At 40.7% G+C, this 72,089-nt stretch overlaps 1 protein-coding gene and 1 pseudogene across 1 annotated transcript; both read right to left on the minus strand.

Moving 5' to 3' along the window:
• Positions 1–1,542: 1,542 nt before the first annotated feature.
• Positions 1,543–57,690, minus strand: CLVS2 (clavesin 2). Its single transcript, XM_089530468.1, has 5 exons — positions 57,164–57,690; positions 46,525–46,699; positions 14,472–14,582; positions 8,601–8,821; positions 1,543–5,732 (listed from the first exon to the last, which is right to left on the minus strand). Exons 1-5 carry the CDS (start codon positions 57,550–57,552, stop codon positions 5,645–5,647), a joined length of 984 nt encoding a protein of 327 aa, XP_089386594.1. The 5' UTR covers positions 57,553–57,690; the 3' UTR covers positions 1,543–5,644.
• Positions 9,024–9,091, minus strand: LOC149311148 (U2 spliceosomal RNA; annotated as a pseudogene).
• Positions 57,691–72,089: the final 14,399 nt, after the last annotated feature.

Consider the following 72,089-nt stretch of genomic DNA (forward strand, 5'->3'; position numbering starts at 1 on the left):
CCCATTCAAATCCAGCATTTGCAGCCCAGGTAACATGACTGCAGAACCATCTACATCAAGACAGTGTAAAAAACCACTTTCAGCATAATTTATTTTGAATGTTAAACCCACTCTAACCATAGATAAGAAATGCAATTGATGAACAAGTAGCACAGAAGTATCATCAAAAATAGAGTGTCATACTTAAAACACATGGAGACAAATCCATAATTATACTGATCAAGTGTTCTTTGTATTCCTTCATCCTCCTCTAGTTTCTGCAGACTTACCAGTGATATAAACAGGCCCTTAATTTTACCTCTTGATTTACTTTAGTTTTTGGGTTTTTTAGGCTGAAAAAATACTACTATGAGATGGCTTCTCCCTGTTTGTTTTCATGTGCTGAAGTCTTCACCATCCTTACATGATGGGCCAATTATCAATGTTTCTAATGACCTTAAATTTTAAGTCATTAGCAAGGATATTGTTAACATTCAGTCTCACCACTTGGGAGTAATTTCAGGAGGTGGTCAGGGAAATCACAAATTTGACTTCTCTACCATCATCAAAAATAATTGTGTGTCTTCATGTGTTTTTAGCAAGAACACAGTCCAGCAATCTGTATATCTTTAGGTTTCTGATTTCTATCTCCCACTGAAAAATGGCAATACAAACTACAAAATACCCCTGGTAGCAAATGATGATAAGCAATGCATTGCACATTTTTTCATCTCAAGGAGATGCTATTACCAATATACATACTAATATTATGCTTCAATAATATGCTTCAGAATTTGAGAAAGAGTGACTTGTCATTACTTTTCATTGCTGTAAACACTTATATTCTATATTGTCCTGCCTTGGTAGAAAGCATTTGCAGCAACTATTGGTGCAAAGTATTTTTTCATAGAATCATGGCTCTATGGCTCTAATTAACCCCAAGGAAAGAAACTGAAATGTATAAAACACAACTCCTCTTCTGAAAGAATGTTTGGTTGCTCTTTTATCACACTATCCCTGTGGTCTTTCTGAAAAATCTTGGTGCAGGAGTCCTTTGTGCTCTAAAGCAAGTGCTACTCAAAGTGATGTGCCAGTCTGTGACCCACAGGCAAATTTCCAGGACCACATGAAACAGCTATAGTCAGTAGGCACAAATATAGCATCGGTTTGTGTCACACTGGAGAAAAAAACTTGGCAGCCCATCACATCAGAAAGCTTAACACTTCTGATCCATGAGCTATTAGTTGTTAGTCTATGGGGAATTTCCAGGAAAGAAAAAGTTGTAGCCAATGAAAACAAATATGGCATAAGTCCCTGACATACTGGGGAATAAAAAACACAATCCAGCTGGTCCCACATGTTGGACAGCTTAAGCACTGTTCTAGAAACTACATTTTCATTTCATATAATGTACCCACCAGGCACAGAATGCTGGCCCTCATATCAGATTGCCTGAGAATCAGTGACCTAAAGCAGAGGTCCCAAACCTTTTTGGCCTACCATCCCCTTTCCTCTTGAGTGACAACCCTAGCACACACACACACACACACACACACACACACACACACACACACACCACATGTATGTCTTGATATTAGATCTACCATTCTACTGGACATTCAAAACAACCAATATTGGCTGCTGCTTCCTTTCCCGTCCAGTCATCCTGGGAACAGTATCCAAATAGTTGGCTGAGCAGTGGCTGAGAAATCGCCTGCCTGTACCAGTATTGTGGCAGAGGCATCACTAGGTTGCATGAGGTGTGTGCACTGCACTGGGTGATGCCACAACCACCACCGTAGCAGCACCGTTGTTGCTCCCTAAATGTATGGCCCAGGCTACAATAGCAATTTAGCACTCTCCTGCTTAGCCTTTGTTCGGCTTCTCCTTCTCTTGCTCAGCCAGTCTAACAGAATGCAGACAGAGAGAATCTGACAGTATAAGACTTATCTGTGTCACGGAGACAGTAGAGGGTTCCTAGAGCGCCCTGTGTATGTGGTTATGGTAGATTCCATATGATAAAAGATTCAAAGGCCATCTTGTCAAATCTGCTAAACTCCACCCTCCAAAGACAAACAAAAGGACCACCGCCCTCCAAAACCAATCTACACAATCCAGTTCAGATGTGCAACAACATAGCACTATCTCCTCATTTGTTGGACAGTGATAATTTCCCAGTCATGCATTATACATGTTGGCAATCCGCTCTAAAGAGACAATAAAACAGGTAAATTGACCTCTTTATGGAACTTGACTGCGAATAAATATTTTCAGCTTTTGTGTTTTACTAAATTCTTCCATCAGGCAGATAGAAAAGAGGGAAAATTTAATGCCTATGTATAGCTGAGCATTTTGTTACTGTTGCTGCTGGTGGTGAAAACAGTTGCATCTCTAGCTATGTTGATCTACTGTTTAACTGAAAATTATGCTACCACTTCATCAAAATAGATAATAGCACTTTCAAATGTTCTCATTCTATCAGTTCATAGCATAAGGATCCCAACTGTCCCACATAAAGAAGCCATGCAGAAGGATATTAGCACTGTACAGGAAATTTCAAAGATTTAGGGAGATTCAGTGCAAAATAGCCAATATTTATTGAGACCACTTCCTGGCCAGTCATGTGAAGTCATACATACTAAGTTAGACATATGCAGTGTTCTTTCTGCTAATGTGGCTGAAAGGGCTTCAGTTATATTTCTAACAACACATTGAGGCTGCTGTCCTGCATATTGTCATCAAAGGCCAATAAGATGAAATGTTGATATATATCTGGATAGATTTTCTTTCCAATACATACCTAATGATGTGAAGTATGAATGTAAAGACAGAGTGTGGGAAAGCATGTGTCATACATGTGCAGCCCTAGAAAGCTTAGAATGGCTAAAATTGCCTGTTGCTGGACATTATGAAACAGCCGTAAGGAAGCCATAGGAACATACTTTGTAATAAAAGATGCAATCATTGTTTTGAAGTCATTGGTCAAACTCAAGGTCTCTCTAATTACAACCCATCCCTGCCAACAATTCCCCAGATTGGGTTGATGTACTCATGGCCACAATGTTCCTAATTCTGAAGTCTTTCTGTCTTGGTATATAACCTCTTGTTCACAATAGGTTGTAGCCTGTGGTGTCTACCTGCAAACAGAAGGAATGTAACTGGTGGAATAGATTTTCCTTCTGCTCTGCACCTCCATGCATACCTCTCAGCTTGGGAGACCTTCCAGAGCAGATCTGGTGAAGTGTGGGATTATAAGAAGGAGGAAGAAGCCACACTCTACTAGCAGAAGTCTCTTTGAGTGCTGCTGGATATAGTAGCCCATTGCAACTACAATGGTGAATAGTTCTGCCTTGAAGCCAAGTTAATGTTCTAGTCTGCTAGGGACACAATTGACAAAATGTAAACTAGATAAAGGGAATGAAGGTAAGTAAGAATCTCTTGAATGAGCATTCAGATACACATAAAATGTTCTAGAATACACTACAGCCCCATATCACTGTGGTAAAAAAATTAATGACAGCATACAGGAGCTAATTCTTACTGGAGTCCAAAGATTGGGCCATCTAGCTCAGTATGGTCATCTCTGTCAGGCAGCAATGGCTCTCCAGGATTTCAAGCAGGACTCTTTCCTAACCCTACCAATATTGCCTGGTGATGACTTCTATGTGTAGGTACCTTCAAGTTGCCTGTAAACCTACAGCAACCCCATGAATATCATAGGGTTTTCTTTAGCAAGGAATATTCAGAGGTGATTCTGCTACCAGTTACTTCCTGTGAAATATAGCCTACAGTGCCTGGTATTCATTAGCTGTCTCCCATCCAAGTACCAACCAAGAATAACCTTGCTTAACTTCCAGGATCAGATGGAATCTGGTGCCTTTAGGGTATTTAGGACCTTGGTGATGTCTTGCCCAAGTGCTATCCAGGACCAACTTTGCTTAGTATCCAAAATTATTTTTTTTCAGGGTAGAATGGTGATCAAGACAAGCTTATGGTGCCTGGAGAGAATGAGCACCTGAATTATACAGAGACAGTGAAGAAACGATGAAATGGAATCACCTCTTTCAAAAGTCATAAATGTATGAATAGTAGGAAAGTGATTAAAGCAAACAATTCATTCTTCTTTCTTTAAACTGAACGCCTCTGAAGATTTTCAGTAGGGTGACAATCCATCCCAGCATAAGCCTGGTTCTAAGTATCACATGTATCCCCTAACTGATTATGACATATTTCTTCAGAGTCCCTAAGAATTCAGTCATACAATTTTGTCTAACTTAACTTGTTATTCTTGTTCCAATGGAATGTTAAATTTTGATGAAAGAGGTCTGGATAGTTGTAGGGCACATTCTTGTCTTGATGTTTAGCAGAAATACACATGCATATCAGCACACATCAAAGATGAAAACATATCCCCCAAACTACAGCTGACCATGAACAGTCTACTTTGGAGACCGTTTGGTCTTTTGAGGTAAAATGTATTTTATGTCTAATATGGCACATATTTCGTCTACACATTTACACCACAAAACAAAAAGTGTCTTCAACATGGTATTGTACTATGTGCTTATAATAATTAAGTTTTGCCTGAAGTAGGGTGCTGTACTTAAATCATTTACAATGTGTTAACAATGACATTGCCTTAATATACAATCTATAATAAACTCTAGGCACACCAAATAGGTATGATTTTTTGTTTTTTGTTTTTATAAATCCTTGATTAAAGATACTTATCTACCAACAACACTTTATACATAGAGACTGGTAAAAATATATAGATATGTATTCAGACTTCATTTTCAGAAGTTTTAGAAATGATGCATCAGTCTGTTGCTACTAAATATTACGAATGGAAAGCTGAGCATTACTTAGTATGTTCCACACAAGGAGGAAATTCTGAAATGTGGACAAAGAGTGAGGCAGATATTTTAAAGCCCAGCTGATAGTCAGGTCTCAGACAGCACACAAACCCACAGTTGGTGGGAAAATATTAAAAATCAGATACACCTCATAAACCAATACACCTGCAAATGGTATTTAGCTTCCTGTTACTCAAACTTCCTTTTAGAATATATATAATGCAAATCATATTCTAATTTCAGTTGCAAACCATAGCAATGTCTAAGAAATACCATCTTATAAGCCAGGAAATATCACACCAGTTACAATGTCTGCAGGATCCTGCATTCTCTTCTCAAATGAAAACCATGGGAAGAAAATAAAGCCATTGATATGAAAACTGTCATATAGCTTTGTATAAAAAGGATGAAAGTTACTTACATCTTCTTGTTTGTTTTTGTCTGAGTACTATCTGTTCTTTTACAGTGCATTCAACTGTGATATTTTAATAGTCACTCTATTTTTTTTTCTTCACTACATCCCTACCATTACTTACAAATGCAGAGAAAAGGAACAGACTCTATTTACAAACAGGTTGGCACTTACAGAATATATTATTGATATCGGCTCCTTTTCATTTCCTCCACCCTGTTTTCCAGCCCAGGGCACCCATGTTCCAGGATGACTGGCAAAACCTGCTGCCTCATTACATTATGCTACATTAACATGAAAATAGGATTCCAGCTGGTACTGAGTCTCTCCCAATGCTTTGCTTGTTGCTGAAAGGCAATACCTTCCACCCCAATTCATGTTCAATGCTCAGGCGTTGTTAGTCAAGTGAAAGCAATGGCTGCATGTTTTCCTCTTCATTTTTATCCACGCGTTTTAACACACCAGGGTCCACAACTGACTGAGACCTGAAAAAGCAGGAAAAACAAATGCCTGATTGGGATCATTAAAAGACACACGGAAATAAAGTCCAGAGTTTTTAAAAAGAGAGAGCCTGTTTCTGTAAAATGTACTTGGGCAACATATGGTGAGCAACCAAGCGTGTCTCTGGAGATCTTGTGGACAACTCCCACCAACACCAGACAACATGGTAATGAACTAGGGGAGCAAAACATTCAGAGGGAACCACGTTGCCAGTCTTTCAAACTGGATAAATCTTTCTAGAGTCTTTTCAATACATATTTTCTCTGGTACACTATCCCAGAGTTATACTCAGGTATTCGCCTCCCTCTCTCTCCCCCCAGACAGAATCATCTTGAATTGTTTACATAGTCACTTACTCCAAAATGAAATGGATAGGTGTTAAGCACCTCTAAGCTTCTCTAGAATCAATAACACTTTTTCAATTCAATTCAGTCTCTGATTTACTTTGAATGCATAAATAAAAAGTGGAATAAAGTCCAAAACTATGAACACAGGCCCCACTTAAGTTAACATACCAAGTTAAACAGTAATATGTAAGTTGTGAGCTTACTTTGCAACACAACAAGATGTGAAGTAGGCTCTAAAAATCAGACTCTCAATTATATTACAATCATCATTATCATTAACTGGAATTCAAGGAAGTTTACAAATTAATCATATGTAGAGAGATCTTGTAGCACCTTTGAGACTAACTGAAAGAAAGAAATTGGCAGCATGAGCTTTCATAGACTCACGGTGACTTCCTCAGATGCATTTGGTGGAGTGGAAAGCCAGGGTCAGACCTATATATGCTATTAGTGTGTCATATATAGGTATGTTGCTAGCTTTCCATTCCACCAAATGCATCTCGGAAAGTATACTTAAGTCTACAAAAGCTCATGCTGCCAAGTTCTTTCATTCTGTTAGTCTCAAAGGAACTGCAAGATCTCTCTGCATACTGATTCTACAGACCAACGTGGCTATATCTTTGAAATGAAACATAGTATAGTTTAAATGTATGAAAGGTCCAAATTAATAGTAGCTGCAACCACAAAAATCTATTGACTTTTGGAAATATTAATTCCCTGAACATGGATAAGTAGTTTGTAAACATGTATAGAGAGACATATCCTTCACAAGTGAGACATTATGTGTGAAGACAGTCTAAGGAAAATGGGTGCTGGATGGAGGCAGTTAATAGAGGCTATTCCCAAGACTCTAAAGAGAGGTAGACAATCTTTTTTATGATAAGGGCCTCATGGCCACTCTAAGGCTCTAGGCCATCACTGCATAAGCTCAGATCAATAATCACTGAACATTTTTTCATAGCAAATGCAACTGAACTATTTTTAAGGAGCCCTGATGACAGAATGGTTAAATGCCTATACTGCAGTCACTCACTCACACAAGGTTGTAAGTTTGATTCTAATCAGAGGCTCCGGGGTCAACTCAGCCTGCCATCCTTCCGAGGTCACTAAAATGAGTACCCAACCTGTTGGTGGCAATTAGCTTGCACGTTGTAAACCATTTAGAGACTGTTTAGTTCAGTATGAAGCAATACAGACTCTAGCTGCTATTGCCATTGCTATTTTTTAAATATTTTCTTAGAAAGAAAGATTTCACTCAAAAAAAGTGCAATCACTATGGCATCATAAGATTGTTTCTATGTAAAGCCTTGTCTTTGAAAGCAGTTTGATTCTCATTACTAATGTTGCAGAATTGCAATACTTCTGATCTATGCAGAGAAATGCCTCCCTATAATTATTTTATAATATTCTCACCAATACTGTGACACCTGTTGCTAAGTGTTTATTTATCTCATTCTATATTTATATTGATGGATACTCTGAAGTCTCTATGTTCCTAATGAGAAGGCAATGTGTGTGGTTTGTGCAGACAAAGCAAATGGACAAAATTTCACTAATGGACATTAGCTGTCTTGTTTGCTCTCTGCCTGTATCTAACAATTCCACACTTTTGGTGTTTCTAGTATAATGTATGAAAGGAGGACTCACTTGTGATCACCACATGGGCATATGAATATCATGCTTTTTTCCATCACATTTGGAATCCATCCACCTCTTCATATGATAGACATGAACATTCCATGTGTAAAATGTGGCCATACCATCATAATGCATCCTCTTACCTCAATAATATGACCTACAGTTTATGAAGAAGGTTGAATGACACACCATGTATTTAATATTTCTTTTATTAATTACATACATATACCACTTTACCTCCAGTGACCTTAGGATGGCTCACTTTATCAGCACATGGCTCACTTTATCAGCACAACCAAATATGAGGTAGATCAGACTGAGAGGTTTATGGCACTTACCTTAGAATGGCCCCTGGGCGTTCTTAAAGGGGCCGTTCCTGGAACAGGAGGCGGCAGGGAACGCTGTATATCGCACAGCGAGAACGCCACCACCGAGCGTTCCCCTTCCATTCTGGGAGCATTCCATTCCTTTCTAGAGGGCCGATTTTCAAGAACACTTGAGAAAGCATTCCCGAAAATTGGCCCTGGGGAATGCTCCCAGAACGGAAGAGGAACGCTTGGTGGCGGCGGCGGCGTTCTCGCTGTGCGATATACAGCGTTCCCCGACACCTCTCATTCCAGGAACAGCCCCTTTAAGAACACTCAGGGGCCGTTCTAAGGTAAGTGTGATAAACCCCTGAGAGAGAATGTCCGGCCTGAGGACACCCAGTGACTTACACGGCTCAGTGGGGACTACAACCTGTTATTTCTCAAATCCCTGTTCAATATGCTAACCAATACAGCACATTGTCCTAATTTTCTACAGCTGACATTCAGGTCTGGTGATTAGCTAAGTTTCCCCTTTTGTTTAGAAGCATAAGTAACTTACCTCTTCATAGATTTGGGAGATAGGTCCTTTTCTACTTCCTTTGCAGAAGTGTTATAGGAGTCCACATTGTACTCACTGTCATCATCATATTCATGATCTAGCAGTGTTCGTGCCCATGTTCCCATATCATAAGGTGGCAGCATTCCTCCAAATTCAGAAGGCAGAATCTCAGGATGAATCAGCTGGTGCAGACTGTTGAGATTATTTCCATGGAGAAATATCTGTTAAAAGATGTATTTTAAAAATACAATTGTCCTTTAAGTCACAGTACTTGTAGTGAGAATACCTTTAAACTAGAGCTAGATGACCCTTAGACATGACAAAGTCCTCAGCATGAAAGATTTTTCATTTGAACCAAACACTTCAAAGTAAGTAAGCAGCTTTAAAATCACACAGAATACTATTTAAATCAGCTGCTATGTCAGAAGATAAAAAAATTGATAGAATATTATTTTCTATACTTGATCTTAGCCAAAAGGCAGAGAAGCGATGGAATATTATTTTCTGATGTCCTTTAAAATTACTTGCAACTTGATTCTTGTTTCAGTATGACAATCTGTTTAGGTGCGTTTTAATATCTGAAATTCCTAAATTGTATCTGCTGGTCGTATTTGTTAAACATGTTGGGAGTCAACTCTGAGTGTTGGGGGGAAAGTAAGATGTGTAATAAAATAAAATGTCACTCAGTAAAAGAAATGACTCTTCCATAGCATTATCTATACACTTATTCTAGACAATATTTGGGAGCCAAAGATCCATGTAGCAGTTCTACATTAGTGTGTCGCAAGAGACAACCATGACATGTCACATTGCTTCCACAAGCCATGAACCTGCATTTAAAGCTAAGGAAGACTTTCAAAGTTAGTGTGAGATGCAGCAATTGGAGGTGTCTCCTGTTCAGATAAGAAAAATCAGACATCCCAAGCATGCAAGAATTAGGACAGGGATGGAAAAAATATTTGAAAATATATTTTTTAAAATAGTTGGAAAACGTATTTTTGAGTGTTGAGAGACCCTGACAAGAAGAGTCCTGGACTGATAAGAATCTTCACAGATCAGAACTTATTTTACACAAAACTCACATGGTTATTTTTCACAGAAAACAAGAATTTTCCTGTGCAGAAAATTTTCCAATTAGGATTTATTCATCACAGAAATTGCATGTGGTTGGTTTGCATAGAAAACAACATTTTATCCTCAGGAAGCAGTTTTTTCTACATTAGAAATAATATTTCTCTCTAGATATACTATTTTCTGTACAGAAAATGCTGGGGAATCGTGCACTAAACAACTAGGGGTGAATGTTGTGCAGAATAATTCTCAAATTGCAATTAAACTTGAAACCTGCATGTTTTTTGAAGACCTTCTCACACTAAGAAGAAATTTGTGAAAACTGCTTATTGCTTCCTTCAAGTACAAATGGTGAAAATCATCTTTATTCTAGAAAGATTTTCTTGGACACTGACAATATATGTCAGAGGTTTATTTCTCTCTACGTATAAATACACCAGAATCTAGAAAAATTATTATCTTGGACTAGACTTCAAAAAAATGCTTTTTGAACTTTAATATAAATGCCATTAAACCACTGGCCATGGTGCATTCTTAACTTGTTAGAAATGATTTACGTTGGATCATATTCACTGCTGAATATGTAGACATCTATTAATAAAAATGGGCTTATCTACCCCTCTTCCTCACTGCCAACCCCCATGCTCCTGAAAATCTTCTCCCAATGACCCATTGCTTAGATAAAAGGCATCAGGTTTGATATGGGATGGGGCAGGCTGAAACAAAATGAGTGATTCATTCAAATTAGAACACAGTAGCTGGTATGAACGAGAAACTTCCAATAGACTACCTTACTATAAGTGCATTCTGTTCACACAGCACTGGCTCCAACTCATTGGAAAAAATTCTGAAATTCAGATTATTTCTAATACACCTCATACTGGAATATGGTTCATGCAGCTTTCAGGTAGTAGTTGAAAACAAGACAGAAATAAATCCACCAAAAGAGGCTTTTAAGTGTGTGTCCTTAATTTGAAAAGAAAAAGAAATCATGGTTCCTTAAGTCTATTGAAGTCTCCCCAAGCATACCCCCTAGACAAAAATAAAATAAAGCATACAAATGAGAAATGCTACATTGTTTCTGAAAAGAGAGAAAGAGAATAAAAACAGAATACCTTAGAGAATACAACATCTCTAGTTTTCAAAAAATGAAAGCAAATCATTCTACCCTAACAAGATCTTTTAAAAATATATTGCAAGTGGGATCTGTATTATCTGTCATGGAAATTATGTGATCTTCCTTCATCAAATTCCAGTGTTATGACTACAAGAGTGTATGGTAATACTGTTGCATCTCTCAGTTTGCTTCTACAGGCTGTTGATGGTAGTGATCAGGTGAGTCTTTTTAAGTACCCTCAATGCTTCAGGATTTATAGAGGAGGTTCCTCTTATTTGCTCCCAAACACTAGACTCACTTTGTGCTACACTTCAAGATGCTCTTCAGATTCTAATGTATTTTCATCAGGGCCAGCTCTAGGTATTTTGCCACCCTAGGCAAGAAATATTTTGGCACCACTGTAGCTCTTCGTAATTATTTTTGCTCCTTGATTTCTGGTCGTTTGTTAAAGCTAAACATGACATAAAACTTAGGTTCCAATCTTTCATCATAGTATTGAGAATTAGTCAAAAAACCAATTAGATTTTTACAGGTTAAAGACTTTTTTATTGCTGTGACATTTGGAATGGAGACTAATGCATACATATTCCTTTTGCACACTGGAAGCATTATTCATTCTAATGATGTGGAAAAATCTGGATCCCATCCCCATGAATTTATGGGGTAGTGGTGGTCCATCTATGACCCCTAAAAACTAAAAATCTTCAGCCAAGGGGCAGAAAAGGGTGTCACAAGAAAGAGAAGAAAACCAGTAGAGTCACCAGGTGAAAAGGACTAGGGCTGCAGTTTGACACCACTTTAGCTGCCTTTGGCTCCCATGTTGACTGACTGTCCTAACCGCAAAGGAGGACAAGGCACCACAAAATGTAGGGCTTTCAAATAAAATGGAGGACATGACCAAATAAAAGCTGAAACCCCTCATATAAATATAAAGTCATGCTTCTTAGTGATGCTCAAAAGGGAGGACATTTTTGGAATTCCTCCTGGACAGAAGACTGAAATGTAAGATATACCCCAGAAAAAGAGGATATCTGGTCATCTTGCTGGTTCCATGCTATGGAGCCCTGGGATTTGTAGTTTGTTGTGGCTCCACTGCTCTCTGACTGAGAAGGCAAATTCTCCTTCGAAATCCAGGATTCCATGGCATGGAGCCAGGGCAGTTAAAGTGGTGTCAAATTGCATTATTTCTGCAGTGTAGATGCAGCCCATGAAAAAAGGATGGGGATGGCTCCAGGGTGAGAAAGAAAAGACACACAGTAGGCACAACCACCAAGAATGGGCAAGCCACATTCTCTCAGCCTCAGAGGAAGACAGTGGCAAAGCTTCTCTGAACTCATATTGCCAAGAAACCCCCATGGTAGGTTTGCCTCAAGGCAGGGCAGACCTCTGCCTCTTTCAGGACATGTCCTCCATTCCAACCATAACTAAGAAGCATGCATTTACATTTCTAGGAGTGTTTGGAGCTTTTCTTGTGTCCTGTCCTCCCTTTTTCTTGAATGTCTTCCATTTTGTGGTGCCTTCCTTTGCGATGAAGACATTTGGGAAGAAGACCAAGCTTTTAAAATGTATTGTTGGAGCCAGTGTGGACTAGTTGTTTGGACTATGACTCTGGGTTCAAATCCCAGCTCGGCCATGAAAACCCACTGAGTGGGGCATCACACTCTCTCAGCCTCAGAGGAAGGCCATGGTGAGCCTCCTCTGAACAAACCTTGCCAAGGAAACCCCATGAGAGGGTGGTCAGGAGGCAGAAAGGACTTGAAGACACACAACAACAAACAACAACAACAAGGGGGTCTGGGAATCAAGAGAAAAGGGTGAGTGAGTGGGAAGGGAGGCAAAAGTGGGTGGCTAGGGAAGGAATAGGGCCAAAGTCTGGGAAGGAGTTGTGGGGGGAGGGAGAAATGGGGCAATGGAAACCCACTGGGTAACTTTGGGGGAGTCACACTCTCTCAGCCTCAGGGTAAGACCATGGCAAGCCTTCCCTGAAAGTCTTTCTTTTGGCAAGAAAGAGAGGGATAGAGGAAGGAAGGAAGGAAGAGAGAGGGAGGGAGGGAGGGAAGGAAGGAAGGAAGGAAGGAAGGAAAGAAGGAAGGAAAGAAGGAAAGGAGAGGGAGGGAGGGAGGGAGGGAGGGAGGGAGGGAGGGAGGGAAGGAAGGAAGGAAAGAAGGAAGGGGGAGGGAGGGAGAGGGGAGGGACAGGAGGAAAGAAATAGGAGGGGAGGGAGGGAGGGGGAGGGACAGGAGGAAAGAAAGAGGGAGGGAGGGAGGAAAGAAGGGGAAAGAAAGAAGAAATAGGGAAGGAAGGAAGAAGGGAGGCGCTCTGGACTGCATAGCCTTGAGCCAAAAAGAGTTAAAGCAGTGCCAAACTGGGTTAATTCTCCAGTGTGGATGCAGCTCAGGAGTTGCAGAGGGCAGCAAACCTCTTCCCCCTTTCCAGCCTCAGCAAGCAGCTCTCTCTCCCTGCTACTCACAGCGCTACTGGCTGCTGGCTACTCTGCTTGCCTGATTCTATGATCCTCTGGCTCCAGCCACTCTTTCTCTCTGGCACCCCCTACAGTTTGGCGCCCTAGGAAGCTGCCTAGCTCACCTATATGGACGAGCCGGCCCTGATTTTCATGAACAGCCTATAAATATGTTGCTGCAGGCAGTATTTGTAAATGGAAAATAGATGTCTATTTGTGCAGACGTGTGTGTGTGTGTGTGTGTGAGCATGCATGTGAAGACTGGCCTACTAGCACACCTTTTCACAGTGTGATCAGTGTCTATGTCAAACACTTTGGCATGCTGGATGAAGAACAGGGGCAGTGAACCAAGACATGTTCAGCACACCAGAATCCAACCACCATTCTTCTTCCAACTGGTAAAGACATCTACTTATGTCTCTTTATGGGATTCTCACTGAAGTACAGAAATTTAGTAATTTCATTTTTGTCTAATGTAAATTCAATAGAGGAATTCATACTTTATGATCTCAATTAGTACACTGTGCTAAGCCCCACATATATATGCATTTGATGACTTCTGGAAGTTATCAACTGGTACAGAACATGAGAATCTAAATATTGACAAAGTTCATGCTAGGAGCATATTACTCCATTGCTTCACTTGCAGCAATGGAGTTATTCTGCAGCTTATTTCCAAGAATAGGTTAACAGTCTGTATCCAATACAACCAATAGCTTCCTTCTTCTCTCATTTCTGTTCAGCCTCGTTCAAGCTGACCCAGTTTTTACATCTGAACTGGGTTCAGAAATCTCTTTAAAGCACAGCACAGCTTTTAAAACTAGGACTGGTGTCTGCTCATCATGGAACAGTTGCTGAAAGATGCTTCTGTTTAACCTCTGTTGCATTATAATCTGCATTCTAAAAACTGTTGTCAATGTTTTATGTTTTATATGGAGTACATATTTTAAAATAACATTATTATAAATCTGTAGAACATCTTAAGAGCTTGAAGACCATGACGCATCTGAATGGAAGATCAGAAGCTTTCCCCAAAGGTATAGAATCTTGCTTGACAAAGTAAGCTTGCACTTTGAGGACAACTATGTCTTTCAAAGTAAAATGTTATTTATTATACAAAGCTTGACAAGCATATAATGCTTCTCATTTTTCCATGCAAGTGATCAAACCCAAATGACACATTTGCAAAATCATGGAAGGTGGAACAAAAAGGAAAAAATACCCTTTTCCTTGTCTTTTCCTTTAAAAAGGGTCTTATAACTGTGTAGAGAGCGTGGATGTACCATGGTTGATTAACAAAATGAATTCCTCCAAAGCGAGCTGGAAAACTGTCCTAAAAGAGAATGTCAAAACAAATACATTAGTGGACTTGTTTTATGAAGGCCATTTGTCAATTGCTTGACTTTCTGAGTGCAAGATGTATAGAATTTCCAACCCACTTTAACAATATGACAACCTTATATAAATTTTCAATCTCAGAGCTTGGAAGTAAATATTTAGAAACAATTATTTACGTACATTTAATCTTCCCCCCTTTTTAAATAATTAAAATATAACATAGCAAGTCAGGATGGTGTAGTGGTTTGAGTGGGACTACGTCTCTAGAGACCAGGGTTGAAACCCTGCTCAGCTATGGAAACTCACCAGGTGACCTTGGGCAAGTCACATTCTCTCAGCCTCAGAAGCAAGCAAAGTAAACTCTGAACAAATCCTGCCAAGAAAATCCCATGACAGGGTAACCTTAGGAAGCCCTAAGTCAGAAATGATTTGAAGGCACACAACAAGAACTACATAGCATTACTTTGTACTAGAAAGAGGGACAATGTCACTCTTTAGCAATATAATTCTGTTTTAGTTACTTTCAGGTACAGTGGTGTGGTTCACTTCTTAGATCCATTTCATACCATTCATTAGTGGTTGGTAGAATTCTGGTGGTTGTTCTTTAAACTGGGAAAACAGCTAGCCACCCCTCTACATTTGTGGGGGTTAGGGGAACAAGACCCCCGCGAATGTGGAAAATTCAAGAATAAGGCAAGCCCCTTCTACCTCCTCTTTTGATGTCCAGGACAGCTCTAGCTAGAGCTGTCCTGGGAATCAGAGAAGGAGATGGGAGGGGCTCACACGTAGGCTCCCCTGCACCTTCCAATTGCGAATAACAATTCACAAATGCCAAGCCTGCAAATGTGAAGGGCTGACTTCACATTTGTAACTATAACATTTATTTTGTTATTGTTGCGTGCCTTAAATAAATAAATAAATAAACTTTTATTTATATCCCGCTTTTTTGTTTCGACACTAAGTGGCGTACAACATTAAAATGATACAATAATATACACAATTCCCACCCTTAAAAAAGGATTAAACAGTTCTAGCGATTAAAATTACAAAGAATAAAATCTAAAAACAATAGAACAATAGTGGACAGAGTCATCACACATATATATCTGTGGGGGGATCTTTACATGGCCAGGTGCTATTCCGGGAAGGCCTGCTGGAAGAGGTCCATCTTGACAGCTTTCTTAAAGCTATCAATGTTGGTAATTTGATGGATCTCATCCAGCAGGCGATCCATAAGCGATCGCGGAAAAAGTCCTCTGGGAGGTCGCAGTCAATCTGGTCTTTGCAGAGTGCAACAAATTCCTCCCTGAGGATCTGAGGGCACGGGGTGGATTATACAGAAGAAGGCGATTTCTTAAATAGGTTGGGCCCAGGCCATGAAGAGCTTCAAGTCACTTCCAACTTACAGCAGCCCAAAGGTGAAACTATCATGGGGGTTTCTTGGCAAATTATATCGTGGGGTTTGGTTTTGCCATCCCCTGAGGCTGAGAGAGTGTGACTTGCCCAAGGTCACCAATTAACTAATTTTGGGATGCACAAAGGTATAACAGATTCTCAAGGGTCTCAACCTCCTTCAGACAAGTTCTCAGTTTCACACATGCTAGTGGTGGGTACAGCCAAGGGCAAAAAAAGCCAAAAAAAATAATAATGCTTCTCTTATATGCTCAAATTTAATATTATTCAATTTCTATAATGGATCTCCTAGAAATATTTCATGGCTTTAATTTCCTATTTTTTGATATTATGATGTAAGTTAGTAATGTTAATAAATTACATGATAGGTTATATGCAATTAGATAATTAAGGAAAGATATATCAACTGAAGGATGTATGTAATAGGTTTCAGGAAGTCGGTTTTAATTTGTCTTATGTCTTGTAGTCTGTACGTCAACTGTTTGTAATTCAATATTATGTCTTCTGTTTTCTTTTCACTGTTTTTTCTTTTTTCTTTGATGTGTTGTAAATTTGTATTTTTTATATATTGAATAAAATCTTAATAAATATTAAAAAATATGAGAGTAGTAGTAGTTGTTGTAATAGTATAATTATATAAAATATAAAACATATGCAGCTAAAAATGTAGCTCATACAAAACTTCAAAGTCTAACTAAACTAAAAAGCAGTTCAAAGTCTAATCATCAAAATGAAGATCAACAAATATATAGAACACAGCACATAAAAGTTTTTTTTCCTCCTGAGCAGTTAGTCCTCAAAATCCCACTGAAATAAAAAGGTCTTCACTGTCCTATGGAAGGCAAGCAAGGTGAGTGCCAGGCTAACCTATCTAGGAGAGAGTTCCAGAGCCTGAGAAAAGCCACCAAGAAAGCTCTTTCCGAACATATGTACCTTTGAAGTTAGTGGGATAGAGAGAGGACTTCCCTAGAAGATCTCAAAATGTGGATGGGTTCATATAGGGTGATCTTAATGTAAAGCTCTTGATAACAAAGTCTTCAAGGAGGCATTCCAACTTTTAAGAATGGGGGAAACCCATACAAATGCTGAGAAAAGCACTGATATCTCAGGAAGTCAAACCAAGAACCACGATGGTCAAATTCACACACATCCTCGCTTGAGGTTCCTCATACCTGCTGTAACTATGGTTGCATCTGCACTGCAGAAATAATCCAGTTTGATACCACTTTACCATGGCTAAATGCTATGGAATACTAAGAGTTATAGTTTGTTGTGACACCAGAGCTCTCTGAAAGAGAAGGCTAAATGTCTCACAAAATTACAATTTTCAGAATTCCATAGCAGTGAGCCATGGCAGTTAAAGTGGTATCAAAGTGGATTATTTCTGCACTGCAGATACAGTCTAAGTAGCCACTTTCCAAGCTCTAGTTTGGCTGTGAGATTTTCAGAAAGGTGGCTGAGAAGAAATTTAGATGCAGAGAACTCTTTTCTCCATATCCAACATCCTATCAGCAGCATCACACTAAAAGCATTTTGTGTGTATCGGCTTCTCTCCATATCCAACATCCTATCAGCAGCATCACACTGAAAGCATTTTGTGTGTATCGGCTTCTCTCCATATCCAACATCCTATCAGCAGCATCACACTAAAAGCATTTTGTGTGTATCGGCTGAATTCTCAATGCGAAATTGCAGTCATTTGATATTTCAGACTTCAAAGCAAAATACATTTTTTGAGATAACGTCTAAAGAATGGAATGCCCAGATGGCAATACTGAAATGCCCTATTTCCTGGCAGTAAGCTCTACTTTAGGAACTCTAATAAAAAGATGGCATTTTTGTCTGTTAGGCATTGGTTGACATATCGCCAGTCTAGATTGGAATTTGCCTTCACAAAATATTTTCCTCTTTTGTATAATCAAATTTACATTCATGTGACTTTAATATATAAAAATAATTGCTAGGAATCTTTGTTAATGGTATGGGGAAGTTTTAATAAATCAATGCAGTGTTTTTTAAGAAAAGAACTTTTAAGAGGGTGTGATATTGTTCTAAACTCTATTGTTTTACCTGCTTTCTATTATTATAAATCTGTTCTAATATTGTTAATAGTTTAATTGCACTACAGTGTTGACTCTGTGTATGCTTTTACCTGTACTGTAATCATTTTCATTTGTAAGCTTGTTTCAGTCCCAATCTGGGGGTATAACATTATTATTCTTCCTACTATGTGTCCCATTCTTCTCTCAAATGTTTCCACATTTGCTTGAACATTTGCTTTTTTGTTCTGTTTTAGACAACTAAAGAGGGAACTATACTGTTAACATGCAGTCCTTATTCACCATACGTCATAAATTTGAAATTGCATTCCGTACTCTTAAATATGATTGTAGAATATTTAAGAAACACCATCCAACCTGCATACAGAGAGATTTTGCATGGGAAATTTAAGGATAATGTTTCTCTACTGAGTTGCTTTCTAAATTGGCTTTGGTTGTTTCTCCATAGGCAGCTATTAAAGAAACATGAAAGAATGGAAAAATTCAGCTTGGCAAACCAATTTTGCAAATAGTAATTGACTTTGCTGCGCTAGCAGGAAGCTCACAGAGCCTGGGGATGAGGAAGGTCTAACAGTTCTAATAAGTCTCTGGAATGTCACCTTTAACACTAATATTCAAGTTTCAAGTCCTCACCTCTGTAAAGAAAATAAATTTTGGAAATGTTACCTGTTTGAGTTTTCCTCTCTCCTGGATCCATCATGTTAGTAAGGTCAATCTATCCTTCAGATTTTATTCACTCCTACATATACAACTTCCTTTGTACACACCTCTCCTCCATCTCTTCTAGCTTTATAATCTGTATCTGTAACAACTCTCCAACTATATTATCAGTAATATGTAGTTTGAACAGCCAGTTTGGGAGTGGTGCAGAGGACTGCAATGGGGAGAAGAGTGGAAGAAAGTTCTGCTGCACAGGAAGTTGAACCTCATGCTGTAGTGATTACAGCAGATCCATTCTTTGATCTGGTCTAGGTTTGTTAGAATGTCGCAGACTGAGTATTAGATAGGCCATTCAAAGTTCTCTGTTGTATGTCTAGGAAATTAAAACAGTTTGTCTGTGACTATGGACAGAGAAGGAATTGTTGTTGTTGTTGTTGTTGTGTGCCTTCAAGTTGTTTCCAACGTATAGTGCCTCTAAGGCATGTTTCTTTACAGGGGGGTTGCCTCCTGTGAAGCTGAGAGACAGTGACTTACCCAATGTCACCCAGTGGGTTTACATGGAAAAGCTAAGATTCAAACCCTGGTCTCCAGAGTTATAGTCCAACACTCAAACCACTACACCACACTGAAATTATCCAACTCTCCATTCTATCACATGCATCTGAGAAAGTAGGCTCAACTCTACGAAACGTCATGCGTTACCCCAATGTCTATCTTTCAGTTAATCTCAAAGGTACTGCAAGATAACTTTGCATGCAGGCATAATCCAGGTGCTCAGCCCCACATGTGCTGAATCTTCTTCATACCCGTATATACTCAACTATGAGTCGACCTCACGTATAAGTCGAGGGCAGGTTTTAAAGCCAAAATTATGGATTTTGATATGGCCCGTGAATAAATCAAGGGTAAAATCTAGGGCCATGTAACAAAGGATGTAAAGGATGAAGCAAAGGAAAACAATGCCAAAGAATTTACAAAATTCCAGAAGGCAAAACTCTTTGTGCTCATGCTAAAAGCTGTATTGATGAGAGAATAGAGGGAAGTCAGTGCTTCCAGGGCAGATGACTCTCTTGCTTTTCAACAGGGGATGATTCCTTTTTATATATGTAAAAGTTGCAGTACAATACTTAGATCGATCCATGGATAAGTCAACAAGTTTTTTGGGTCTGCATAAGAAAGGCTATAGCTGGTGAACCAGTCAAAATTGATAAAAGATGCTTGGATCCATAGGGGGCCTTTGCTCTTGAGTGACAATTTTGGATCAATAAGTTCGCTGAAAATTCAGAAAAAGGAACCTTTTTGTCTTGAGGGAAGCACTGGATTCCCTCACCGAGAAAAGCATATTGGGTGATATATGGCAGGCAGCAGGGTCTGAGGTTTGCATCCCAAATGGGTAGATCCACTTCTACTCTCCCAACTCATTTGTATACACACAACCCACCACCACCACCACATGCCCCCTTCCATGCTTTCTTTCACCAAAACAGAAATAAATTTTTGTTTCAGCAGATTTTTAATGTGTGAGCATCAGAGGTCATATGTTTTATTTATTTATAACTACTTCTGTATGTTTTAAAATGATTTTCCATTTTTAATGTGCAGATTTTTATTGTTTTTATTATTAAGGTTTTTAAATTTACTATCTTTGAGAGCCACCTTGGGTCTTGTTCTGGAAGATAGGTGACATATAAATAAAATAAATCTTTCACAAAAGTTGTACAGCAATAAAGAAGGAGCTGCTCCTTCAAAAGCCATAGGTTCAGTCATCTTAAAGTACCTGACTCAATTGGCTTCACTTGCCCCTTGCCCTTCAAGGAAAGTAGAATCTTTGTGGACACTTAATGATGCTCCAAGCATCTTGTGCAAATGGCCCATAATAAATCTTGATTTGTTCTCTCCATAGGTATTTCAGGCATGAGAAATGAATACTTCAGGAACCAATACTCTCCTTGGGTATTTCATGAACAAGTATTTCAGAAATGAGGAAGAGCTCATTGCTGAACTGGAGGCGGAGCTGGATGAGGAGATTCAGTGGGCTGGATCTGGCCCACAAGCTGGAGACTGTAAAATAAGGCTGCATGCCTGTATATATTTACCTGAAAGCAAGTGCCACTAAAATCAGGTCACTTTAGAGTAAAAATGCACAGGACTAAATGTAAATACTGATAACCCATCAACTGCAATTGTCATCAACTGCCTTATGCATAATTCATGTCCATTATATATACCCAACATATGCAGATGAACTTCATCTAGCGTCATTGCAGCCCTCCACAAATCAGGAGGCTCATGTCTGGGTATCTCAGAGCTGACAATTCCTTTCAACGATATTTGTTCATTGATAATTTCAGCTGGAAGCCACCAGACATCTATTTGTACTTTTGGCCTAAATCTGACAATACGGTACATTTTGTACTTTTGACCCAAATCTGATGAACAGTACTTTTCTACTTCTTGCTTAGATTTGCACACAGGAGCAACCTTCTGCCTGTTTAGTCAAGGTACAAATAAATACACATGTGCATGTACAATGTGATGCTCATCAGTCCCACTGAACTTGACTGAAATGCCTCCTCTGATGAACACAGAGTCAGATGTACACTCCCACCTCCAAATCTCACAGCAGTTATTTATAACTAATTTTTAATGATTTTGGTGGTTTTCCTCCCCCTCCTTTTCCATTAATGGTACTGCTTTAAAACTACTACTTCCAAATTCTTTTGTGATGCATCTATGATCTTCTGGATATCTGCCATTTTAGTTGTTTCATTCGGTGTATTTTTAAAAAAATGTGTGTCATAATATTGATCTGTTTTTAATGAAACTCTAAGCCACCAGGGATGCTATATGTGGCAGAAAGGAAACATAAGAATACTTTAAAATAAATAGCATTTCTAGAACAAGATCAGGACCCGAATGTGTAACAAAAGAAGAAAAATTACAACGAAGTGCTCCTTAAAGCAATCTGCCAGCACACATTCCATTTAAATGCACTATCAGCATTCTCAGAAGATGCAGCTTTAATCCCCAGAATGAGAATTGCCATGCTTTTTCACTGAACAGTCAAGAGCCATCCCCTTTGAGAAAAGAGGCATATTTTCACCAGCTGCAGGCTGCCTCCATCAGCAAGCTGTATGACAAGCAGAAACACAATCACAGTTACTCTGCCTTGATGCAAATTGACGCTGCTCATGCCGATCTGCCATTGACAGATGATGCAGGTGCTAAGACAGTCTGGGGAATATGTCACCCAAAGTCTTTTTTGCACCTCCACACTGACAAAAAAGAACCAGCAATCAAACACTCAAATTAGTCAATAACAGGTGCAAGGTCAAACGGGGTGGCAGGCAGATTTGGGAGGAAGGAAGATCCCAGGCCAAACTGAAAAGTATTGAACCTAGGGCAACAGTGGCTGGAGCTGTCTGCTTTATGAAAAGGGTGGGGAGAATTAAAAGGAAGAGATTTCTTTTTCCTGCCCCAAATTATTAAGACTTGAGCAAGTAGACATGTTCTATTTTCTATTTATTATCAGTCATCTACTAACTTAAATTCAAAGAGACAGAATAAGGACCACAAATAATATTTCTGGTCTGCTTCAAAAACAGACATTCCATTAACAGTAGCAATTCTGCACAGACCACTTTGTAAATCATCTCAAGTGATTCCACTGCCTTAGGCATCCCCTTGACCCTATGCAGTAACAAAATAAACCCCTTCCCGGGGTACAGCAGCCACCAGGATCTTTAGCAGTACAGTAGCAGTATCTGCCTTCAAGTTGTCTGTCAAATTATGATGACCCCAAGAATTTAATAGCATTTTCTTAGACAAGGAATAACCTTCTTCTGTTTGCCACTGCCTTCTTCTGAATATAGCACCTGATACTCCCTGGTAGTTTTCCTTTTAAGTGCTGGCCAGGCCTGACCTCCTTAGTTTCCAAGATCGGTTGGGATTTAGTACCATCAGGGTATTCAGACTATCTCACTAGGATCTTTACAAGACCCATTTCCACCGTTGTCTCTGTGTGAGGGCTATTCATCTGGGCTTTCCAGTTGTATTCATGATTAATGCTGACCAGGTGGTGGGCATGAATATGTTAAATAAAAAATATAATGTTAACGAATACAACTTATGTTATATATTAAAATATAATAAATGGCACACCTTACCATCTTCCAGCACATTAACATTTATATAGTTACAGGCATCCCTTCTCATCAATATAATACCATCAGTGTAAATCTTAATCACATCAACACAATCTTATCTCACTATCTCTCTCCCTCTCTCCTTCCCCCATCCCCTCTACTCTCCACAAAACTCAGTCTATACTTCAGTAGAGAGAATCATAGAAGTTTTCTAATGCTGTTGGATTACAGATCACAAAAGTTTTAGCCATCACAGCCAATGATACTGAGACTTGAAATTCAATACCATCTGGAGGGCCACATGATTCTCAACACTGCTGTATCTCTGCATTTGATTCTCATCTTTCCAAACAAACATCTCCTTCCTCTCGTTCCCACAACTAATTACCACCAATATGAACATATACTTTCCTCTAAAACTTTCTCCACCTCTCCTTCCAATCTTCATCACTCCCCTTCCTTTCCTTTATCATGTTACATTACTAATTTCTGTTGTTAGTTGCCATCAAGTCAACTTCAGTTTACAGCAAATTTATGAAGAGATCTCTATGAGCCCTGGTCATCAACTGCCCACCACAAGTTAAGAAGGCTCTCGCTTCCTTGATTGAGTCAATTGACCAACAATGTGGTGTTCATCTTTTCCTATGGCCTTACATTTTACCAAGCATTATTGTATTTTCCAGTGAATCACATCATCTCATGATATCTCCAAAGCATGACAGCCTGTTTATTCATCTTCTAGTGAGAGTTCAGGCCTCATGTGCTCCAGGACCTCTTAATTTGTCCTTTTAGCAGTCCCTGATATCTGTAAAAATCTCCTCCAACACCACATTTCAAATGCATTTATTTTCTTCCCGTCAGCTTTCTTCATTGGCCAGCTATGGCATGAATGATTCTGACTTCATTATTTACAGATACATCTTTACACTTGAGGATCTTATCTAATTCTTTCCTTCCAAGTCTCAGTCTTACGATTTCTTGACCAATCTCAATTTTGACTAATGACTAAGCTAAACTATACACTACTATATAAAAACTTAAATTATAATACAACTTACATAATGAAATATATCAGGACCTTTTTATCTGCAGGCTTGCCATTTGCAGATTTAAGCATTCATGGACAGGAAGCCCTGTTGTCCTCAATGGCGGCACATCCGTGCAGTCACACTAGTGGGGGCACACACACTGCACCATCATTAGTGACAATGACACTTGAGTTCCTGAATTTTTTGGTATCTGTGCGGGGGTCTAGAATGGATCCTCCCATGGATATCAAGGTCTGACTGTATAAACCTAGTAAGTGAATGTTCTGCTAGCAAGCACACATAGTACTAATCTAACTCAAAAACATTTGGGTTGTTCTTCAGACACAGAGAATAGGAAGTATGTTGCTACTATACTACCAATCAAATACAAATTCTAAATAATAATAATAATAATAAATGAAAAACAAGAAATTTCTATGAAATCTAGGGAGGAACTGATTCTGGAAAAAAAAGAAATAAATTGGTATAGTTACTATCAAATGAAATATAGATTTAATGAGGACATGAAGACGGTGGGAATTGAGATACAACCAACAGAAATTGACGAACTAATAATGAAAGAAGAAGATAAGAAAATAGCTAAATATTATAAACTATTCAGAGATAGAGAGTTAGAAAAAGAACCAATAAAGCAATACATGATAGACTGGGCAAAGGATATAGGACATGAAATCCCATTAGAAGCATGGGAGAAAGCCTGGGGGGAAAAAAAGCTCTTTCACCAAATGTCAGGATTTAAAGGAATTTTTTTTTAAAATTAGCAACAGGTGTTATTATACCCAGGCCAAAATGAAAAAGATGTTTAAAATAGAAACAGATAGGTGCTAGGTGCTAGAACTGCCAAAAAGAAAAAGGAACGATGATCCACATGTGGTGGAAATGTGAAAAGGTAAAAGGGTTTTGGGATGATATACACAGAATAATACAGCAAATTTATGGTATAAAATATAAGAAAAGACCGGAATTGTACCTTCTGAATATGACACATTTTATGAAGGCAGAGGATGAGAACAAGCTATGGCGAATTATACATGATAACACTGGCTAGGATATTAATAGAAAAATATTGGAAATCAAAGGAGAAGTTACAGGTAGATGAGTGGCTGTTAAAACTTAATGAGATTAGAAAGTTGGACAGACTTTCATGTACTCTGGAGGACAAGAAGAGAGACAAAATAGAAAAGGAATGGATGCAGATAGTGACGTATTGGGAGAAAAGATGGGGTGTGGATAAAAACCTGATCTAATATTATGTATAAATATGATATGTGAATAAATCAGAAGAAGAAATATTTTTCAAGGAAATCAAAGTTATAGGGACTATTAGATAAAATTAGGAGAATATGTATGGACATACAGCCCTTCGTATATATAAAAAGGAAATGTGATAATTCAATGATGGGATTGTGCAACTTTATTGCAAGAAACATAGAGAAGTGCGATAGGCAACACAGATAGGTTAATTTAAAGCAGGAAGTGAAGAAAAAGAAGATAAAGAAGATCAAATGTCTTGTGTGTTATTGAAGTTTGCACTTATGTGACTTGTACTGATGAAGATATTATTGGAAAATTTAATAAAGATATAATAAAAAAAACCAAATACAAATTCTACAGGGTACAGGGGCACCTCAAGGAGTAGATTAAAGAATAAATGTATTGTACAGTGCCATAATAAGGGCAGTATTTTCATTCTACTATTCTTAATGCATTCTACTAATTCTTAGTGTTTCAATTCAATGCAATTTTTCACCAATCTTGTGATCTCCAGATGTGTTTGGTTATATGTTCCATCTTCCCTAGCCACTGGCCATGCTAACAAGCCCATTTCAGGGAGCACCAGGCCAGAGTAGGCTGACTTACAGGACTCTGTAACACTACAGTTTCATAAAACATGTAAAACTACAACAGTGACAGCTTCACTATTCACATAGCATTCTCAGGGTACAACCCACATCTTATAAAATTCAATTGTGAAAGCTCAAATGCCCTTAATAGCTTTGGATTGCACACTTTGGAAAAGTAATACAAAACTCTGCTCAGATTATAACTTGAACAATTTTCTTCAGCTTACCTAAATTTCCTCTTCAGCTTCACAAAGCAACCGTTCTTTCATATTCTACACTTCCAAGAACCGTTCCTGTGTACTACTGGGGAAAAACATTGTTAGGAATTTTGGACTTAGGGGTGCTCAGAGAGATCAAATTGAAATCTGCTGTGGTGTAGCTGTCCAAAGTGGTGATCAGCCAGCTACCTTTTCAGACATATTTATTTTCAACTATTTCCTGTTTGTGGCATGCTGCAGTCTGGATCTGGGTTTGGAAAAGTTATTTTCTGATAGAGTTTCCAGATCTCCAGCCAGTACACCTACTGGCTATGCTGGGTAAGGCACCTTCAGCACCTGGAGATCTCTGGAGAGAGCAAGCATTGCTTGTATTTGTTAGGATCCTGTTTGAATTTATATCATAAATTTATTGATATTTGTGTTCTTGAAGGCAGAAGAGTCTGGTTTTAAAATTTCCAGTATAAAAAGAGTATAAAAAGAGTGTGCAGATGATATCTATGTTACACATGACAAAGGAATGCTTTGGCCACATGAACTCTTAGTCTATAAAGAAGTGTGGTTTTACCACTTGACCAGTGTCCTCCATATTCATAGTGGCACTGATATAGATCTTTTCAGGTATCATGGTGTCTGCCATATTTATGCACCATCTATGGCAGTTTTCTTTTTTTCTTGCTAGCTCCACCTTCTATACCTTGTACTGCTACCACTCAGTTTGGTGGCAATGTGTTGCACTAGCCTAGAGATCCTGCAAGAACTCTCCTGCAACTTTGAAACTGTATCTACACTACATCGTTCTACTAACTGGATTTCACTTTATCTCCCATGATTCTATTTAAAGTATCCTGGGATCTGTAATTCGCAGAGCTACTTAAAATTCTCTATTAGACAACACTAGTCCACTACCCTGTGGCACAGCTGCAGAGCTATTTATCAAACAAAAGGAAGAATTTCCACAAATCGGTGGCATCTGGTATCTCCCATGTCAGAGAATCTATTCCAGGTTGAGCTAAAGTACCTATCCAAGGTGCTGAATGTATTTGGGTATAGGGTTTAGCATTTTGGAGAGTGCTTTTAAATCACAGCTTAAAAACTGGGGTAGATTCACCTCCTACTGACATGGAAGTCAGCAGCCACCACAGCAAAAAAATTACAAAAAATTGCTGGGGTTACGGACACAGGACCCCTGTGAAAGTGGGAAAATGCAAATTAAAAAAACACTATTTTTTTAACCTGAGAGAACACAAATGTTTCAATTTCTAGATCCTCCAACACAGCTCTATGGAAGTTGACCATATTATTGTGCTGGAGGACCTACAAATGCCCAGAGAATTATTCTCACTAGGAACTTCTAGGTCCTCTAGTGCAAATTCTGGTAAAAGTTGGCTACAGAGTCATGTTGGAGGACCTAGAGATTCCTAGAGAGAACATATTAATCAAATCCATAAAAATCAAAGCCACAAAACTAGAGGGATGATGGTATTCCAGAGGATGAAGCCATAGGATGATTTTAGAGGAAGTGAAAGTAGTATGCATCTTATATACCTGTGTACTGCAGCTACATGTTGAGTCTCTGATAGATTAAATAAAAATGCCAGGTACTGGCAGCATAACACAGATTTCAACAGCAATTATAACTTATCTGCAGATGTATGTCTTAATTAAAAATGCACACAATACCATTAGAGTGATAATAAATGTACAAGTTTATCAGCTTTACACCAGTAAACATACTAAATCTTACATACCATTGATTGGATAGGCTTTAATGGCTGTTGTAAAGCAGCTTATAGCCTACTGTTTAAATACATAATCATAGAGATAAGTAGCTGTTCCAGTCTACTGACTAAATGACTGATAAATAATTTATAAAATGCACACCTTACAGTTCATCGGTCATTAAAAAGCACTCTTCCCTATCATTTAAATATGCACCGAAACTTAAATCGAGAAAAGAGGAAGATAGCAATCGAAGGGAGCACTTGCATCTTAGCAATCAAACAGCAGGTTTTGTTCCAGAAATAATAGTAAGAGTAAAATATTTCCTATCAGGCCAGAGTTGTGTAGTGATCTGACCACTGGACCAGGACACTGGGAGACCAGGGTTCAGATCTCTGCTTGGCTACTGAAACCCATGTCAGAGGATGGCAATGGAAAACCCTTCTGAAGAAATTTGCCAAGAAAACTCTATGATAGGTTCACCTCAGGCTTGCCATAAGTTGGAGATGACTTGAAGGCACACAACAACAACAACAACAACAACAACAACAACAACAACCTCAGTAACTTCCTAGTGACACTGCAGATAGTCCAGAAATGGAGTCCTTTAAAAATGCAACTATGAACTCATGCTGAACTGTTCTAGATGCTGAAGATTCATTTAATTAAGCTTAAGCTCTTATTGCCCATCCATAGGTGCAGTTTGCTGCAACTTGCTATAGTCTGCTAGCTGGAGAATTGGAGCCCTTCACAAATGACTGCCACAGCTGTCTAGCCATTGAGCCCATGTAAATTTTTATTTTAAAGGACCCCTATGTTTTTATGGTACTCCAAAAACCAAAGGCTGTGTGACAGCACATGGGCAAAAACAACTGAATCTGCCACAGGCAACAACAACAGATTCATCATAACATAATGTCTCCTAGCCCCACTATTGACTGCCAAGGCTGTGAACAGATCCAGAAGAACCTAAAGCACCACACTTATTATACTTATTGCCTATCATTAAACAACCTTCCAGATGATCATGGATGCCTGCATCTCATATCCAGGCAAAGGCCAGATAAGAATAAATCCAAAGAATCAGCATTAGCCACTTTTCATAGCATGTCGGTTGCAGAAATATTAATGCTAAATGGAGAATTTTAAATGGACTTTCCATGTTGAATCCAGTGATGTAGCACTGACAGTTTAGAACAAAATCCCTGATATAGAGGCTAAAGTCCGAAGATCCCCTGATAGATCTGGATTTCATTTAACCACTTCACAATCTGGTCTTACTTCTTTAGGTTTCATCATGGATATTACAAGGCAGGGACATAAGACTTATTTAACACACAAGCAGAATCATGAAATGCATTTCCTTTAATAAAGCTTATGCAGATTTAATATAGCTATTGCTGTAAGTTGTGTGGGAAATTCACAGCTACCAGAAAACGCCTATGTGAGAGAAAGTGTAGTTGTAAAAAGACTCCACAGGCACAGCAAAAAAATGTCATAAAATATAATTTATCCTCCATCGTTATCCACAATTTGCACAAGAAGTCCCCAGAGAGAACATTAAGTTGGTTGATAGTTGCTGGAAAGGGGGAACATTTAAGACCTTGGGAGTTTCTGTTCGATGTGGGGGAGAGTTATCTTGGGGACAAAGCTCTTTCAGTTTGGGTTTATGATCACAAAAATAAATGCAGATATATAGCCATATAAAAACAATGCAGCTTTTCAAAAGAGCAGTCACTGAGCAAAGGATGGTGACAGCTTAATATACTCTTACACAAACTATATGATACATATATGCCAAAAAAGGAGACTGCGGTAAACTTCATGGCATTTAAAACTGAAGCTTTTAAGACCTGAACAATTAGAGTGCAGCCACAAGATATTAATAAATAAATACTGTGGGCCACATAAAACAGTTCTTCTGCTATACCTACATAAAGATTTTCCACACTGCTACACTCCTACATGAAGCAATAAAAGAAATACTGAGACATTTTATTGCCACAATAAGACTGGAAGCAAAAGAAAATCCTTCATTTCTATGAAGGGAAAATAATGTATTGTGTCTTTCACAGCCAAGCTTCTAAGTGAATGGATATCAGAGGAAAACAATAAAGCGTGGAGTCATCCTGACTGGACTACCACTGAATTTTAATATTACACTGATGACAGGAATGCACGAGCATCCTGTGCCACAACTGAGAGCAGCAGGCCACTGTAAGGATGAAGGCAGGATATGGGGCAAGAGGAATCAGTAAGAGTCACCCGCACCCGTGGTATCTGCTGTTTGAGGCAGTTGCTTCACTCATCATGGTGAAAAGGCTAGCCCTTCTAGTGAAAGAAGGATCTTGACAATGCAGTCTATGTACTGTATGTGCGTATATCCAAATGAGATTATGGGGTGGGTGTGAGAGAGAGCAGGGCATGTTTGTATGCATTGTATGTGCGTACTGAACATTTTGAGACAATATGTATAGATTAAAACAGTGTATGTTGTATTATATGTATGGATGGCCAGAGCGGTGTAGTGGTTTGAGTGTTGGACTATATGACTCTGGAGACCAGGTTTCAAATCCTCACTCAGCTATGGAAACCCACTCTCAGCCTCAGAGGGGAGCAAAGGCAAACACCCTTCTGAAGAAATCCTGCCAAGAAAACTCTGTGATAGGTTCACCTCAAGGTTGCCATAAGTCAGAAATGACTTGAAGACACACAATTTTTAAAGAGGAGTGGTAAGAGATTGTGTATTTATTTATTTCTACCTTACCCTATCATCCTACAGTTTGGACTAGCTAACAACAATAATTGACTATGAAGAGAACTGGGGAGACAGAGAATTAGAAAATGACTTCCATAGCAGCTTCCATTCCTGGACTATGCAACCTTGCATTTTGTTATGTTTGTTATTATCAGCTATCCTCTGTACTTTAGATTAAAATTTCTCCAATAATGATCCCTTTTTTATTTTTGTTTTTTGCTAGGACTATTTGGGATACAGTTGCTAGCTAGAAAGATAAAACATCACCCATTCCTTTCTGATAAAAGCAACAACCACATTGCCTTACCACACTATGTGTGCACCAGATTCACTCCATAGCAAGATACTTAATGCATGCACATTTCAGAATAATTTATTTAAAGAACAAGGACAACTGTATATACTTTTAAGGGAAAATCATCATAATTACCTTATTTGGCAGCATTTTAAAAATATGAATTAAAAAAAAACTAATGAAAGCCAGCATAACATATCCAACTGTCTAACAGGGTAGGTATCAATACTTTCCATTTAATTTCATATACAGAAAGACCTCATATACAGGAAATATAGGAAAGTTGTTGTTTATATAATTTGTGGCAATAACACTTCTTAATTTTAGGAAGACGTTGATCTTGTTGATATATATTATATGGCAACAGACAGAAGCACAACAGATTATTACTTTTGCCTGATAGGAAGCAAATGTATAAAAGAGCTACTCAGAGTGCAAAGTAAAAACAGGCCTCCCTTGCATCTAGCATTTTCATTTCTACTCATATTTGCATGTCACAATAATCCACCATTCATGGTAGGCATGTTTTGTTACTTAAACCTTGAATTTGTCCTGCATGTGACATAATAAGCCAGTTTACCACTCCTATTTCTGTTCTGCTCCTGTTCCACTCCATTTTTTTTCAGGCCCTGTTTTGGTATGCAAAACAATTCAAGAGTAAATCATGGTTCCAGATTCAAATGTAATACAAAGAAACAGTTTAAACCAGAGCAGAGCCTGAAAAAGATACCTTTTTAAAATTATCAGAATCACTTGCCCAACTGGCTGGAGAATTCTCAGAATGTAGACCAATAAATTGAAGTTCTCACTCTCTTGTTTAAATAACCAGAGTTTTTTAGCCAACAATTAACTCTGATTTTCAATTGTGGCTCATGGCTGGCTAGCTCTCTATGGTTTGCTCATTCCATATGTCTCATGGGGATGGGTTTAGACACAACATGAAGTCAGACTGCAACAATGTACATGTCCAGCCATTATGCTGAGAAGAACAGAATTGTTGTCATTAAGAAAATGAACTCTATTCTTTGTATGATTAAGTTCACCCTCAGCTGATTTTACTTTCTGGATACTGATATGCATAATTATGAAGAGTGTTGTTGCACCTTTGCCCAAATGACCACCTAGCATCAAGCAGATGGATGCTCATGAACTCCCTTTTCTTTCCAAGCCTGATAAATGAAAAGTCAAGTGATCATCATCAATTTTTTTCTATGAACAATTCATACATATTGCCTCTCCCCCTCCTGAGACACATCTCTTGTCCGTAAAGGCATGAAGAACATGCTGATGACATTAAAGGCTATCATCCAAGCCAACATAATTCTGGTTTTAGGTAATGTTGAGTTGTAATGCAAATTATGCCAGAGAGTAATGCTGAAAATATTGTCAGTTAGCTCTGTAGGTTTACATTCACTTGGATGCTAAGCAGTTCCGCACTTATTTGACAGTTGCCATGGTGAGCCTTGATCAGTAAGTATGCAAACATGCATTCAGTTGTGGTACAGGAGAATAAACACAGATCTTAAATGCTTAAGTGAGAGGCAAATGCTTATGGACTGTGAGGAACAAGACTGCTCCCTTTCCATTTATTGCCTGCATATTTGTAATAGGCAAGTCTTTTAAAATACAATAATTGGCATGAAAACAAAGGACATACTGAACATCAATCTGTCTCGGAAACGTCATCTTACTTTCTCCTATACCAGGGATGGGAACTGTGGAGCCCTCCAGATGTTACTGAACTGCATCTTCCAGAAACCAATGGTGAGGAGTGCTGGGAGCTGCCGTTCAACTAAAACACTTCGGGATGATTACATTATTCTCACCCCTACCCTAGACATTTAATGATAGATTAGATTAAACAGGCCATCCACTGATTCCAGCAGAAACTGAGGTTTGGATTTCGGGAGTCATCTAGAGGAATGGAGTTTCTCAGCTGGGCAATGACATAGTTACCAAGCCATGACCCTACGAGTTCAGATTTGTTAGATGCTTGATATAAAGGGGAAGAAAGGGTACATATTTTTATCATAGCACAGCTGATGACTGGAATATTACTTGTTTTCCTGAAATGAGGGCCACTGAAAAATATTCTGTTTGTGGATATCTAGGGCTCACGGTGAGCAAAATAAACAGTTAAATTCATTTTTCAAAGTACAGTTAACATCCCTTTGTGTCGCATAGTTTGGGAATTACTGCACTGATACATCGAATCGCCTTCTTGATCCCTAGCCCTGTTTATATGATATCAAGGGCCTGTCTTGCAATGATACTTCGAAGATGAGAGGGCTTATCAAAACTCACCTACAATGGGTTGGAGGGAAGATGTGTATCTCCTACTGTCCAAGCAACTAGGATAATCCCTCCAGAGGTGTGCAGTGATGACTGTCAGCAAAATCATTAAAGTCATGTGGTATGAGATTACAAGACTGGCCAGCTAGAGATGAAGTGCTTTTGTTCACACTCTTTTCTCTGGTGATTTCATTGCCTCATTTACCAGTGCAGTGCAAGCCGCATCTGTCAGGGATGATGGGAGTTGTAGCTCTTCACCTCTGGCTCCAACTCACCACCTTGTTATGCACCGGCGCTGACCAGTTTTGGCCAGTGGTTAAAGCTTTGCTCTAAAGCAGCAGAGTTACAGAGAATAGGCTGAAGACCCTGACAAACTCTCCAAGCCTTCTCACTCTTGCTTCTCAGAAGTCTTCCCACTTCTTCAGGATCCAGCTGGCTCTTGCATCTTCACTCAAGACACCAGACAACTCAGTAGTCTTATATAAAAGATCTACTTTATTCTACTATATACAGCTCCAAAACTATCCAACACAACTCCAATAATACTCCTCAACTACTACTACCCACAAAATACATTGGGATTCATAGTCATTATTATAGCCCTTGGAAAACCCCACCCACTCTTGTCAGTTTCCACCCAGTGGGCGTGTACATCCATTTTCATTGGTTTTCTTGTTTCAACCCACAATTAATGATTTCATCATCTCACCTTGTCCACTTTAACAATTCTCAGGTGTGCTCAATTATCCACTTTGCATTTCTGTCCTTGGCATTTAGGACTTGCTAATCACATTACCTTTTTCACCTGTGTGGCTTCTAATTGCTTTTTGCTGAGTCATCCTGACTCTCACATACATGTTTTATTTCTTTCACTGTATATCCCATGTTGCATTTTCCTTAACATCTCCATATTGCCTAGGAAGTAGAGGAGAACTCCAGGGGAATTTTCTCACTACTGCACTGGATGTTTGGCTGGATGCACTGTGGCATGATATCATACATGCTATGTAATCCTTGATTTACTGGCATCACAGATTAAGGGATAAAATGGTTTCAGAAGAGTAGCCATAAAGGGCCAGGGGAAATAAAGTATGTGATGGGGCTTACCTCCCTAGAGAGGCAAGGATGGCTTCCTTTAGGTGGTAGGTTAAAAATATTTTTTTGCTGTCAGGCTTTTCTAAATTGATGAAGGATGGCCTTTTTTATGCTGTGTAATTCAGATGCTTTGTTTGTACATAGTTTTAAATATATTTCAATATATTTATTCAATATATCTTTAACATTATAAATTTTTAAATTATTTGCAAAGATTATACTTCGTAATGTTTTAGCACTGTTTTTGATTTGTACTGTTTTAAATTTGTTGTTAACTGTCTTAAGTCCTTGAGAAAGGTGGGGTATAAATAAATAAAATAGTAATAACAATAGTAGTAGTAGCAGCAGCAGCAGCGATGATGATATCTCTATCTTTCCTCAAAATGAGTGTGTAAATCTGGCTTTCCCCTTTCTTGCCTATTATCGTGTACAAGATGATGACAATAATATTTTTCCTCAAAACAAGTATGTGAATTTGGCTTTCCTTTTTCTTGCCTACAATTATGTATGAGCATATCATCTTCCATCCATGAATGATATTTCTAAAAAGCATCTGAGGCAGGAAAGCAATGAGGTCCGTCTCCAAATAAAGATGATGCATGAATGGGGGAATGCTCTGGTTTTGTTTGTTTGTTTTGTGTTTATCATTATGGACTAGATATAAACTTTAAAAATTTCACTTCCAAACCTCTGTTTTTGCCTTAAAAGCTATGTTCACCTTTCCAACATATTGAGTTTCTAAAATGAGAAAGTGGAATCTGGAGAAAATGAATGACAGCTATATATGTTTGTTTCTATTTTCTTTGAGTGCTGCATAAGCATAAAGGGCAGCAGTGTTCAGCTTGCTCTCCTGTGGTATAGGCTACTGCTTGACATGTGCCTGCTGACTTGTACTTTAAAAACTATGATCATCATCTAAAGGCCCATTCAGCTAGCTGTCCATTCAGCTAGAAGCATAGCAACTTCTGTATCACAAGATACCAGAATGTATTTGGAAGATGGTTGCAGCCATTTAGCCTACACTCTTTAAGTTTGTGTGGGGCTAGAAAAACTCATTTCTTTTGCCTTATGGACATCTCTGTCAGCGGGATATTTCTGTAGCAGTTCTGATGATATTTCAGGAAGATGGCAGACCTGGGACAGATGCCCAAATAACTTTTGGATATCTCTTTGCCACCTACTCTCCAGAGTTCCTATCAGGCAGTATGGTATTTTCCCCCTCTGTTCTCTCCTTCCTTAATCCCATTCCCATTTTATCTCTTCAGCTATTCTTTATATATTCATTTCTTTTTGTATTTGACCCTCTGGGTCAGCTGAAAACCTCTTAGCCTTTAGGCCATACATATTTGGGAAAGACTGACTGAATTTGTGAGGATTCTTCTTTCTGGATGGGGCATAAATTCTCCTATATCACACTACATTGTTATAGCATTGTTATTTCACTTTGACTGCTATTGCTATTTCCTGTGGAATGCTGGGATTTGCAATTTAGGGAGAGGCATTTAGAATTCTCCACCAGAAAACTACAAACCTCAAAATTCAACAGGAAGAAGTCAAAGCAGTTCAATTAGAATAACGACGCTATATGAGTGTAGTGTGATATTGACCAAAGTCTTTGATCTTGGATCCTGCCTTCAGATAATGTGGTCTGGAAAGGGATGAACTGGGATAATGGTTAGTTTCATTTTTCATTCTACCTAGGATATATGCCCCCAGAGGTTCTCCAAGATGAAGGTCAGACCTCTTGTCATCTGGTATAAACTGTTACATCTGCATCTCTGCAGTAGCCACAACACTTTGCAAAGCCTTCTAGGTCAATACTAGTTACCATTTACCATGTGAAAACTCATTATGGTAGAGGAGACCATGACTCCACACCTCTGCACTGTCCTACTCAGACCCAACCTTGACAGTAATGAGTAACAAATTTAATGTGTTACTTTCTTGGTAAAGAGGGGGTGACAAAGTTTTTCAAAAGTAGTGTAAAGGTGGGGGAGTGTAATGGTGTAAAGAGCAATGTTTAAACATTATTTTTTAAACTGACTTTTGGAGGATATCTAAAAACAATTTTAAACACATTTGAACTTGAATATTTCAAGCTTTATGCCATTTTCCTATCAGTCCTAAGGTGTTCTCTTTTATATAACAAAAATAATGAAACAATAATGAGATATGGAATGAGTCTACATGCTGCAACAGATAATGGGAAGGAATGAATGAATGAATGAATGAATATAGAATCATAGAATCATAGAATCGTAGAGTTGGAAGAGACCACAAGGGCCATCCAGTCCAACCCCCTGCCATGCAGGAAATCACAATCAAAGAATACCCGACAGATGGCCATCCAGCCTCTGTTTGAAGACCTCTAAGGAAGGAGACTCCACTACACTTTGAGGGAGTTTGTTCCACTGTCGAACAGCCCTTACTGTCAGGAAGTTCCTCCTAATGTTGAGGTGGAATCTCTTTTCCTGCAGCTTGCATCCTTTGTCCGGGTCCTAGTCTCTGGAGCAGCAGAAAACAAGCTTGCTCCCTCCTCAATATGACATCCCTTCAAATATTTAAACAGGGCTATCATATCACCTCTTAACCTTCTCTTCTCCAGGCTAAACATCCCCAGCTCCATATATGTGTGTGTGTGTGTGTGTGTGTGTGTGTGTGTGTGTGTGTGTATATATATATATATATATATATATATATATATATATATATTTTAAAATGCTATAATGAGTAATGGGAATAAACACTTTTTTAAATGTTATTTTCCAATCTTTAGTTAACATGCAGTTATGTAGAGAAAAAAGTTCTTATCACATGAGCAGACATTGCAAATAATTACCTGAGCTATTTTGTTTTCAAGAATTGATTCAGGACTAGCAGTACATTGAGGGAAGGTTAGAATTTTAAAAAATAATCTGTCAGTGATATTTATATCCTTACGGGTTTAAATCTCTACACGTACCTAACAACTATTTTTCTCATTTTTGAATAACCATCTTGACATAACTGAAACAATTTAATGAATGCTACTCTGCATTTACCTTCTACTACACAGATGGCTCTCCTGCTGCACAAAACTACCTTCAGAAGAATTAATTTATTTTGTGTTATGATATTTTGGTTCATTATTTCTTGTCTTTGGCGGGTTACACACCGCCATTTAGTACGTATTCTATACGTACTAGGGTTAGGAAGGGGCGGTGCTTCCGCACCCCCCTAACCCTAGTACATATAGAATACGTACAAGATGGCTGCGCCCTGTTCATACGGGCGCCGCCATCTTTACATATCAGACGCTGTGCGTCCGGACGTCGCGAGTCTGCCCCAGGCGCATCGCGACGTCATAGAGGCGCCGCAAAAAGAAGCTCCAAAAACCCGCCTTTGATACAATGACATATTTTCACTTGCATACAAGCATCTCACCAAAGCTTGTCAATGAAGAGTGCAGGAAAGAGCCCGGACTGTTCAGTACCACAAGCACTACAATCCTCCCAACTGATTCAGTACATCTTTCTTATACTAAATTTCTTATACAGAATTCTAATAATAATAATAATAATAATAATAATAATAGTAATAATATGTTTTATTTATAGACCGCTATTCCACGATGATCATAGCGGTGTACAGCAAAATCGTTAATACAATAAAAATACAGTTAAAGGAGGGAGAAGTCTCATCCTTCAGGCAGTCCAAGATGTTGCTGGTCTGCCTGATGGCTCCCTCTGAGGCCGAGATGACAGTTGAGGAGGGAGGGGCCTCTTCCTTCAGGCAGTCCCTGATGTTGCTGGGTCTGCCTGATGGCTCCCTCTGAGGCCGAGATGACAGTTGAGGAGGGAGGGGCCTCTTCCTTCAGGCAGTCCCTGATGTTGCTGGGTCTGCCTGATGGCTCCCTCTGAGGCCGAGATGACAGTTGAGGAGGGAGGGGCCTCTTCCTTCAGGCAGTCCCTGATGTTGCTGGTCTGCCTGATGGCTCCCTCTGAGGCGTATTACACAGTAGATCTGCGTATTATACATGTTTGTATAATATGGGTTCACTTTTAAGTGTTGGAAAAAATAAGTTCTCTCTAGGCGTTTTCTAGGTCCTCCAGTATGATTCTATGCATGCTTCTGTCAGAGTCACACTCCAGGACCAAGAAAATGCCCAAAGAAGTGTTTGCTCTAGAAACATCTATATCCTCAAGCACGACTCTATGGTTAACTTCCTTTGGAAAAATACTATTGAATCACACTGCAGGGCCTGGACAATGCTTAGAAAGAACACCTCATCATTCATTTCAGGTAACAGAAATAGGGTTCCAGATTATACACAAAAATTGTATTCAACAAAGTGTCCCAGAACGAATCCCTGTGTAATATGTGGTCCTACTGTATTGAGAACTGTATATTTGTTATTTTCTAAGCTGGTTTTCCAGTACCCAACCTCTGAGACAACTTATACAAACAGGTAGGTATTATTTTCAATACCAAGAAGTGGAAATACTGGGAAAGAATAGATGCCTTTCTCAAGTACATCTGTCTGTGACTGGCTCTCGCACATAATGGTCCTGCATCAAGTAATCAGAGCCAAGAACCAAGAGTGTGTTTTTATGGGCATTTGAAGGAAAGGAGGAGTGAGAGAAGAAGCAGATGAAGACAACCTGTTACAGACTGCCAAAATAAAGCTGCTTCGGGTCTCTTTGGCTGTATGCTGTTTAACTGATGCATGCATCCTAAGAATCCGGAAGCTGCACCAAAGCTGCACTCCAGTGCTTAGGAATGGAGTGTGGCTTTGGCGCGACCTCTGGACTCTTAGGACCCATGCATCATTTAAATAGCATACCTCCAGAGAGACCCGAAGCAGCTTTATTTTGGCAGTCTGTAACAGGCCATAAATACCAAGATCTGAGAGAAGCTTCTAGAACAGTAGTAGCCATCCATAGGTGTTTCTGATTACAACTCTCACAATTCCTAATCTTTGGCCATGCTGGCTGAGACATCTGGGTAAGTTTTGCAGGAGCAGAAGTGTGTGAGTGATGGGACAGTTGTGGTGTCAGCTAGGCTCTTGTTCTGGACACAGTAACACTGAGAACAGAAAGTGCCATATTATGTAAATCTATTCATATGTGTGAAAAATTATGGAAGCGTTAATTAACATCATAAATATTTTCTACCAAGGAAGAGCTGTATGTTCTTAACGGCTCTCTATTAAGTCATTTTTAGTTTAGCTAATTAACTGGCTCACTTGAAAATGCTCAGTGATGTGTGAAGACCCATTAGACATAATAACAAGAAAAGGAAACAGGGACAGATTTTAAATGCCAGGTTTGTCAGTGTTCAAGTGGATGAATAATATAGAGTAGCACAGTTCCTTCACCAACCCTGATGAAAAGTAAAGCTACCAGGTCACAGTCCATGAGGAATACTCATATGTGATGTCCTTGGAATAGCTATGCAACTGCCCCAGCTCAGATACATATCTCATTGCATGGATCAGTTTCAAAGTATTGTGCCCTAAGCATTGTATACAATTACACTATTTGAAAAGTAGAGAGTGATTCCTGTCAATTAATAAGCTTCAGCATGACCCAGTGAGCCATCCGCAGACTGGAGTTCCCACGGATCATGCCACCCCATATTAGCCAATGGAGGCATGCACCTATGGGCACACTGACACAGGCACAATCCCTGGCACTGCCCATGGACTAGTATGGGCTTAAGCTCCCTCATTTTTCCAATTGAAAGGGCCCCTGGAACAAAAACCTTGCTGATGGGAAGGACCCGTTCATGCTCTGAGTATATTGGTACTGGAGATAATGAATGTTCCTTCCAAGCTGAAATAGGAACTAACAACCAGAGGCCCATGGGTCAAATCCACTGAAAAGTACATCCCAGGGGCCAACTCAGAGATAAAAGATGTGTGTGAAGAAAGTGAGGAATGTGATAAAAGGATCACCAATCCAGTTTGAGGGACTGAAAGAACTGGCTCTCCAACTTTACCCATTTTAAGTGACTCTTCCATAAAACAAATTGCTAACACTTCCTGTCTTTGGACTAGCATGGTTTCTGGCTCAGTAACAGGGTCAGGATACTCCTGGAGCTGCCCCAATTTCTCCATTATCTGGGGCCCTCCAGTCTGATGTTGGGTGGCTCTTCAGACATAACACTGGGCTACCCGGACTAACCACTGTGGCCCTTGCTCTGAGGTCAAAATGAGGTGCCCAGCATCTATCACATGGCTGGGCACCTCATTCTGACTTCAGAATGAGCAACATGCCACTGTGGTGGCTAGACCGGGCAGCACAGTGGGACATGTATGCCAACAGCTACCTGTTGTCAGAACAAAGGGCTATGAATGGTCACAAATCTTGACAGAAGATCTGGAGCAAGCAATAGGGTGTTGTTGATTTTTTTAAACTCCGTTTTAAGAGGGGTATATCCCAGGTTTGTTGCTGAATGGGTCAAACATCATCCAGACTGTTCACACCAGACTCAGGGATTGGACTCCCTTTCAAGCAGATGGGGGAAGCCGACTTATTTGGCCTATGCAGACAGGGCCTAAATCTGCCAAAGAAGGAGCTGGCATCATCCTCTGAGTTTGCAGTGTCTTGCTTTTTCCTGAAGAGAAAAATAACCAAGTTGGTCCCCAGCTGTTTTCCTTCCTTGTTCTCTCTGATGTGTCTGCTCTTGACTGAAGTTGGAAAAAGAATCACAGAGTCTTCCTTTGTGCTGGTGTATCTTAATTAGTACTACAGTGTCAGCAAAGGACTTTTGACACAACTATTTATTGCTACAAAGCCACAGGTGCTACACTTTGGGTTACAGTCTGTATGGGCTACGTGTAGAGCAAAATTCTGACACAACAAGCAACTTCCATTTATATTCCAAAAAGAAAAGAAGTACTGAAGATAAGAATCTTAAAGAAGTTCTTTTACAGCCTTCATCCCTACTGTCTTAAAGTGTTTTTAAACCACTCTTATGATAAACTAGTTTAAAATGATTTTATCAGTTGTTTTTCTTATTTGTTTTTGCTTGTGAGAGAGAGAGAGAGAGAGAGAGAGAGAGAGAGGTAGGCTATGGCCACCCAACCGCAGCTTTTAAAGTTACTTTCAGGACTACAACTGTGCTGGCTAAGGGATTCTAGCAATTGTAGTCCAAACCATAGTGTGTGTGTGTGTGTGTGTGTGAATGCTGTCAATTTAGATCCAAAGTAAGATTTTTCTGGGCTCTCAATGAGAAGAAACCAGGAAGCAAGAAACTGCACCTGATTAAAAGAGATCTAATTCTGTGTACAAATATTTTAAGATTCATGGGATATTTTTGGAATTCAAATCTCACTCATACATGATAGCAGCAGGCTAAATAGCGTGACTTGGTGTGTGTACTGTACGTGCATGCCTTCAAGTCACCTGTTGACATATGGTGACCCCATGTATTCCATAGCATTTTCTTGGGCAAGGAATACTCAGCAGTGGTTTTGCAAGTTCATTTCTCTGAAATATAGCGTACAGCACCTGACTTGGTACCGAGAGGGAAATCAAACACAAGATGCAAAGGGGAGATGAAGCTAAAGGGTAAGCTATTGGGATCTACATCAACACACTTATTCATTATCTCCTGCATACAACCAGGGGGCCTGTGATCAGATTGTTGTGTTCAGTTATACAAACAAGAAACCATATCCACCAACATTTCACAGATGTACTTTGAACTCAGTTTGCAGGTATTGAAGTAAACTGAAGACAAAGGAAGAAAGTGGGTGAAGAAGAATAACTAAGGCATTTTTAAAGCAGATGAAAATTTGGGACAGCAGAGTATCAGGACTGTCAATGCCAAATCAAGACAGCTGGAGGGTATAAGAAATACTGCCTAACAACCACTCTGTGTTGTGCTCCAATCATTTACTAAGAAGCCACAGAAGGATGTTCTTTATCCACCTGCCAGCTGCTCAGTGCATACACTTAAGCAACCTAGCTTGCTATTCCTTTCTTCAGTGCTTTCAACAACTGGGGAGGGGGGATCCAGCCTTACACAACCCGCCCTCTTTTGCAGGCTTTCACAGTTCTGCAGAGAAAGGATCCACATATCTCTCTCTGTTGTGCCCAAAGCAAGCAGAAATCTCTGCTTCCTAGTCCTTTTCCTGCAAAAGCAATTAATTTTCCAGGGGTGTAGTATTTAGTCAGCCTCCATTTTGAGCTCTACTATTTGTAAAATCAAAACAAATAGAATTTCACTGATTAAACAAAACGTGCATTTTTCAGAAGACATAAAATATGTACTATGGTTCTACTCGTCATGTTCCTTTTGCAGTATTTTCTCTCAATATGATTCTAGCCTGCTCAGTGGCAGAGACAAGCTTTGGATATACTGATTGCACAGCATGTAAAGAAACCATTCAGTTTGTAAATGTTCACTTCATTTCCTGTCTGCCATCAGCTTTTCACTCAGATTCAGTGACTTCCAGACATAAGGCTGAAGTTTCACAATGCCTTGTAGAACAAATGGTCATCCTGTGAGTGGGAACCTCTAGCCACCTAAAACACTTGGTGGCTGTTGCTAAATTAATGTTTTATTTTTTTATTTTTGGGCTATGTGGCTCATGACAATGAGCACTAATCATGCAGACACTAATCCTCTTTTGCATACCCTCCTACCCTGAGGCCTGCCATTAGCAACAGAACAATACACATGCAAATCACTCCTGCCTTCCCAGGTCACACAGTATATATTTATACCCAACTCTTTTCCAGGCAAGCATTCTCTGAAGATGCCAGACACAGATACTGGCGAAGCGTCAGGAAGAAACTCTTCTAGAACATGGCCACACAGCCTGAAAAACCCACAAAAAACTATGGATGCCAGCCATGAAAGCCTTTGACTTCATAATGTTTTATTGTCTAGGACCACCTTCACAGTAGTGTGATTTATAATTATCTTTTTATTGTTAAAATAGTTATTTTTTAATTTATATTTTGCTTTGTGTTATATGAAATAAGATCTAAAACATTTAAATTTGAAGGATCTTGGATTTCATTTTTTTATTTTTATATCTTCATTTCATGTTTGTGTTCGTGACATAGATGTCTAAAATTCACCCTCGTGGTTTCACAAATAGGTTTTAAAAACATTGTAAGAACCAGTATTAAGAGATCTGGACAAGACAAAGTCAAAACTCTATACAAATGATCAGAATACCATGCAATGTATAGTTTGTGGTAACTCTTTCCCTATGTTACAGTTATGAAATACAGAAAGTACTCACATAGACAAGTGCCTAAAAAGGCAGAGCTCTTTGTATTTTTCAGTACTCTCACACACAAAGTCATGAAAAGAAGCATCAGCACAAAAACAAATAAATAATTCTTCAGTGTAGCTGGGTCAGTGTTAGTGTTTATCTAACACTTTTGTGCCAAAGGCAACTGATATGTGAATCCACCAGATTAACTTGATGGATGTTCACCATAGAATTCACATGAGAAAACAGCTTTAGACCAGAACCCTGCAGAACTGCTATGAAAATTCTGCTAACATTGCCCATAGTATTAAAATCCATAAAAGCTCATTGAGATGGTTGTTCATTTGCTTTATAGAAATCATACTATTTTACTTTTTTAAATGTAGGGAAATTAATGCATTTCCAATGCAACCAGGAGACCATACAAGAATGGCACAAAAACTTCAATACCTGGTTATAAAAGCTTCTATTTCTTAGATAAACACTTACTTCAATTTAGGTCGCTTTCAAGACTGTAATAAAGCACTTATGCACAGCGACTCAGAGATTTAATAGTGTTTTAAGGGAAGCATTTCAGCCTATAGATTATTTTAATTATGTGTGCAGTTAATGGCTAAGAAATGCCTCACAGAAACCACCGTTAAACATTAAATTATCAGCTTTCTCGTAAAGCCAGCTGCAAAAGGGATAACACAAATGCTTACTGCACAGCCATCTCTCACAATCTCACCCTGTGGTGAATCTAAAGCCCTGTCTGCAAGGGCCAAATAAAATATCTTTCCCCTCATCCTCTCAGCAGGGAGTCCACACAATGCTTGACCAAAATGCCGATTCTTGTGTGAATGGTCTGGACATTGTTCAGAGGAGATTATCACATGGAGGATAAGGATAGGAACAAAAAGGATTGCTCCCGTCCTTATCTTGTCCTGTTCACGTGATCAGGGGAAAGATTATCACACACGAGGCACTTATCCCATTCTGCTCTCATTTTGTGAAGTGTAATGGGCCCGTCATTTGGTATTAACAAGAGTTTCTGTTAATGGCAAATGACGGGTCTATTACACTTCACTGATGGGAGAAAAACAGGATAAGTGTGCAAACTCTGATAATCTTTTCTCCCAATCATGTGAATAGGATGGGATATGGACAGGAGCAATCCTCTTTGCTCCTGTCCTTATCCTCCATGTGAGAATCTCCATTAACATATCCTGGGTATACCCCTATTCAAATGAATTTTTAAAAAAATAACCTTTTGCTCTGAAAGATCCAGAGCTTTTCTTGGAACACGAGGCAGCTGTTTATAATGTGTCCCACTGTGTGTCCTGGTATGGCTGTTGAACATCACTCGCTCTGAGGTCAGAATGACATGCCCAGCCATGTAACTGACACTGGGTGCCTCGTTCTGACTGCAAAACGAGCAACTCACCCATGACAATTGTCATGTCAAGCACAACAGCAGGGCACATGTTTGAACAGCCACCTAGCACTGCAATGGCAGTGCCAGGTAAGAGGGGGACCTCAGGACAGCTTTAAGGACAGAATATTCTGGGCTGCATCCTGCTGTGGGATTCTGGAGGGCCATAATATTTTCACTTCCAGTGCTCCCTCCCTCCATATAGAGGATCCATTGGTTTTGCCTCCAGATGTGAGAATGCTATTGAACATTTTACTGCCTTTATTTTACACCTCCTCCACTCAACTTTTTCAGTAGCCATTGAGCCCCTTTTCCTAATGGAAATTAACCAAACAGATTATCACTTCCTGTGTGGGGGAAAAGCCAGATGGTGGTTTCCTTTTTGGCAGGGGAGAAGGCCCATTTGAACCTAAAAAGTGGTAGTGGAGAGGGAAATGTGAAATAGCATCTCTAGAGGTTTGGGGGGCAATCTTGGCCATTTGGGGGACTATTTCTTATTTGGAGGAAGGGTGTGAAGGTATATTGGATGGCTGCAAGAACAGCTCTAATGGTAGCATGTAGGCCACTGGACACATTTTGCTCAACCCTGCTCTATATGGGAGAGAAGTAAGTGTGGTAATCACAATAAGCTTTCTGTGTTGTTAGCACACCACTTAGTAAGGCTCAGAAAGGTTAGTTTTTCAGACTGCAATTCCCAGAATCCCCCAACCAGCATGATCTTCTGAGAATTATAGCAGTGAAAAAAAGAGCTACAGGAGGAAGAGTTCGAAGAGATAAAAATATTCTTTTCCCCTATTTTTCTGCCAAAAGAGTGATATATTCAGTGATTCCTACAGGACACAGGTAATGCTGAGACAAAAACAGAATAAAGTCAACAATTAAACCATATTCTGTAAGACAGAGGTGGGCAAACTACATGCCTCCAGATATTATTGGACTGTAACTCCTAGCATTCCTCTACTGGCTAGGGCTAATAATAAGTACAACTATATAGGGAAGGCTCTACCTTGCCTATTTCTCCTATAAGGAAAATGATCACAAACGCCACATCACTGAATCACATATTAGTTCCACTAGAGAAGGCCTCACTTTAGTTAAATGATAGAAAAAAAGCACCGAGAGTGAAATATATAATACAGTATGAACCCTGCCTCCTTTGGCAGTGTTCAGCCCGGTACATACCTTCCTGGATGTCCATAGCGGCGGCGGCATTTTTTCCTCCACAGGAAAGCCACAGCCGCCAAACCGCACGCTTCCCTGCGGAGGAAAAAGAACCCACGAAAAGCTGGTACTTTTAAAGCCGCAGGGGCAGTGTATCTAGTGTGCCACTGGTGCACTGGTTATGTAAATGCTGTGCGGTGCTAACATAACAATGGCAATACCCGTGTATACAGAGTATACGATTGCTGCGTGGTCCCTTAACCCAAATACAGCGCCAGCACAGCGCTTTAGCGCCATGTGTACCACGCCTTTATTACCTATAGCTGTTAATAACAAACAGACAACCAAGTATAAAACTCAAGGACTTCATAGTGCTAATTAAGCAGCTACTTTGTTTTCAAATGGATTTTTCTTCAGTTCATTTACAAACTTGGAGAAATACATTCATATTTAAAAAAACAACAATCCTTAGTTACAAAGTTTGTCCTCTCTTCTATGATTCTTCTTGTTTTGTTTTTAGAATGGAACCAGGGAAAAACACTGCAAGAGTGCTGGCAGGGAAGTAAATAGGAGATATTAACACTTTAAAAGAGTTTTTACCTGAAGACCTTCGATGGCTAATCGAAGCATACTTGGCGTCAGTTTAGAGGCCTGTTTGAAAGTGAAGTTACTCCAGTCTATAATCAAAACAAATCCATTTACTTGAAGTTCTGGATCCTCTATCATGGCTTCTAAGGAAAGGAGTATGGCCCGCAAAATATCCACCAGTGTGTACCTGTCAACATTTAAAAGAAAGGATTGAGTTAAATTATACCATAGTGATCATAAATGGGAAGAAAAGTATGACTTTGCTAGCAGTTGTTGAAATATCTAGTGTTCATGTGATTTAAAGTGCGTAGCACGCATTTCACCTACATTGTTAGTTGCATGTCATGTTTAAATGTAAGGTAACACGCCAGTATAGCATCTACTGCCAGACAGAGAGCAGGTAAGTCCACCTATTACATTAATCAAGTAGATGTAATAGCATATATAACTTCCAAACCTGCTTCTGTGATACTGGATGTTTCTGTCATTCCATAATAACACATTACATCTCTTTGCTACTTACCACTGTCTTTTTTCTAATCTAATCAATTTCTAAAGCATTTTCCTATTTCCCTTTTAGCCCCCCCCCCCCAAAAAAAGAGTATATTTGAAAGTACTGATGAAACAGAAGTTACAGATGCTATAAATTCTTAATTCGTGAATGCAAAATGGTTTTCTGGAATCAAATTGCATTTTAACCCCTTCCTTTCAATCAGTGAGTCAACTATTAAAAGAATAGTAATAGGGCCTTGCTGCCATGTAGGGGCAGCCCAAGATAGTTAGGAACGCCCTGACCACCCTATCAGAACAATACAAATCCTCTTCCTTTTTTCAAGCTGTGACAGCATAGTTCTGCCAGCTAAGCAAATATCTCCCACTTGATCTCTTGATGGGCAGGATGGCAGAACACAGTTCTGCTATGAAAACTCTGTTTTGCCGACATCTTGCTTTGCTGCACGAGGGAGCCGCAGTGGACAAACCGTGTGGCTCCCTCGCGCAGCAAAAAAGGACCCACAAAAAGGAATCCTTCTTGCGGTGCCATAAAGACATCGATCGCAGTGTGCCAATGGCACACTTGTGACGTCTTTATGACGCCGGGACATGCAGATGCTAAGCATGTAGACAGGGTGCCACCATTTTGCTGCCGCCAGTACATACTAGGATAACCCTAGTACATACTAGGGTTAGGGAGTGTCTGAATGGTGCGCGCTCCCTAACCCTACTGCCGCCACTACCACCACGCTACATTTTACCAGTCTGTATCCCGCCTAAATTCCAGTGGTGAAGCCTCAGAACTTTTTGCCTCGTGTGAGGGGTTTAAAATTTAGGTATCACAAATTATAAGCTTTTGTTTTCAGAGTGTCAGAATCCGATGAATTATCATGAAAGAAATCTGCATTAAAGCTGTCACTCAGCAAGGAACTATTTGCATAAAAGGAACTATTTGCACAAAAGCTCATCTCACATTCTCTCTAGAGCTGCATTAGCTATCATGTATTGAACTGGATAGGTAGAAGCAATCATCCTTATTGTTATTTATGTTGACAGCACAGTAGGGGGGACGGATGTAAACTTGAAGTTCCTTTACAGGCTTCTGACATACTTCATTACCTTATTATACTGGCTGATGAACCATGAGCCATGCTCCATTCTGAACTAAACCTTCAGAATTTGGCATGTATGCTTGAAGTACATCTGGAATTATGTTTTGCACCCATGCTGAAATTCCCCAACATTTCAGAATGTCCAAAATCCTTGTTTTCATTGAAGAAAATGTTTTTCATCAATATACTAAACACAGTGGTTTTATACACATCTGCATCGAACACCATCCATGATGGAGACTGTTAGAAAGAAGAAACTGGTGAGAATTTGTGCTTGGTGTTTGCATGCAAATTAGGAAGAATTAAGAGAAGGGCTGAGAAGGGCTTACATTTACACTAAAATATTCACTCTTATCTATTTCCCAAATTGTGCATGTATTATAATGTATTTGTAAATTCTGATGAATTCTGTCCTGTTTTCCCTTTCCATGTTTCCCCCAAGCAGTATTTGTTACCATCATTTCACAAACTGATTATTTCCACCTATCTGGTTCCTTTCACTCTGACTGATGTTAATAACTACTGAACATTTACTGTTGACAGGCCTAACCATCTGTAATAACATCACACTCTATGCCTAGCCAATTAATGTAGGATTACATCAACAAAGGATACAACTGGAAGGAAAGCTGTGTTTACACCTTCACAGATGCTACATTTTGCAGAAAGAGCTTGGGATGCCACCCCAGTTAGGTACTGGATGCTTTTATCTGACATTCTTGATGGCTTTTCAGATGAGCAGTATTAATTTTGTCTCAACTAATGTTACATGTACTTTATTAAATCTCATTTACTTATTTATTTTCCACTCTTCTTTTTGCACAGGACTCAAGATGGCTTAAGATCCACAGAACCTACTACAGTGCACCCTTCTTTTATGTGGGGGATCCATTCCAGACCCCCCCCCCCCAATAAAAGAAATTGTGCGTATGCTTGAGCCCCATTGTTCCTTCTGGCACACAGTGCTGCTTCTTTCAGCATATGATGAAAGCAGTGCATAATGTGCCAGCGTATGACGCGGGCACACTGTACTATTATTATTATTAATTTCAGCAACCAACTCTGAATGATGCATACCTCCAAAATTCACCAGTGAAGAGAACCAGGATATCAATCCTGGAAGCCAGGTGGAGAGCATCTGGACAAAAATTAAAGGGAAAGGAAACAACAGGGGTGTTTTTATGGGAGTCTACTACAGACCCCCAAGTCAGACTGAGGAACTGGATGATGCCTTTCTAAAACAGATGGTCACCACACATTCAGAAAGGAGAGATGTAGCATTGATGGGTGACTTCAACTATCCTGATATTTGCTGGAAGTCAAACTCAGGGTATTAAAAGAACTAGCAAATATAATATCAGAGCCATTGGTAATACTCTTTGAGAACACCTGAAGAACAGGAGAAGTCCCAGCAGACTGAAGGAGGGCAAACATTGTCTTCATCTTCAAAAAGGGAAAAAAGAAGTGAGCACATGCTTGCTTTTTGGAAGGCTATTGCTTAGCAATAGCCTTTGTTTCTAAAGGCCACTAAGGTGTCATCACCTTGCCCAGCAAGAAAGGATCTGGAATTCAAGGGAGCTTTCAATTTCACTTTAGTTTTCCCAACTACCTGCACCCAGAAGGGAAAAAAGCCATGCAATAAACCAACTAAGAGGCAGGGAGAAGCAGCTGGAGACACAATTCAATGGAGGCATGGTATTGGGGGGGGGGGGGGGGAGATACAGAAAAGACCATGAAACTCAAACAAAGAAAATAGATAAATTATGCAGAGAAAGAAGGGGGAATTTTATTACCACCTGTCCTGGGGAGGCAAGGAAAATAACTGAAGAGGAAATGATAGGGATCAGGATACTGAATCCTCAAATTAACGTAAGATCCCTTGCCTCATCTAGGCAGAGTCTGGAATTAAGCCTTACCTGGAATGCTCCTTTTCTACTGACTGAGAACAGCATTTTCTCTATAGAAAATGTGTAGAAATGTTATTTTCTATGCTTCCTGGACAGTGAAAATGCTGTTTTACACATACACATACAAAAACAAAACCCACATATAGACTTTGTGTAGAATCAGTCCAAAACTAATTCTCATTGTTTGCAGATTCTCCATGTCAACATTTCTCAGCACTCAAAACACATTTTCTAAAATATTTCTGAATACTCTTCCCAACCCAATACCCCTCCTTCATCTCTCTCAAGGTTTCTCATGGAAATAATAACAGTTATTGCAAGGTCGAAACGTAAACTGAGAACCAGTCTTTTTCAGTAACATGACTTTCACTGACATGTCAATAAAAAATTAACTGTTTTATACCTGGCTGACTTCAGTGAAAGCTTTCATACAGTATGTCATGGGACACATCTATATCCACAATGTTATGTAACCTACCGGTATTTCTAAAGATAATCTAAGATCTATGATAAATTTAACCATGCTTAATGCCCCACCCCATGCACATCCTGTCAGAAAATATGTTCATCCCATTTCTAAAATGTTAATAATAATAATAATAATAATAATAATAATAATACACACAACTGGAAACTGGCTTTAATATGAACCTTCAATAAACAACATTTGCCCATTTTGATTCCAAGGGCCTTTCATATTACAGAATTATAGCACTTTAATTCCACATTACTGCCATTGCTGCTGCTTATGGAATCTTGTGGTTTGATAGTTTGGTAGAGACTAGAGCTCTCTGCTGAAAAACTCATCCCTAAACTGCAAATCCCAAGGTCCTACAAGAGGGAACTACAAAAATAAAAGTGATATGCTGTTATTAATGTGTAGTTTGAAAGAAAAAGTGATATGGTGTTATTAATGTGTAGTTTGAAAGAGCCCCTGGTCTCAAAAAGTATTAGGACTTTAGCAGTCCACGTTGAAATCTCCACTGAGCTGGGTAACTGGCCAGTCATTCTCTCTCAGCCTAATCCACCTGACAGGATTGTTGTGAGGATAAAGGGGAAGGAAATGATCCACTCATGAACACTTAATCTCACAGAAGGTATGAATCTGGGATATAAATATCAATCATAAATAAATACATATAGCTTCTGACATACAGTTGCCTAAGAGTAAATCCTGCTGAACATGCTTAGTGCAAGCAGCAAGCATGTAGAGGAGCATGTTGTAAATGGCCAAAACAGATACTGTAAGAGGTTATATCAGTATACATAGGGAATTCTTGCCTGTGCAGAATTTCCTTTGTGATAGATTGAATGGATAGACTTTGCTATACCTCAGGGTAAGCCAGAGCTGTGTGAATTTTATGGTCCTGTATAACTGCAGATAAGGGACAGAATTGGTATAAAGCACAGAAGCCAGCATCCTAAAAATCTCATGCTAATCTTTTAAAAAGTTGATCAGTTTTCTTGCGCTTATGGCACTGTGGTGGTACCTCTCATCCCGTATCATTTGAAATCAATGAGACTTCTATTATGTAGAGCAGGGACCAATTTTTGCCCCAAACTCAGTACTCTGTTTCGCTCCAAATTTAGTCCAAAATCACAACTGGAAGAGCTTTTCAGTTGCAAATGTTTTGGAGGAGACGGGATATGTGTTTAAATCTAATCTGCTGCTCCAGGATGTATTCTTTTGTATTGTTTCTGACTTTGGGGGTGCTTTTTCACACCTCCCAAAGTGGGAGCTCAAAAACTGGGGGGGGGGGGGGTAAAGACAGCGTGCAATCTACAAACTGCACAACCCATCCCTAATCCAACACTACCTGTTGTGTGGCTATTTTGACATATTTGATCTGTCATGTGCCTTATTGTATCTTGCATTACCTGGATTAATTTGATGCATGGAAGGTCTTCACTGAATATTTTCAACAGGTTAATGTGCCCATCTTCCACCTTCATGCTTTCTTAAAAAGAGGGCAGTCAATAAAAACAAGAACAACCTAGAGCAGGTTTTTTTTCTGGTTGACATAGACCAGAGTCTTCTTGCATTCTGATAAAAATGATGCAATTCAATTGCATTTTGCTAGGGAAATCAGTACATCCTTCTGTTCTTGGCTGATGGCTGCTTACCATCACTTCTTACTTCTGAATCTGATGCACACTAGCCGTGGCCACTGCTTTCTTCATCACTAAGGATGGCTAACGTGTGGCCCTCCAGATGTTTTGGACTGCTGCTCCCATCAGTCCTAGTCATCTCAGTCAATGGTGAAAGATTATGAGAATTGCAATCCAACAAAAACTAGAGGCCTACACTCTACACCTATACTGGACACATGGAATGGAGAGCAAGTTGACATCCAATATACCTAATCTTTGTGCATCTCATAGAAAAATGAAAGGGATTCCTATGGCCTTTTTGGATGGTTCTTGGACTTTTGTAACTGAAGATACAGAGAACCTGTTCTTACAATTCTGCTGAATCTGAAATGGGAAATATTACTATTTTGGATTACAACTCCCAGAATTCCCCAGTCAGGAGAGTGATTGGCTAATCCTGTTGGGACATTCTGGAAGTTATAGTCCTAAAGAGTAACTTTTACAAGTTCTAGGCTGAATGGCCAAAGGGTTGATCTCATGCCCTTCTCCAGGAAGTCAGTATATGCCTGGCAGGAACAAGTGAGCAAGGCTTTTGAGCCAGAGAACTGATCAGTCTAACCCAGTGCTCTCAGCTGCTATTAATCTTGTCCCCTGGGCCTGCTTTTTAAAATCCTTTTAACTGTAGAGGTGTGGAGTTAATCGGAGGCATTCTCAAACACAGCACCAAAGGGGGACAATATTGTCCCCACCTCCTCACGTATTCACCAAATAACAGAGCATCTGGGTTAAACCACTACAAAATGCATTTTGCTTCACCTGTATCCATGTTCAGTAGTTATTATCTCCTGCCCTACTGTGGCAAACCATGTGCTCTATTGTTGGTATAGCTTCTTTAAGACACTTGGTTCTTGTACACAGAGTATTCCTATACCTTGAGACAGAGAGAGAGAGAGATGGATGGACGGACAAAGGCTTGGATTTAGGTTTTTCCAAGGCATAGTTTTTCCTCAAGCAGGGCTTACTCCTGGATCTTTCCCAGGAGCATGTTGAATTTCTCCCTCATACACAACTATTTATGTTACTAAAATACTTGGCAGCTATTTCTATCCTAAACATACATCACATCTCAGTGACATTGTGAGATCAATGATGAAAACAAGGACAATGGTTTTGTTTTACAATCATGTCTGCAATCCTGGAGCTGCTACAAGTCAGTGTCAGCAACACTGAATCAGAAAGACCAATGGTTTAATTTGGTATGATGACTCTTCTTATCCTCTTAACAAGTTTTGGGGGTGGGGGAGTTGTTCCAGATTCCCAATTTCCTACTTCCTTAACTAGATAAATACTAACTGAAGTTAGGTAAAAGACAAGCTAATTGTGCTGGGGGGGAATGCACATCATAGTTCTTACTCAATTTAGAATTGAGTGTCCTTCTCAGTCTAATTGCAAACTCATTGACAAGTATACATGCATAACAAATGTGTGTATGTGCAGCTTCCTAGCATGTAAATTAGTGATGTGAAATCTATGGCCTTTCAGACAGCGATGAAATATTATTCCCATAATACTGCACCACAAGCCAGACAGGTTAGGGCTAATGGGAACTGGAGTTCAAGAACACCTGGAAAGTTGGAAGGTACAGCTCTAGTGTACATTACAGAAGCATTTTTTTAAAAAAAAAACTCCCTGGTGGAAGAATAGGACTACTTGCGCAGAAAAAAGTGTCACTGTCTTATGCAATAGTTAGTATTGAAAGTATGCAAACCAAACCTGAGGGCAGGAGCTGGGTAAGGTGCAATCCTGGGTGGCCATGGGCTCATCACATATGGACACAGGCTGATTTTTCATTTAAAACGGTGATTCCCAAAGTGGGTGGTATGCTCTCCTCAGGAGGCGGTGAAAAGATTCAGGGGGGCAGTGAGAGGGAAAAGGGGATGGCAGGGGGTCTTCAGAGTATTGGTGTACAAGAAAGACAAGGGAAAACATCAGCCTTTAAGACCATGGTGGAGATGAGGATTGCATGAACTTCTTTTCAAGGTCCCTTAAAACCACTGCATAGCCTCAATGATCATTGCATGCGGTAGTATCTCCTGCTCTTCGCCTGCCAGCACAAGCTGACTTACCCACATAGAATCGTAGCATTAAGTCATGGCTATACTTGCAAGACTGGGCACAGGGCATTGCTTCTGTGGCCTAGAGTGGTGCCATGTGGGAAAGACTGATTAACTGGAGCAAGGAGTTAGAGCATGTGTGGTATGGGAGAAGAGGTGGCAAAAAATAAGCTTTCAAATTTGGGGCCCCGCATATGCTTTGTGAGCTTTGCTGGGACTTGGCTGGCAGGTTGAAGCTGCAATGCTGCTCCTGTTTTCTTTCGTCAGACAAGCTGAGAGAAGAGGTAGCAAAAGAAACAATGTTGTGGAGAACATTTGAAGCTGTGTGGAGAAGACACTTTTCTGGAGAAGGAGATGGAGTATCTGGGGTAAATTCTTGGAAAGATCCTTCACCTTGGAGTGGCTCCTGTAGTCAAAACCTCTCCCTTCCCTGATCTCTGCCAGTCTCAAGTCCAGAGTATGTGGCCACTATAAGCCTCCTACCCACACACCAGCTATGCCCTCTCTGCCCCAATAAAGGACTGAGAATCCTTCCTCACCAGGGAGAAACTTCTTCCTTTGCACCCAGTCACCTTGGGAACAGCATCCAAACAGCTGTTTGAATAGTGACCAAGAGGTCTCTTGCCCAAACTAGCCTTTGCTAGAAGGGCAGCATGGGCAAGGGGCTTCTCAGTTGCTGTTCCCTGATGGAGCAGGGGCAGTGACTGAGCATCTGGATGGGCAACAACCAAGAAGCCTGTTGCGTGGATTGGCCTTTTCAACAAGGCCAGCTTAGGCAAAAGGCTTCTCGGTTGCTGCTCATGCAGATGCCCAGTTGCTGCTCCCAGGGTTACTGGGTGTAAAGGGAGCATCTGCCAAAATATGTTACTTTGAATTTGCAGAAGAACAATACACCTAATATCAAGAAATACACGAGTGGGTGTGCTAGGGTTATTGCCCAAGAGAAAGGGGGACGGTAGCTGGAAAAAGTTTGGGGACCACTTTTTTAAAATGCAAGGGGAGAAACAAGTTTTATCACCTCTGAGGGTCCAACTGTTTGGTAGCTTGGGAAAGAATTAAATAGATATCTGTAAGTTGTACACACTACTCAGCACATCAGATGCTCTTTTGATACTGATCAGGTTGGTCCTTTGCCCATCCTCCCAAATTCATCAGACAAGGCCACCTATGACATCAGCCTGGGCCAGAAAATCTGCATATTATGGGGATTCAACAGGTAACTTTAATTTCCCATTATGAGATTTTTCCTCATATGTCTTTTGTGTTCCTGATGCTTTCAGTCTAGCTATCACTTCCCAGTATACTGGGTTATGCCGCATTTCCACCTGGAAGAGCATTTCACACATTTTTAATTATATGAATTCAGTGCTCAGGAATTCTACAGTTTCTGCCTCAGAGATAAATAATCTGTATTAAAGAGTTACCTGGAAATCTGCTCTACCAAATGCTAGGATGTCACTTGTGGATTCAGTAGCATTCTGACCCATTCTGACTTTTATCACTTTATTCCCAAGCCATCATTGTCCACTGAAACAAACTGGCACAAGTGAAACTTCTGCAGCATGTTTTCAATTCCAATTTGGCATCCATGTAGTCTTTTTTTTTAGCATCTGAATGTATGCATCACTGTGAGTAATTGGCACTCCAGCTCCAATGAAGACTGCAGAGACCCAAATACAAAATTCCGCTGCAGCCAGGGAGCTCACTGGGTCACCTTTGGGCTAGTTACTGTCTTTTTTAATTTCCTACCTCACAAGGTTGTTGTTAAGATAAATGAAACAGAAAACCTCATAACCTTGGATCTTCTGCAGAGTAGGAATGAAACACCCCTATAGACACTTATTTAAACACAGCTGTTAATAAGGCTAGGATAGCTTATAATGTCTTTAGCACAAATGGCTTTCACTGTATGATCCTGGACAATCTAGATAGGTCCCTTCCTCGTTCACTGCCTCTTCAGTTAAAATATCTGAGCGAGGGAAGCTATTTCTCCTTCTCTGACATGATGAGAAATTTCTCTTATTTCAGTCCACTAGAGACATTGTCAAATTACAGCCAAAACTACGATGAGCGTTAGGAATATTAAAATTTCATTGGCGTAAAAGATTTCATCACAGCTGCACTGAATATGCAGCTTCCTTATCGTATAGATAATCTCTTCTATATGAATAATACTGCCTATGGGAAGGAAATTCATCTCAGATCCTCTAAGTGCAAATAAAGCATGCAGTCTGGTCTTGAATTTTTTACACTGCTGCTAAGAGCTGGAAAACAGCAACCTACTGGGGAACATGGGCAAGAGTAACATGCAAATGAACACTATCAAACATGCCACTGTCTCTGTTGATACCTCACGAATGGCCTTCCCAAAGGGGATAAAACTGACATAATATTTCTGGTGACACACTGAGGCTTTACTGCCCTGGTAATTTAAAGGGTTCTGTTGTCTCAGTTTGCTCATAGTTACAACTCCCAGAATTCCCTGTTCAGCATGGGGAATTATGGGAGTTGTTAACCCCAAAAAGCAACTTTTCCCACTTTTGGTTTCAACAGACCTTGGCTCCTTTTAGTCTCTTCCCCTCTCCATCCTCTTATGGACCAGTTTGGGCAGATGCAAATATGGATCTGTATATGTCAAATTCCATCCTCATAGAGCCCTAAGACTGGCAATAAGCTTAAGGGCATCTGTCTGACATCCTTCTCAAAATGACAAGAACATTTGGATCAATTTATCAGCATTACAATTTGCCACACACAGAACACTGTCCCAAACAAGGGGCAGAGATTTTGCTGGTCCAGGACTGAGACAGTGTCATCATCATTTTGTCACTGGTTCTATCAAACATCTGGGCTGCAATACTGTAGCAGATTCAGGTGAGCATCACAGCCTTCCCAAGCCTCCCACAATGTGTTAGAACCTAAACTCTGCCTTTACCTGCTTTGGTCCCAGTTGGCAGCAAAGAGGACCAGAATCTTCCTGCCATAGTGATCAAGGTTGGCCAGTCCGCCTGGGAAGCCATCCTTGAGTGCCTGCTTGATGCCCGGGTCAGTGGCTTTAAAGCTCTTGAACATATCCAGGTTCTGCTGACGATACTCAAAGTACTGAGCCAGCAAGCGAAATGCCTCAAAGTGCTGGAACTTTCTGGCCCGAAGGAAGCGAAGGATGAAGGCATCATCGGTGCGGAGAAAGCCAATGTCAGGCCGGGTGATCACCATGTCCCGGACCTCCTGGATGTCCTGGTGCAAGGTGTCCGGGTTTTCATTCAGTTCCAGCCGGGCTTTCTCCAGCGTCTCCGGAGAGAGACCTGCCTGCAAATGAGTCATTGTGCCCCTCGGTCCTATAGCACTCCCTCCACTCTTTTGGTCAGGAAGAAGGGATCTAGACCCAAACTGCCAGAAAATCCTGGGGCTGGGCTCCTTAAAGAAGGAAAAACACACACACAGGGAAAATAGATCCTTTGTTTTTCCGGGGGGGGGGGGAACCCCAAAGACTCCACCTTTTTCAGAATCCCAGGAAAGCAGTGGTCCTTTGCCTTACAGCCTGACTCTCTCCCAGAGAAATAACTGGCCGTGTTCAATAGGTAAGTGTGGCTCGGCTCCTTTGCCTCTTGCTGTGGCCCATTCAGGGGTGGATCTCATGAGCATCTGCTCCCAACTGCCTTGCATTTGTTCACTGCTTTCATGGGCAGTGAAAAATAAAAACAAAACCAGGATAGCTTGTGGCAATTTGCTTGATCCCTTCTGCTGCCAAGCGACAGACAGAATGGCTCTGGCAGGGCCCAAGTCAGCTTACGTGAATAGTTTTGGTAGCCCCAGGCAAGCAATGGGGGGAGAGCTGGTCTCCCCAGACTTCCGATTTAGTCGATTTGGGCCAAGGAAAAAGCAAACAAAGAAGCCAGTCTGCCCCGAAGGTTCTCCAATGGCAGAAACCAAGGCCTGGGGATGGCAGAATTGGGAAGATGCCTGAGAGGGACTGGATTGGCTGCCCTTCCTTCTTCTCTTTTTTCAATGGCTCTCCTTCCGATCCTCTCTGCAAGGCCAGGCTCAGTCCCTCTTGGCGCTCCTGCCACCAACCCTGGAGAGAACAAGAAGGGCAGCAGGGAGTAAAAGTGGTCCTCCCTCCCTCCCTCCCTCCCTCTTCTGGGATTGAGAAGCAGCACGTGGGGAGCAAGGACTGCTCGGCTGCCAGGCTTCTTAAAGAATCAAGGGGGGGGCTCTTCTGAGAGAGAGAGCCTTCAAGGCCCCCCCAGGGACTCCCCAGCCCTCCTTTCCTCCCCCCCCCTTTCCCCCCGGGACTCTACAGAGCCTTTCCCCTCCTCTGCCCTTCCCTGGCCCCAGCAAGCCTTGCCTGGCAGACCCTCCTCTGGGGCTCCTCTCTTCTCACTTGGGAGCCAGGGAAGAGGAAGGCGACGCCAAGGAGGAAGGCGCCCAGGCTGAGGAGGCCAGCAAGAGGCAGAGGCAGCAGCGGCAGCCCAGGAGGAGCCCAGCCTCCAGCCTCCGGAGAGGCTGCAGCAACGCCCGCCAGCCAAGGCAGGCAATGCGGCACCTCGGGAGCCAAGCAGGAGCCCCTGCTTCCCGGCGGCTGCAGGAGGAGGAGGAGGAGGAGGAGGAGGAGGAGAACCCAAGAGCTGCTGCTGCTGCTGCTCTTGGGGCTTCTGGCTCTGGAAGATGGAGGGAGCTGGGTGGCGGGAGGAAGCCTTTGTGTCCTCCTCCTCCTCCTCCTCCTCCTCGGCTGGGGGTCCTTCCTTCCAGCAGCAGCCGGGCCCCAGGCGCCGCTCAGGAGGAGGCTCCCCCTCCAGCCCCGCCCTCCTGCCCCTCCCTTTCTTGCCCAGGAGGACCCCCCCCCCTTAGGCCCCAGCACCAAAGGGGAGACCTGGCTGGAGGGAGAGGGACCCCCCAAACTCACAAGACCCCTCTGAATATATCCCCATGCTCCTGACTCAGGCTCCCGAGGGAGGGAGGGAGGGAGGGAGGGGGAGGGGGACCCCAAGGGGAGCCTGAGTCAACACTGCCATGCGGCAGCTCAAAAGGCCAATGCCATTCCAGGCTGCATCGATAGACGGAGAGCGTCTAAATCAAGGGACATAATAGCGCCATCCTATTCTGCCGCACTTGGAAGACTGGGTCCAGTTCTGGGAACCCCAGTTCAAAAAGGACGTGGACAGATTGGAGAGCCACCAGAACGGCGAAGGGCACGGTTAAGGGGTGATAGGATAGCCCTCTTTAAGCATTTGAAGGAGGGAGCAAGCTTGTTTTCTGCTGCTCCAGAGAACAGGACCCAGAACAATGGACACACGCTACAGGAAAAGAGATTCCACCTCAACATTAGCAGGAACGTCCTGACAGTAAGAGCTGTTCGACATTGGAACACACTCCCTCCTTCCTTAGAGGTCTTTAAACAGAGGCTGGGTGGCCATCTGTCGGTGATGGTTTGATGGAGGGTTCCTGCATGGCAGAATGGGGTTGGACTGGATGGCCCTTGGGGGTGTCTTCCAACTCTAGGATTCTATGATTCTGGGACCACAAACAAGCTCAAAACACTTCTAGAAATAAAAATCTATGCTTCTGACTCAGGCTCTAGAATGGAAGGCCTTCAAGAGAGATGGAGGACAGGACCACATCCAAGCTCAAAACATTCCTATTAACATAAATCCATGCTTCTGAGTTAGGCTCCAAATGGAAGACCTGGAAAGAAATGGAGGACAGGTCCTAATCAAAACTCAGAACACTCCTAGAAATGGAAATCTATGTTTCTTCTTGTTACATGGATTTGTAATTGGTTGACTGACCAAAGCCAAAGTGTGCTCAACAATGGCTCCTTTTCATCCTGGAGTGAAGTGACCAGTGGGGTCCCACAGAGCTCTGTCCTGGGCCCAGTGCTATTCAACATCTTTATCAATGACTTGGAGGACAAAATTGGGAGCATACTTATCAAATTTGTAGATGACACCAAATTAGGAGGAATAGCTAATACCCCAGAGGACAGGATCAAGATTCAAAATGACCTGAATAGACTAGAAAGCTGGGCCAAAGCTAACAAAATGAAATTCAACACAGAGAAATGTAAGGTACTGCACTTAGGACGGAAAAATGAAATGCACAGATATAGGATGGGGGACACCTGGCTGAATGAAACTACATGCGAAAGGGATCTAGGAGTCCAAGTAGACCACAAGTTGAACATGAGTGAACAGTGTGATGCAGCAGCTAAAAAGGCCAATGCAATTTTAGGCTGCATCAATAAAAGTATAGTGTCTAGATCAAGGGAAGTAATAGTGCCACTGTATTCTGCTCTGGTCAGGCCCCACCTGGAATACCTTGTCCAGTTCTGGGCACCACAATTTAAAAAGGATGTGGAGAAACTGGAGCATGTCCAAAGGAAAGTGACTAAAATGGTGAAGGGTCTGGAAGCCATGCCCTACGAAGAACGCCTTAGGGAACTGGGGATGTTTAGCCTGGAGAAGAGAAGGTTAAGAGGTGATATGATAGCCCTGTTTAAATACTTGAAGGGATGTCATATTGAGGAGGGAGAAAGCTTGTTTTCTGCTGCTCCAGAGACTAGGACCCGGAACAATGGATGCAAGCTACAGGAAAAAGAGATTCCACCTCAACATTAGGAAGAACTTCCTGACAGTAAGGGCTGTCCCTCGTAGTGTAGTGGAATCTCCCTCCTTGGATGTCTTTAAACAGAGGCTGGATGGCCATCTGTCAGGGATGCTTTTTGGATTTCCTGCATGGCAGGGGGTTGGACTGGATGGCCCTTGCGGTCTCTTCCAACTCTGTTGTTCTATGATTCTATATAGAGGCCACCTGCCTTTGCTGATCTATATTTTGACCTGAATTTTAATCTGTGATATTTTAACTAACTGCTTATTTTATATGTTTGTATGGTTTTCTTTTGATTTTTATCTCAATTCATATTTGTTATGTTGTTCTTCATCTGTGGGTTTTATTTGTTGTTAGCCCTTGTGGGCTTATTTTTATGAGAAGGTGAGCAAAGACAGCAAGCACAAAAGAATCGCAGGAAGATTTTTTTTGCTATTTCCTCCAAGTCCGGCCTTTCCAATTAATTACTGTTCATTTAGAGGCATTCCACATCCATTTGATACAATGACAAACCTATGTTGTTATGTTAAAAAAAATGACAAACACACAAACAAACCAGAATGTTAAAGAAAATTACATTAAGGATATAAGTTTCTCTTGCTTCTTAACAGAAGGTAGCTTGTTGTTGGACCAAATGGCAAATACAGTTCCACAGGCAAATTCTACCTGAAAAGAAGTTTAAATGACATAGATGATTGCCCTCGGAGCTTTGAAACATTACTATTAAACCTACCATGTCAGTCTTAATGCTAATTTGAAAATTAATTTGTTCATGTTAATGGTTTTGGTGACTATTGTGAAACTGAATGGGTCCGTTGTCAGTAACACATTAGGGATGCATTACTTTTCCATTTCAAAATCTATTAAAATAACTAAAAAAAATCCTTACCTCCCAATTACTCTCAAAGTAAGAAATGAAAAAAAACCATGCAATGCAAATGTCATTTATGTTTTTAAAATAGTAACTTTTAAAATTGTTGTTAAAAATTGTGACAAAAGATGTGTGCTGTTTTAATTTTAATTGATTAATTCCGAACCGGTTGCTGCTTATTATATACCACAAGAGCTGTGGTGGGAGTTTCATAAATCTTCTTATACTGGAATTTACAGCCTATAACTGTGACTACCATGGCTAAATCCAATCAATGCTAATAGTCCTAAAGTCACCTCTATTCCCCTGTGGATTTTTTCCTGCCCATAATCTAAGAAAATGTTTTTAATGGAGCTTAAATCTTCCTTAATAAGGCTTCACTTCAGTAACTTCCAGAAGTATGTGAAAAATGGGAAGGGAGGGATGAGGCTAGCTGTTACGAGAATAAATAGATCATAAAAGGATGAGCAGTGGCTCAGAGCAGATGACGTGGTTATCATCTCTATTCCTTACATCAATCTTGGTATGGCAAGCCCCAGACAAGAAAAAATAGCTATTCCCTTCATTACAAAAATGGCTCACAGCCATATGCAGCAAGTGAAGAATGAGGCAAAGCTCAGGAGAAATATTAGCACATTATTTGTGGCACATCAAGCTATAGTATAATATCACTATAGAAGTGATATTACATACAGTACCTTTTTAAACTGCTCTAAATATAACTATTACTCCATTCTGGCTGCCATGTTACTGAGATTGGATCCACCCCATGTTGCTTTCTGAATTTTGATGGAGCTATCGGATGTTCCAACTATTTGAAAGGAAAGTTCAGAACCTTGGATAGCTTCTTTAAAGTCTGGGCTTTAAAGTCACTGCTCACTGATATGGGATCGCACAGCCACCACTGGCTCCACCTGGTTGCTAGTAGAAACATTTAGTTTCTGGAATCTAGAGCATGCAGTAGTAGAGTGCTCTGTAATAAATGCAACAAGACTAAGACTGGCATTATGTTAGAGGCATATGCATGCATAACTTGTGCTACACGTGCAGCGTGAATTATTCACCATGGCACAAGAGACTATTTTGCTGACAGCAGCAGATTTATTTCTTTTTGTTAATGGTTTTAGCTAACATTATGAAACTAAATGTGTACATTGTTAGTAACACATTAGGGATGCATCATTTTCAATGTCAAAATATATTAAAATGACTTTTAAAAAATGCCTGCCTCCCTATGCCTCCCAAAGTAACAAATGAAACTAACATGCAGTGTAAATATCATTTATGTTTTTGCACTTGCAGCAACATTGTCCATCACATTTGTTCACTGCACACTGTGGTTTCACATTGTGCAAGACACCATAGCATCCAATCATTGTCATGTGTTGTACAATATTAGTCTTCTGCATGGGAGTTGTGTAGTGATAGTGTAGCCCATCTCTGCATGTGGATGTTTACAATGCACTGAAAGGATGCTGACTTGCAGCCCAAGTGTAGTTCAGTTTGAAGCTGGTTTGGTTCTCCTTTGGACCAGACAAGTTCTAAGGGACAAAAAAAAAGAGCCAAAACTTTAAAAGAAGGGACAGAAATATCCCATCTCTATTGTGTATGTATTTAAATAGTCTCACACTCTCCTTGGGCAATTTTTACCCTGTCCTGTGAGAGTCCTGTCCCACAGTTTGAAAATCACTGTCCTGGCCTGGATGTTCATCTGCATTACTAACTTTTGCCATCTTGACTACAATATGATGTTCCTTGGCCACACAGATCCCAATGTTAACCTGTGAAACGTTGCAGGGTATGCTATTTTGCAGTGCTTCATTAGTTTCCCATCCACCAAGCCAGAATGGAGAGATAGGGCTGATGTGTTTCTGCAGGATAGCTGGCTGCACTGTGGACTGCACTGATCCAACCACTAAGAAAAGACAACTACTTGTTTGACTATGTTTACATTGTCTCTCTCTTTCTCTTTGCATGCCTTCCAGTCATCTGTCAACTTATGATGACCCAATGAATTCCATAGAGTTTTCTTAGTCAATGAGTCCTCAGAGGAAGCTTTGCCAGTTTCTTCCTCTTTACATTAGTGTTCTTGTCACATAGATGTACTTCTACCAAACTGAGGGGCTCTATAGACCATCCCTTTCCTGGCCAGATCAGGGCCATGGCAACCTCATGCCACAACCCTGAACTGGCCTTTGGAGGGTGCAAAAAGGAGCCTCAAAAATTCTGGCTGTGAATTCAAAATTGTTGTTGCTAACTGCCTTCATGTCAATCCCAAATCACAGTGACCATGTGGATGAGATATCTCCAAGATTCCCTATACTTTCCCACTTTGCTTGGTTCATCAATTCATGCCTATGACCTCCCTAATTGAGTCTATCCATCTAGTGTGTGGTCTTACTTTCTTTCTACCTCCCTCCAACTTTCCTAGCATTATTGTCTTTTCCAGTGAGTTATGCCTTCTCATGATGTGGCCAAAGTATGACAGCCTCATCCTGATCATCTTGGCTTCCAGGGAGATTCCTGAATTAATCTATTCAAGGACCCATTTGTTTGTCTTTTTGGCCATCTACGGTATCCCCAGCACTCTTTTCCAGCACCAGATCTCAAAGGAATTGATTTTATTCTTATCTGCTTTCCTCACTGTCCATCTGTCACATCCATACGTAGTAATAGGGAATAGAGTGGCTTCTGTGATTCCAACTTTAGTGTTCATTTGTATATCTTTACCCTTTAGGATCTTTTCTAGTTCTTTCGTAGCTGCTTTTCCAATTCCTACTGATTTGTTGACTGCAGTCTCCTTCCTGGTTGGTGTTTGATCTAAGGTACAGGAATTCTTTCACTATTTTGATTTCCTCATTGTCTAGGTTGAGTGTGTAGATCCTCTGTAGTCATTATTTTAGCTTTCTTTAGGTTCAGCATTAAGCCTGCCTTTGCAGTTTCTTCTTTGATCTTCCTTAGTAATTGTTGCAATTGTTTATGATATTTTCCATTAGTAATATGGTGTCATCCACATATCTTAGATTGTTGATATTCCTTCCCCCTATCTTTACTCCCCATTTTTCTGAGTATAAGCTTGCTCTTCATATTTTCCTTCATATGAAGGAACCCTGGTGTCACAGTGGTTAAATACCTGTACTGCAGCCACTCACTCACAAACTGCAAGGTTATGAGTTCAGTACAGCCAAGGGCTCAAATTCGACTTAAGCTTGCATCCTTCCAAGATCGCTAAAATGAGTACCCAGCTTGTTGGGGGCAATAAGCTTACACATTGTAAACCGCTTAGGGAGTGCTTAAGTGCACTGTTAAGCAGTATAGAAATGTACTACTTATTGCTATTGCTATGTTTTGTGAATACAACTTGAACAAACAGAGTGATAAAATGCAGCCTTTCCTGACCCTTTTTCTAATTGGGAACCATTCTGTTTCTCTATATTCTGTTCTAATAGCAGCCTCTTGTCCTGAGCACAGATTCTTCATCAGGACTATCAGATGTGTTGGCACTCCCATGTTTGTAAGAGTGTTCCATAGCTTTTTGTGATCAATCCAGTCAAAAGCATTGCTGTAGTCTGACTTCCGGCCAAGATGGCGAAGCGCTAGCAGCAATCCAAGGTAGCAGGTGGAGATGCTGTACCGTTTGCGGGGTAAAATTTAAAGGAAGATCGCTCCCCCCGTTAAAGGGGACTCAGGTGGGCTCACGGGGTCCGCACACAGCTATTGAAGCTGAAAGGAGGTTGCTAAAAACCTCTAAATAAGGGGAAATAGCTGGAGGACGAGAGCAAACCGCAGCCGCAAACAGGGGTCCAAGCCAAGCCTCGCCGAGCCGGCTTTTAGGGGGAAGGGAAGGATCAAGCAACTTGAGAAAATCTGTTTGCTAAATTGAAGCGCCTCATAGAAAATATGTTTTCCATATTGATAGACATATATTGGTTAACACTAGATTTGATTCTATCTGTGTGGATTATAGTAGTTCAACTGGAATATAATACCTTTCCCTAAACTGTAAATCCCTGGTGGAACCATGGCAGTTAAACTGGAATCATAGCAATATAACTATGTCGTGTTATAGAGCCCTCCCTCCAGTCCATCTGACACCATCAAGCCTGGAGGGAGTGATAAGGCAGGCCCAACTCCATCAGGGCTAGCCTGAAGAAGGAGAGCCTTCACTCCAGTTCCTCTGCCATGGTCCAGGCCTCAGAGAGGGAGAAGAACCACTGGACTTGATCCCCTTCCCCACCACCATTCCCTCCTCTTTTTGTGTCATGTCTTTTTAGATTGTAAGCCTGAGGGCAGGGAACCATCTAATTAAAAATAATAATAATTGTAAGCTGCTCTGAGAGCCTTTAGGTCTGAAGGAAGGGGTATAAATACTGTAAATAAATAAATAGTGTGAAATAGGTTTGTTGTTCTGTGCCTTCAAGTAGATTCTGACTTTCGGTGACCCTAAGTCAAACTTATGATAGGGTTTTCTTGGCAAGATATGTTCAGAAGGGGGTTGCCATTGCATTTCCCTGAAGTTGAGAACATGTGACTTGCCCAGTGCGTTTCATGGCCATAGGGACGTAGCCAGAATTTGGGGGAGGGGAGGGGGTCCAGACTAAGTGCCATCACCTTAGGCACTCTCTCCCACCCATCCACTCACCCACCCACTCTTTCTCGTGGTGGCTGCCTAGGCGGAAGGGGGGGGCAGACCCCACAGGACATCCCCCCCTTGGCTACGTCCCTGATGGCCAAATGGGGAATTGAACCCTGATCTCGAGTCATGGTCCAACATTCAAACCACTATGCAACACTGGATCTTTCATGCTTCTTAAGTTAGGTTTAAAATGGAGGGCCTTCAAGAGAAATGGAGGACAAGACCAAATCAAAGCTCAAAACCCTCCTACATTCAAAGCACTATGCTATTCTGGCTCTAAGCTTTATTAATCATGGAACAATTTAGCATAGTTATTTTTAACTAAGTACTGATGTTTTGATGAGATTACAATCCTTGCCACCCAGCTCAAATTTCCCTCTATATTTCCAACTGTTTGTATTTATACTGTGCCATCTAGGCTTCCCAAACCTCCCATGGCATATTTATGGTAGCATCTCAGATTTTCAATAGTTCACTTTAAAGCTGAACACAAAATTATATTGCTATGAAATTACCCTCTGAAGTGCCCACAAAGAATAGAGTGAGTTTGTCACATAAAAGGAGGGATGAGTGGAGGAGTGTCTCATTGTTGTTTCAGATTTGATCATGCTGGTAGCCAGACTCTTGAGAATTCTCCAACCTCAGTGAGAGAGCTTGTCTTCAGTGTGAGACTGAGATATCAAGCACTTTGTGATGTCTTTTCTACCATTTGTGCAAAAATGTCTCTATGGAAACTAGTGCTTTCCACCCCTTTTTGAACATAAGCATGCTATCTTGTTCTCTCACTCTCTCCTCCATACACACATACACACAGAGAGAGAGAGAGAGAGAGAAGGAGGGGGGAAGAGTGTGTATATGCCAGTACAAACGAAAAGGAGGACTGATCACAAAGAAACAAACAACCAATCCAGTGCTGCAACTTTTACTAGTCCTGGAACAAAGTGACAAAGAGTTGATTGCATTTTTCCACTGTGCACATTTAGTGGAAATTGTGAAAACAATGGTCTTGATAATGAGAAAAATCTCAAAAGAACGGGTCTCTCTTTGTTCTTTCCTCTTTTCTTTTTCTTTGCCTTAAAAAAACGAAAAAGAAATATGAGCTGTTCTCAATTTCCTATTGGATATCCAAACTCTCTGGCTAAATTTTGGAGAGATACTTTATAGTTTGTTGACATCAGATAATCTAAACTGTATAAATAATCAAAATATGAGCTGAGAAGTAATTATTTTATAGAGTAAGATATACTTTCTTTTTGATTCAGCATAATACATTGACTAACTGACCTGTGGCATAAGAGACTACATTCTTTCCTTTTAGTGTGTGTGAAGGGTTTTTTACTTTTGTTTTTGTTCTTAAATATTTTTTCTTGTTTATGATTGTGACTTGTATGTACTACTATATATAAGTAAAATTCAATTAAAAATAGAATGGGCAAAATCTCTCTGAGATTGATAAATAATCTCATAGTGACTTGCTTGTTTTTTGTTTGGGTTTTCTGCTTGTTGTTGTTATTGACATTATTGTTGTTGTTGTTATTTACATCATCTTCTTTACCATGTGAGGACAAGCCTCACATAATAAAGGATTTACAATCCTGCATTAAACAGTATGATATGGAAACAAGATTTTTTTTAACCTGTCTCCTTTTTGAAACCATGTGTAGTTGGATCAGAAGATTAATATATTTAAGGCTGGACATATGTTAGTTTATGTCAAAGGAAATAGTCTCCAGTAAATACATGCTTTCAAATGTCACCCAATTTCTTTGACCTTTACTTGTACTCATTTACAATATAAGTTAGATGCAACTTGCTGTCGTTTATCAAGCTGCTGGCCAAGGACTAGTTTCTGATATTTAGCTCTGTGCCTTGAACTGTGAAAATATGACTATCGAGTACGGCCATATAAATTTGATTAATCGTATTGATGAGTCCTATAGCCAATCCCCTGATTGGCATAGGTATGGGCAACTGGAGTGGGTTGAGGGACCAATTTTCTGTTCATGGCATCCACTGTGGACCACACAGATAGCTAAAAATTACCCCGCCCCCAAAAAAATGAGAGAGAAAAAAGCCCACACCAAACCCAGAAGTGAATGACACCCACATATAATTTGGAATGTTAAATACTGCAACAGGGCTCTGAAGCCTATTTAAAAGATGAATTGCCTTTTAAGGAGTAGCAATTCATACTAATTCTGACCAGAAAAAGCACAGTCCACAAAGTCTGCAGAGGCTGAGAGTCACAGGCTTGGGGGGTGACAGGCTGAATTAAACCCCATCATCACTTTTGGATAGGGTTGCCATTTCACGGTGGTGGGCGGGACTTTCCCGCCCCCTGGGGGCATGCCCGGTCCCGCCCCGCCCCCATTCCCGGGTGGCTGCCCAACTCTGGGCTCCCAGGGCTGCTGCCTGCCTTCTATAGAGAGCTGCCTATGCAGTTTGGCTGGAGCAGCAGCAGCAGGAGGACTGAACGCAGCAGGGGCGGGGTCTGCTGCACTGCCCTGCCTCTGTTGGCCAGCCCTCTGCTTCCTTATTTGGGCAACATCCAAGCAGGGAGGAATTTACACTCAGGCAAGCTGCTTCCCCTCTTTCTCTTTCTTTCTCTTTCCCCTCCTTCTCTTCTTCTTGTTATTCCTTTTTCTCCTCCTCCTCTTCCCCTCCTCTTCCTCCTCTCCTTTTTCTTCCTTTCTTCCCCCTCCTCATCTTCTTTTTCTCTTTCTTCCTCTCTCTAAGCCCCCCTCCTCTTCTTCTCAGGGGCCCAGGGCTTCTCAAGGCTTTGCCTCCATTAGAAAAGAAAAAAGGCTTTGGATCTGTCCCATAAATCCCTCCTAAGTAGAGACATACCTGGGAAAAAGAGGGGGCGAGGGGTTTGGGGGGGTTGGAGGGGGCAAGGAAAAGGAGGAAGGGGGGAATTGCTAAGAAGGCTTGGGAGTGGGAAATGTAGTTTGCAGTGGCACAAGGGACTGCCTGTGATCTTGCAAATGCTAGCTTGGAAGTGGGAAATGTTCTTGTAGAATTTTTTTTTGGGGGGGGGGGGGTGTTTGGCCAGAAAGAGAAGTACATTTCAGCCTTCTGTCTAGGAATAATGCCAAAATGTCCTCCATTTTGAGCATGCCTAAGAAACATGCATTTATATTCACATTTAAAAAAAATTATCAATTTTTTCATGTGTCCTCCATTTTTTAAAAAACGTGTCCTACATTTGAAAATGTGGCCCTACATTTGTCCTACATTTGTCCCGGTTTGGAGGTCCTGCCTTATGGCAACCCTACTTTTGGAGCAAAATTACACAGTGTTTGATTTTATTTAATTTGAATTTGGTATTTGCAAGGAGACTTCTGCAAATACGAAGAAGAAGAAGAAGAACTTAGTTCTTGATTCCCCCAGGATGATTCTTTTATACAGTCAAATTTATTTATATGTTATTCTGAGCCATAAGAGTGAGTTGGTTGCAACTAATGACTCAGGCCCTGTGCAGACCAGCCATTAAGGCCGGCCTGGGGGCAGTTGGGACATCTCATCCACATGACGCACACCTTGACTCCACCCCCAGGACACCATGACATTGTGTGCTGCTCCACATGGCACACGGCATCATGGTGCTCCTCTGGCTCTACATCCACATGACGCAGTGCCAAAGGAGCGCCTTCAAGCCGCTGCATCACAGCTATCACGCCCTTTCCAGGGCACAAAAAGGACCCACTTTTTGCAGCTCCTTTTTGTGCCCTGGAAAGGCTGGATTGGGGCTGCAGCATGCGATTGCCGAGGCCCCAATTAGGGGTGGTCTGTACAGCCCCTATAAGTTTTTATCACGTGAGTTTCCCCTCACATCCTTTCACAGATATTTTTCTTCACAGACTACTCTCTTTTAGGAGTCAGGATAATCTCTTGCAATCCTCTGACTACCTGTTTGTATTTATTTTTATTTATTTATTTCCAGGATTTATATCTGGCCTTTCTCCCACAGTGGGATTCAAGGCAGGTTACAATATATGTGTATGTGTATGTATCTCCAAGTCACCTGTCAACTTACAGCTACTCCACAAGTTTCATAGGGTTTTCTTAGGCAATGAATACTCACAAGTGGTTTTGCCAATGCCTTCCTCTGAAATATAGCCTACTGCTGTAGCAGTATTAAAATCATTTGCTCAGATTTAGGTATTTAAGAATTGCAAACTTTGTCACTGACGGTTATGAAAAATTTATACAGCAAATTTGTACTAAGAAAGATAAGAGCAACTGTATCACATTATAGAAAAAAACAAACGTAGGGGAGTAAATCCTATTGAATTTAATGAGGATTACTTCTGAGTTTCAGGATTTCTATAAGAAATGACTTAAAAGTACACAAAAACAAGAAGACATGTTATTATTATTATTAACCTTTATTTATGAAGCGCTGTAAATTTACACAGCGCTGTACATACAATCTTTTAGTTAGACGATTCCCTGCCCTCGGGCTTACAATCTAAAAAGACATGACACAGAAGGAGAAGGGAGTGGTGGAGGGAAAGGGTAAGAGGTCCAGCAGTTCCTCTCTACCTCCAAGGCCTGGACCAAGGCAGATGGACTGGAGGGAGGGGGAGGCTTCATAATGGATGGTTAATCATTTTCCAGGGAAAATACATACTCTCAAGTAGGATAATACATATACAGTACATAGCAATACAGGAAAGGGTTCAATAAACAGGCACCACAAGAACACCAAATAGTGAGTGACAATTATGCAATGCCTGGGAAGGCTTCTCTGAACAGGATGGTTTTCAACTCCGTTTTGAAGCTGGTTAAAGAAGTGATGGCTCTTGCTTGTGGGGGAAGAAGGTTCCAGGAGTGAGGGGCAGCAAGTGAAAAGGGGCGAATCTGGGATGGGGCAGAGGAAATCCTGGGCTGAGACAGCAGACCTTGACTACTAGAACGGAGGGCCCTAGTGGAAAGGTGAGGAGAAAGAAGGTCTGATAAGTAGGGAGGGGCCAGTCCATGGAGGGCTTTAAACATGGACAGCAGGAGCTTATACTGAATGCGGAAAGGGAGGGGGAGCCAGTGAAGGGATGCCAACACAGGAGAGATGTGGTCAGAGTGGTGGGTGGAAGTGATAATGCGTGCAGCTGAATGCTGAACAGAGATTAAAGGACGGAGGTGAGAAAGAGGAAGCCCAGCCAGGAGGACGTTACAGTAATCAAGTCGTGAGATCACTAGGGCATGGACCAGGATCTTGGCAGTAGAGTCGGAGAGAAATGGTCGGATTTTGGCAATATTGTACAAAAAGAATCTACAAGCCTTGGCTGTGGTCTGGATCTGAGGGATACACGACAGAGAAGAATCAAAGATAAAACCAAGACTGCGGGCTTGCTGGACTGGTTGAATAGAAAAGGAGTGTTGAAGGATGGGCTTAGGAGGAAAGACAAGAAGCTCCGTCTTGGACATGTTGAGCTTCAAACGCCGATGGCACATCCACTGCGAGACAGCTGTGAGGCAAGAGGAGACTTGCTGTTCAAGCCTTGGAGAAAGGTCAGGGGCGGAAAGATACAGCTGGGTGTCATCGGCATACAGATGGTAGGAAAAGCCAAAAGAGCTGATGAGTTTTCCTAAGGACAGTGTGTAGAGAGAAAACAGAAGGGGACCCAGAACAGAGCCCTGGGGAACTCCAACAGATAAGGGAACAGGAGATGAAGTCTGACCACCTGCAACTACTGCAAAAGATCTGCCAGACAAGTAAGATCTAAACCAGTCGAGAACAGAGTCTGA

Source organism: Sceloporus occidentalis, unplaced genomic scaffold (genome assembly GCF_023333645.1).
Source record: "Sceloporus occidentalis isolate IW3139 unplaced genomic scaffold, rSceOcc1.0.p SCAF_6, whole genome shotgun sequence".
Classification (NCBI taxonomy): domain Eukaryota; kingdom Metazoa; phylum Chordata; class Lepidosauria; order Squamata; family Phrynosomatidae; genus Sceloporus; species Sceloporus occidentalis.

Coding starts and splice junctions, on each gene's coding strand:
- CLVS2 (XM_089530468.1), bottom strand. CDS start 57,552: ATGACTCATTTGCAGGCAGGTCTCTCTCCGGAGACGCTGGAGAAAGCC. Junction 8,822..14,471: donor AGGAAAAGACAAGGAAAAGG/GTATTTTTTCCT, acceptor ATCTTTTAACAG/ATATTTCTCCATGGAAATAA. Junction 5,733..8,600: donor TCTCCCAAATCTATGAAGAG/GTAAGTTACTTA, acceptor CTGCTTTTTCAG/GTCTCAGTCAGTTGTGGACC.